The 54851-nt window shown below is 40.6% G+C and overlaps 2 protein-coding genes across 2 annotated transcripts; both read right to left on the bottom strand.

Annotated features, from left to right (window-relative positions):
- Positions 1 to 6644: 6644 nt before the first annotated feature.
- On the bottom strand, positions 6645 to 16269 carry LOC133576712 (uncharacterized). The gene is made up of 2 exons (XM_061930039.2): positions 16022 to 16269; positions 6645 to 7634 (listed from the first exon to the last, which is right to left on the bottom strand). Exons 1-2 carry the CDS (start codon positions 16197 to 16199, stop codon positions 6829 to 6831), a joined length of 984 nt encoding a protein of 327 aa, XP_061786023.2. The 5' UTR covers positions 16200 to 16269; the 3' UTR covers positions 6645 to 6828.
- Positions 16270 to 23438: 7169 nt separating this feature from the next.
- LOC133575278 (uncharacterized) lies at positions 23439 to 40756 on the bottom strand. The gene is made up of 2 exons (XM_061927906.2): positions 40480 to 40756; positions 23439 to 24938 (listed from the first exon to the last, which is right to left on the bottom strand). Exons 1-2 carry the CDS (start codon positions 40655 to 40657, stop codon positions 24145 to 24147), a joined length of 972 nt encoding a protein of 323 aa, XP_061783890.1. The 5' UTR covers positions 40658 to 40756; the 3' UTR covers positions 23439 to 24144.
- Between the last annotated feature and the right edge of the window lie 14095 nt (positions 40757 to 54851).

Genomic DNA, 54851 nt, shown 5'->3' on the forward strand with positions numbered 1-54851 from the left:
TTTTTCCGGGAGACTCCCGAAATTCAGCGCCTCTCCCGAAAACCTCCCGGGACAAATATTCTCCCGAAAATCTCCCGATTTTCAGCCGGAGCTGGCAGCCACGCCCCCCTCCAGCTCCATGCGGACCTGAGTGAGGACATCCTTTTTTCATGACGGGAGGACAACAGGGTGACAAGAACTAAATCATCCAGACTAGAGATAAATTGTATTATTATGTTTATCTTACCTAAAAATAAATATATTTATTAATTTTAAAAAAAACAACTAAATACACGTTTACTATATTTTGCTAATAACATCAAAATTAATTGTATTTTTATTTGTATTTTTTTGTGACTCCTTATTACATCCAGCCATAGAATTATACATTAAAATAAACATATTTGAAATAATTTATTTTAAATTATCATAATAATTCATTTAAAATGACCATATTTAATTATTAAAATAATTGCTTGTTTATCAACAACTTTAGCATTTTATTCATTACATTTTGAAACTCTCAGAAGCCAAGTTATGTTATATTCCTTAATATTTATTTATGCAAGTTTGAAGCATCAATTATCTAAACACAGTTTTGTTTGCATATTTTCAGGATGTAGACATATATATATATATATATATATATATATATATATATGTCTTAATAAGGTTATCCAAAAAATAGTGCTCGATACCGTAGTAGAGCGCAATATATGTATGTGTGGGAAAAAAAATCACAAGACTATTTCATCTCTACAGGCCTGTTTCATGAGGGGGGGTTCCTTCAATCATCAGGAGATTTTTAATGGGAGCATTCACATACCATGGTTTATATAGGGCACAGAGTGGGTGGGTACAGGCTGGCGTAGGGGCGTGGTGATTGGCTCATGTGTTACCTAGGAGGTGTTTCCGTCTGTGGCGGCATGCTGTTACAATTTCGCTGCGCTTGTTGAGGGATGACAGGTCTGGACGGTAAATAATAAACAGTTTCTCTTTCAAGCATAGGTTGCATCTTTTATTACCACTATTGTAAGGTGTATTGTAACTGTTTATTATTTACCGTCCAGACCTGTCATCCCTCAACAAGCGCAGCGAAATTGTAACAGCATGCCGCCACAGACGGAAACACCTCCTAGGTAACACATGAGCCAATCACCACGCCCCTACGCCAGCCTGTACCCACCCACTCTGTGCCCTATATAAACCATGGTATGTGAATGCTCCCATTAAAAATCTCCTGATGATTGAGGGAACCCCCCCTCATGAAACAGGCCTGTAGAGATGAAATAGTCTTGTGATTTTTTTTCCCACACATACATATATATATATATATATATATATATATATATATATATATATATATATATATATATATATATATATATATATATATATATATATACCGGGTATATGTATGAAATACTTGACTTGGTGAATTCTAGCTGTCAATATACTCCTCCCCTCTTAACCACGCCCCCAACCACGCCCCGCCCCACCCCCGACCACGCCCCCACGCCCCACCTTCCGAAATCGGAGGTCTCAAGGTTGGCAAGTATGTGTACTGTGCAATCTACTAATACAAGTTTCAATCAATCAATCAATCAATCAATCAATCACAATGGACGTATATAAAATGGAGAAGACAACTGCTTTTATTCATTATAAATTGGAGAAATTTACTTCATACTGGGAAAACTTGGTCAATTGTGTCACGCCCCATAAGCCTGATTTTAATTTCTCAAATTAGTGATTGTACTGTCAAAAAAAATAAAAATAAGATTACTTCCTAGATAGATAGATAGATAGATAGATAGTATTTTATTGATTCCTTCAGGAGAGTTCCCTCAGGAAAATTAAAATTGAGATCGAATTTAAAAAGTAAAAAGTAAATAATGGGGGTATAAATGGAAACAAAATAGAAAAATATTACAATAAGAATAAAAATAAAAAGCAACAATGAGAATAAAAATATAACAGTAAAATAAGAATATAACAAGAGAAACTAGACAGTAGTGACCATGTTATATGTCTATATATATTTTTTTTAAATTTATTTATTATTTACTATTTGTTTATATTCTTATATTTTATTTCTGATTGTTATTATTAATGTATTATTTTTTATTTATTTTATTTTATTGATTTATCTGTAAATATTATCATTTTGTTTTCTTGCTGTTTCTTTTTTGGGAAAATATAACAGTAAAATAAGAATATAACAAGAGAAACTAGACAGTAGTGACCATGTTGTATGTCTATTTTTTTATTTTATTTATTTATTTATTAATTAATTATTTACTATTTGTTTATATTCTTATATTTTATTTCTGATTATTATTATTAATGTATTATTTTTTATTTATTTTATTTTATTGATTCATCTGTAAATATTATCATTTTGTTTTCTTGCTGTTTCTTTGTTTTTTGGGAAAATATAACAGTAAAATAAGAATATAACAAGAGAAACTAGACAGTAGTGACCATGTTATATGTCTATATTTTTTTTTAAATTTTTTTATTTATTTATTATTGTTTACTATTTGTTTATATTCTTATATTTTATTTCTGATTATTATTATTAATGTATTATTTATTTTATTTTATTGATTTATCTGTAAATATTATCATTTTGTTTTCTTGCTGTTTCTTTCTTTTTTGGGGAGTGGGGTGGAGTGGCATCGTTGGCATATAAACAAAAACACATTTTGACATTTAGGGCAGACAACAGATATATGATGTATGTAAATATGATGTAATGGATAGGAATGTCTGATGCTGGATGTCAATAAAAATTAAATGAAAAAAAAACAACCACTTCTTATCAGTTGCAACCATAAGTCACCAACTCTTTCAAAAAATATGATAATGTCTTTTAGGAATGGATTAAAAAAAACCTCAGTGGTTAAACTAAATTGCCTGGCCATTTTGAACGCACCCTGGTGGTGTCCAGTGTGTTATATATTGTCTATATAAAACATAAGAACCGAAATTAAACTTAGTATGTGGGCAACAAGTGATTTATATTCATTCTGAAAAGTGGTCACACTTACATTATTTGTAAGTGGAAATGTCCACAGTGCGTAATAGTTATTAGTTTAATTAATTGGACCAGTGATTCTCAAACTTGTACCACTAGTGATACACAGGCTCCATAGAGGTACGCCAAATAATCACTTGATTAAAGTACAGTGTTTTATTTTCCTATACCACTTTTATTAAGGTTTTTACAATTATTCTACAATGTAGTAAATCAACTCTGCATAAATTAGCATGTGCAGATGCATTACAATAAATCTGAATAGGGTGCATCACATTATTTCGGAATCAATTCAGACTAAGAGACTAATTAAAGGCCTACTGAAATGCGATTTTCTTATTTAAACGGGGATAGCAGGTCCATTCTATGTGTCATTGTCACGTTCAAACACTGAGGACATCTATTAAACAAGACAAAAGGCAATGAATCAAACAGAGACAGAATTCAATTTGGACTCAATATTGAGGAGAGACATGGCCACTGCACTCCCTGTACAGTCCTGCACCACGCTCTGACGAAGAAGGTTTTCGTCTCCTCTTTTATTCAGATGTTCAATGTTCACGCACCAACACATGTCACAGCAGGAATGGGAAGTACCGTATTTTCCGCACCATAAGCCGCCCTGGGTTATAAGCCGCGCCTTCAATGAACGGCATATTTCAAGACTTTGTCCACCTATAAGCCGCCCCGTGTTATAAGCCGCATCTAACTGCGCTAAAGGGAATGTCAAAAAAACAGTCAGATAGGTCAGTCAAACTTTAATAATATATTAAAAACCAGCGTGATGTGGGCGCGCATGGAGTCGTATATCAACATGGACGGAGCTGCGTGAAAAAAGCCACCCGGCCTCTTCGCGTAAACTTCCCTTAACCACTCGCTCATCTTTTCTTCATCCATCCATCCCTTCGAGTTAGCTTTTATGATGACGCCGGCTGGAAAGGTCTCTTTTGGCAAGGTCTTCCTTTTGAATATCACCATGGGTGGAAGTTTCTGGCCATTAGCATGGCAAGCTAGAACCACAGTGAAGGATGACTTCTCATTCCCTGTGGTGCGAATATTCACCGTACGTGCTCCCGTTGTATCCACAGTGCGGTTCACAGGAATATCAAAAGTCAGTGGAACCTCGTCCATGTTGATAATGTTCTCTGGCCGGATCTTTTTTTCAGCTATCTTGTTTTTACAATATGCACGGAAAGTAGCCAGCTTTTCTTGAAAGTCTTTAGGCAGTTGCTGTGAAATAGTAGTCCGTGTGCGGATGGAGAGATTGCGTCTTTTCATGAACCGGAAACCTGTCGCTTAGTAGGAGCCATTTTGTGGTCTTTACAGATGTAAACACACAAAGGAAATGAAACGTAATATCCGCGCGCTTCTTCTTCTTCTACGGGGGCGGGTGGTTGCTTACAGTAGAAGAAGAAGCGCTTCCTCTTCTATGGGGGCGGGTGCTTACCTTGGCGGTTGCTTGCCGTAGAAGAAGAAGCACTTCCTCTTCTATGGGGAAAAAAGATGGCGGCTGTTTACCGTAGTTGCGAGACCTAAACTTTATGAAAATGAATCTTAATATTAATCCATATATAAAGCGCACCGGGTTATAAGCCGCACTGTCAGCTTTTGAGTAAATTTGTGGTTTTTAGGTGCGGCTAATAGTGCGGAAAATACGGTATGTAAAACAGTCATTGTTTTTGGTCGCTTTGAAGACCAAGAAGAGGATTTCTCGGGCTTGGGCTCTTCCTGGATCCAGCTGGGGCAGGTGTTGGAGGACAATGGATAACCCCTCTCGTCTCCTGACCACAGCGACTTCAAGAGGGCAGCGGGTCGTAAATAGCGTTGACCTCGGTTACCAAATAGTTGGAAGAGAGTTTGTGAAATACTTCAGAGAGAGTTCGTTTAACACTTCAAAGAGAGTTCCTCTGGAAGTTGAGCAGATCCTGCCATCTGTCCGTGTTGAAATCACAGTGGAGTTTTACGAGCCTTCTTCCTCTTGTTAGGCCTCGAAAGGCAGCCTTCATCTTCTCATCAGGAACATAATGTAATATAATGTTTCTTTTGTGATAACTTACAAACAATTATTCCAACAGTCATACTTGATCATTTCGCGATATTGCCATATTTTCGCTGAAAGGATTTAGTAGAGAACATCGACGATAAAGTTTGCAACTTTTGGTCGCTGATAAAAAAGCCTTGCCTGTAGCGGAAGTAGCAGACGAGTAGCGTGACGTCACAGGTTGTGGAGCTCCTCACATCTGCACATTGTTTACAATCATGGCCACCAGCAGCGAGAGCGATTCAAACCGAGAAAGCGACGATTTCCCCATTAATTTGAGCGAGGATGAAAGATTCGTGGATGAGGAAAGTGAGAGTGAAGGACTAGCAATGTACCCCCTGTGAATTTTTTTTTAAATTCAAGTACCCCCTAATCAGAGCAAAGCATTTTTGGTTGAAAAAAAAAAAAGATAAAGAAGTAAAATACAGCACTATGTCATCAGTTTCTGATTTATCAAATTGTATAACAGTGCAAAATATTGCTCATTTGATGTGGTCTTTCTTGAACTATTTGGAAAAAAATATATAAAAATAACTAAAAACTTGTTGAAAAATAAACAAGTGATTCAATTACAAATAAGATTTCTACACATAGAAGTAATCATCAACTTAAAGTGCCCTCTTTGGGGATTGTAATAGAGATCCATCTGGATTCATGAACTTAATTCTAAACATTTCTTCACAAAAAAAATAAAAAAATCTTTTAACATCAATATTTATGGAACATGTCCACAAAAAATCTAGCTGTCAACACTGAATATTGCATTGTTGCATTTCTTTTCACAGTTCTATTTGACAGACATTTTAGTGACAAACCTGAGCTTGTGCTTCACTGAGTTTATGAACTTACAGTCATATTTTGTTGAAGTATTATTCAATAAATATATTTATAAAGGATTTTTGAATTGTTGCTATTTTTAGAATATTTAAAAAAAAATCTCACGTACCCCCATTTGAGAACCACTGTACAAGGTCATAAAATCAGTGTCAGTTGAGTCGGTCCATAGGTTGCCTGTAGGGATTTTTAATGTCCAGCAGATGTCAGTATTTAGTGACACAGTATCGACACAGTATCAATACAGTTTTGCAATGTGTCGAAACGCTTCATGACGCCTCATCAACCCATCACTAATGTATATATATATATATATATATATGTAATAATATATATATATATATATATATATATAGATATATATATATATATATATATATATAGATATATATATATATATATATATATATATATATAGCTAGAATTCACTGAAAGTCAAGTATTTCTTATATATATATATATATATATATATATATATATATATATATATATATATATATATATATATATATATATCTTAACCACGCCCCCGCCCCACCCCCGGCCACGCCCCCCCCCACCCCCCACCTCCCGAAATCGGAGGTTTCAAGGTTGGAAAGTATGAGCGTGACGCAAAACAAAGAAGCCAGGACGAGTGCTCAGCAAAGGCAGGCTTAAATAGTGTCTCTTGATTGCAAACAGGTGAGTGTCCCGAACAACAGAGGCAGGTGAAAATCATAAGTAACCATGGTGACTAAACTCAGGAGGAACTAAAGGAGTCCACAAAACATGATCTGGACCACGGATCATGACAAACTGGACCGTAAACCATTTATTATCCGTTGTGTGTCCGCATGTGCGCCATCAAATTGTCGTGCAGAGCGAATGTTTCAGTACAAGGTAATGAGGGAAATGTGGTCTCTCCTGCATGTTTGACTTTCGAGAAAATTGTCCATCACAATCTAAAAGCTTTTTCTCTATCGTGCGTCCCCATGTGTGCCATCAAGGTGTCCTGCCGAGAGAACGTTTTGGCACAAAGTGAACATCGGTATGGCTTTTCTCCTGTGTGCGTTCTCACGTGCTTGACCATATTAGACTTCTTAGAGAATCTTTCACCACAGTATAGACACATAAAAGGTTTCTCCCCAGTGTGCGTTCTCATGTGCGCTACCATATTTGACTTTTGAGAGAATCTCAGGCCACAAACTGAACAACTAAAAGGTTTTTCTCCCGTGTGCGTTCTCATGTGTAACGCCACGTTTGACTTTTTAGACAATATTTTGCCACAAACTGTACAACGCCAAGGTTTTTCGCCTGCGTGTGTCAGCATGTGTTCATTCAAACGACTCTTATTGGAAAGGTTTTCATCACAAATTGAGCAGGTAAAAGGTTTTTTACCGGTCTTCTTTTCAGAGCATGTTGAGTGTTTGTTATCAGTCTGAATCCTTATATCACCCTCACAATCTGTATCACTGCTCAAAGGTTCTTGGGCGTCGTCTCTGGCCACACCGCTGTCTGATAGTGGAGCTAAGACGTCTGCTTGTGGTTTCTCTTCATGGGCGTCAGTCTTCACAGAGACACCAGTCAGTGACAACTTGACCTCCTTCTGCCCTTGAAGAAACTCGCCTTCCTGAGTGATCCACATGACCTCCTCTTCCTCTTTAATGTGGGAGGGCTGTGGATCCTCCGGCTCCAAAATGGAGCTTCTCCCCTCCAGATGAGTTGGACATTCTTCTGGACGAGCAATCAGCTGCTGGCCGTCTGCAAGAAAAATGCGCCATAAAAACACAGTTCAAGGAAAACCTCTTTAATTTTCTTCTGCCATCATGGAAAGTATTTCTCGTATCTCAAGGCCCGCATTTGTTATATTTGGTTCTAATCAACTTTATGGACATCATTCAAAATGCTGTATGCAGGGCCGGCCCGTGGCATAGGCCGTATAGGCAAATGCTAAGGGCGCCGTCCATCAGGGGGCGCCACGCCAGTGCCACAAATGTTGGAGAAAAAAAAAAGAAAAAAAAGTTGGTACTATTATTTCTAAATACAAAAAATAATCCCACGTTAATTAAAATGCAAAGTAAAGCCTATTTAATAGAAATATTATTTGTTACAACATTACGCCCCCCCCTCCTCCCCCCGCACGGTGCACCCCCTCCCTTACCGTATCATGACTCTTTTTGGACGTCACCACATCAAAAAATCAACACAAGATGTCAAAACGGCCAAAACTGTCAGGTGCCCAGGGAAGAAAAAAGAGAAAAGAAGAGGAGGAGAAACGAGAAAAGACAGAGGTAGCAGGTAGGTAACGTTAGCCTACATGAAATTATTTGTCTGTTACAGAATGTGATAGTAAACTGGCTTTTTAGCATTAAGCTAATGTTACATGATTCGGCAATTGATAATCAATAAATAGCTAGTTCTGTTTTAACGTCGGGTTAATATTGTGGAGGGGGCTAAATTGTTATGGAAAATAATAATGTAACGTTAGGTAATTACAGTACTCCCACCTTACATTCCTCAGGGACATTTGTGTTAGATCTTTTAAGCAGGTGTTTTTTGTTTACATTGTTATTGCCATCTGGTTAGCTAATGTTTGCCCTGCAGGTAATAGTCACTTTTCCACCCCTTTATATATTAGGTATAGTTGTAAGTAAAAAAAAAAGGTCAAAGACAAAGCTATTCGGGTTCTTGTGAGTATATACACTTCACTGCCGATGAGGAAGGGCGCCACCTAAAATCTTGCCTAGGGCGCCAGATTGGTTAGGGCCGGGCCTGGCTGTATGTCACCAGCTCAAACTTCTTTAAACCAAAAACATAACACCCCAACCAACGTCGAGCACAGGGGGTCGGCAACCCAAAATGTTGAAAGAGCCATCTTGGACTAAAAATACCACAAAAAAAAATCTGTCTGGAGCCGCAAAAAAATTAAAGTCTTATATAAGTGTTATAATGAAGGCAACACATGATGTACTAAGTGTCTATATTAGCTACAGCCATGCTCATAAGTTTACATACCCTGGGAGAATTTCTGATTTCTTGGCCATATGGTACGGCAGCTGCACTGCAGCAGACAGGGAGAGGCTGCAAAGAGTGGTCAAGACGGCTCAGAAGATCATCGGCCGCCCTCTCCCCTCTCTGACGGACATCTACACCTCCCGCTGCCTCAACAGAGCCAGTGCCATCATCAAGGACAGCACCCACCCTGGCTCTGACCTGTTCCACCTGCTGCCCTCTGGGAAGCGCTACAGGTGCATTAAAACCAAAACAAACAGGCTAAAGAACAGCTTCTTCCCCAGGGCCATAACCATCCTGAACGGACTGCCCCATTGTCCCTCATAACTGCCTTCTCTTCGGTGCAATAACCCATTCCACCAACCACCCTGTTTTTGTTTTGTTTTTTCATGTATATATTCATTTCACACCATATTCATTGCACTTCTACATTTTTTATATTTTTATATATTTGCACATTGTTTTTCTAGCATGCACACATCGCACTGTATGGAATGGCCTCAATCTCGTTACCTTGCGTAATGACAATAAAGCTGATTCTGATTCGGATTCTTCAAAGAATATGAATGATAACACAAAAACCTTTCTTCCACTGATGCTTAATGGTTGTGTGAAGCTATGTATTACTGTTTGCTCTTTTTAAATCAAAATGACAAAAGAAAGTACCCTGAATCCCTCATTTTCCACATCTTAATCAGCGTTTGAACACTGCTGATTGGCATTCTCATTCCCTTGGATATCTTTTTATACCCCTTTCCTGTTTTATGCAGTTCAATTACCCTTTCTCACAGATCCTTTCTTGTGAAGTGTCTGTCAGTGGGACCGCTAGGAAGCGACATCCGCAGTCAAGTATGCGGCAAAAGCGTTGCTACAAAAAGTAGCATTACTGCTAATTTGTAGCATCATTTGAAAAATCACCCGCTAGAGCAGCGGGTGCTTACACTTTTTCTGCAGGCGAGCTACTTTTCAATTGATCAAGTCGCGGGGATCTACCTCATTTATATATATAATTTATATTTACTTATTTATTAAATATATGTTTTTGTTAACAAGTTAAAGGTGTTTAATGATAATGCAAGGATGTTTAACACATATAGTTAATATTGTTACAAAATTAAAGGTGTTTAATGATAATACAAGTATGTTTAATACATATAGTTAATATTGTTAACAAGTTAAAGGTGTTTAAAGATAATGCAAGCATATTTAACACATATAGTTAATATTGTTAAAAAATTAAAGGTGTTTAATGATAATACAAGCATGTTTAACACATAGTTAATATTGTTAAAAAATTAAAGGTGTTTAATGATAATACAAGAATGTTTAATACATATAGTTAATATTGTTAACAACTTAAAGGTGTTTAAAGATAACACAAGCATGTTTAACACATATAGTTAATATTGTTAACAAGTTAAAGGTGTTTAAAGATAATACAAGCATGTTTAACACATATAGTTAATATTGTTAACAAGTTAAAGGTGTTTCAAGATAATACAAGCATGTTTAACACATATAGTTAATATTGTTAATAAGTTAAAGGTGTTTAAAGATAATACAAGCATGTTTAACACATATAGATTCCTTTCTTTCATGAAGACAAGAATATAAGTTGGTGTATTACCTGACTCTGATGACTTGCATTTATTGGAATCAGACAGTGGTGATGATAATATCCGCATTTTCGAATGGAAGAGAAAAAAAGTCCTCCTTTCTGTCCAATACCACATGAAAGTGGTTGGTTTTTGGCATCTTATTTGTCCAGCTTCCGTACTCCTGTGTATACACTTTACAAGAAATACATTGTCGGCAAACTCCGTAGCTTGCTAGCTTGTGCACGCCAACTTTCTGAGACTCTTATTTTGGTAGCGCAACTGTGCAACTGTGCAGTCGGTCTTTGGAGTTTTGACGACAGGTACGGCGCCAGAGTCTGTTGAAATAAAGTGTTTCTGGCCTTCCAGTCGGTAATTTTAATGAGCTGGCAGCAGCCAGCGTCATCTCAGAAGACCCTCGGGTGCCGTGAATGTCAATCAAGTGACGAAAGTGACGTCATAGTGAAGATTTATGATCGCTCATTTTTAGGACTATTTTTTTAATGCCTGGCTGGTGATCGACTGACACACCCTCCGAGATCGACCGGTAGCTCGCGATCGACGTAATGAGCACCCCTGCGCTAGAGAATGAAGAGTGCTTGAAACTCCGCATGTCAACATCTCCGGTCGGTGTCACACCCACAAAATGCCGAAGCAACCATTTCCACATCTAGACCGTATGAAAAAACTAGTCAACAACAGGAGGAGATAACGTCCGCAGGAACCTACCACATAGCGAAGGACATACACTATTTGATTTCCTATTATGCAGCTCTTTTTTTTTTGACACTTATTGAAATATCTTGTGTGACATCATGCACAAAAGTGCACTTTATTTGTTTTAAACTATTGTCGTGGCGTTCTGTACAAAAAGTGCACTTTAATTGAGTGTTGTTTTGATATGTCATCTTAGTGACATCATGCACAAAAGTGCACTCATAGCTTGTTTTAAAATGTCTCTGACAATCTTGCACTTTCTGTTTTGAAATGACATGAATGTTTGTGCCACTGCTTAATAACTGTTTAATAAATACACTTTTACTTGTGATTTCCCTCTCTGCATGAAAGTTTAAAAGTAGCATATATGAATGCAGTATGAAGAAGAATGTTTTAATGTAGACACATAGAATCATCATACTGCTGTGATTATATGCATCAAGTGTTCATTCAAGGCTAAGGCAAAATATCCAGATATATATTGTGTATCGCAGGGGTCGGCAACCCGCGGCTCTAGAGCCGCATGCGGCTCTTTAGCGCCGCCCTAGTGGCTCTCCGGAGCTTTTTAAAAAATTTATGAAAAATGGAAAAAGAAAAGAAAAAATCTATTTTTTGTTTTAATATGGTTTCTGTAGGAGGACAAACATGACACAAGCCTCCCTAATTGTTACAAAGCACACTGTTTACCGTATTTTCCGCACTATTAGCCGCACCTAAAAACCACAAATTTACTCAAAAGCTGACAGTGCGGCTTATAACCCGGTGCGCTTTATATATGGATTAATATTAAGATTCATTTTCATAAAGTTTCGGTCTCGCAACTACGGTAAACAGCCGCCATCTTTTTTCCCCGTAGAAGAGGAAGTGCTTCTTCTTCTACGCAAGCAACCGCCAAGGTAAGCACCCGCCCCCATAGAACAGGAAGCGCTTCTTCTTCTCCTGTAAGCAACCACCCACCCGTGTAGAAGAAGAAAAAGCGCGCGGATATTACCGTACGTTTCATTTCCTTTGTGTGTTTACATCTGTAAAGACCACAAAATGGCTCCTACTAAGCGACAGGGATCCGGTTCATGAAAAGACGCAATCTCTCCATCCACACACGGACTACTATTTCACAGCAACTGCCTAAAGACTTTCAAGAAAAGCTGGCTACTTTCCGTGCATATTGTAAAAACAAGATAGCTGAAAAAAAGATCCGGCCAGAGAACATTATCAACATGGACGAGGTTCCACTGACTTTTGATATTCCTGTGAACCGCACTGTGGATACAACGGGAGCACGTACGGTGAATATTCGCACCACAGGGAATGAGAAGTCATCCTTCACTGTGGTTCTAGCTTGCCATGCTAATGGCCAGAAACTTCCACCCATGGTGATATTCAAAAGGAAGACCTTGCCAAAAGAGACCTTTCCAGCCGGCGTCATCATAAAAGCTAACTCGAAGGGATGGATGAAGAAAAGATGAGCGTGTGGTTAAGGTAAGTTTAAGTTTACGCGAAGAGGCCGGGTGGCTTTTTTCACGCAGCTCCGTCCATGTTGATATACGACTCCATGCGCGCCCACATCACGCTGATTTTAATATATTATTAAAGTTTGACTGACCTATTTGACTGTTTTTTTGACATTCCTTTAGCGCAGTTAGATGCGGCTTACAACACGGGGCGGCTTATAGGTGGACAAAGTTTTGAAATATGCCGTTCATTGAAGGCGCGGCTTATAACCCAGGGCGCCTTATGGTGCGGAAAATACGGTATATTAAACATGCTTCACTGATTCGAGTATTTGGCGAGCGCCGTTTTGTCCTACTAATTTTGGCGGTCTTTGAACTCACCGTAGTTTGTTTACATGTATAACTTTCTCCGACTTTCTAGGACGTGTTTTATGCCACTTCTTTTTCTGTCTCATTTTGCCCACAAAACCTTTAACGTTGTGCATGAAAGGTGAGTTTTGTTGATGTTATTGACTTGTGTGGAGTGCTAATCAGACATATTTGGTCACTGCATGACTGCAAGCTAATCGATGCTAACATGCTATTTAGGCTAGCTATATGTACATATGGGGCAGGGCCGACATCCGGGAACTGAGCTACATACGGGTTCTTCGAGCCATAGCAACCTGACTGGCGTTGAAAACAAACCGTGGCCATTACTCTTTAACCTGTCGACCTGCGCTGATTAAACCCGTCATTCTGCCTCCAAAATGCCAAAAAACTGTGTTGTTTTTGGTTGTGCAAACCACAACTGGAAACAGGGAAAACAAAGGTCGTATTTTGTTCTGCCAAAGCGTGCTAAAAGCCCACAGAGACGAGACAAATGGCTCGCAGCTTTACACCGGGAAAACGAGGACGGTTCTCACTGGAGTTCCCCAAAATCCCGGGTCGTGTGTTCGGATCACTTCGTTTCTGGTAAATATAAGGAACAAAAATCCACCTTCTTAACCACAACTTGGCTATACCGTCCATGCTAATGTTGAACCCGTTGAATTTTTACTGAATAACGTTCGACAGCTGAAGTTGTTGTTGTTGCACAACAATAACATACGGTATAAAGGCTATTTCCAGTAATTCAGCAAATAATAAATCATAATACTGAACTGAATTTGAATGAGCTCTCTACAGATATAATAAATATACAGATACTGGTATCCACCGTGTCATCCTTATTATCATTTATCAACATACCTTGGGTGATTTAACAATTTTTATGTGATTTATTCGTTATATAACAACCGACCTGGTGCGCTTGTGAGGTAGACATAAAGATTTCCAAATTCCATGTCCGGCCATTGTGTAGGATTATCAGTCCACGCATCTGCTGCAAGGCGGTAAGGGCAGTCGTTTAATCCAACTACAGAACATTTTAACTCGTATCTTAACCTAGCCTCACTGGAAATACTATTTACTAAGGCTGAAACGACGCGTCGACATAATCGGTTACGTAAATACGTCGACGCCGTTTTTGTGCGTCGGCGCGTCGCATATTTACGTCACACTACTGTCATGGCGGAGCGCAAAGCAGACGATGCGAGCGAGGGGAAAAAAAGCACGCCAAAAGTCGTCAAAAGTGTGGGAGTATTTCAATAAACGGCCTAATAATGTTGTTGTATGCACACTGTGTCGAGCGGAAATGGCCTATCATAGCAGCACAACGGCTATGAACGAACATTTGAAAAGAAAACCCCCGACAGCGTTCTTGCCATCACCATCAACAAGTCATTCGTCTGCGTGCGTATACGTTGTCATTATTACACAAAAACATGAATGTGTCATTTGTATCTGCGTTGTAAATTCATAAACTAAAGCACCGTTTGCTCTGAGAGGCGCGTTTGGCGTGCCTGTTCAGTGTTTACAAAGACGCGCTCCTCTTTAACGCTGTGGAGAGGCGGCGGCGGCGGCGAGCGAGCGGCGAGGCGGGGCGCGCCGGGAGCGACGCCGCAAGAGACAGGGGACGACGAGCGAGCGAGGAAGAGGAGCTGAAAAGCGAGGAAAGAAAGAGAAAAGAGTTGGAAGAGAAAAGACTTTGTGTAAAATTAAAAGATTGTAAACCTGGCAAAGCCGTCTGGCGTTCAGTCTGTCGGTCTTGAAAGAACCCCACGGCACAAGACGTGTCACAAACGCTAACGTTAATTAGTTGTGCAAATACCTTTTACAACATTAACAGTTACATATACTATGTACAAACCAACAATTAACTTTCACTTTAATCATACTATCATTGTTGTGTTATTAAGCAAAATAAGCAATACTTTTACTTTTGTTGAAATGTTTACACTGTACATTTTTTTGTATTGGATGTTTAGCTTTATTTTTGCACATTTTAGCAAATAAGCAATACTTTTACTTTTGTTGAAATGTTTACACTTGTTACAGAATATTTCCGTTTTGCACTTTTTTGTATTGGATGTTTATCTTTATTTTTGCACATTTTAAAGCAAAATAAGCAATACTTTTACTTTTGAAATGCTTATACTATTCCAGAATATTAAGATTTGCACTGGATGTTTACTTTTATATTTGCACATTAAAAAGCAAATAAGCTACTTTTAATTTTGTTAAATGTTAAAAGTTTTAAATGTTTACATTGTTACAGAATATTTTGTCATGTTGTTGTCAATGTTGACTGAGTGGCCATACTTTTTTTTTTGTAAATAAAAGCCATGCCTTTTGAAAAAACTGGCCTACATTTATTTTTTCCTCTTCATTTTAAATAAAAAAAATAATCGGTAAAAGGAAAAATAATCAATAGATTAATCGAAAAAATAATCTATAGATTAACCGATTAATCGGAAAAAATAATCTATAGATTAATCGATAGAAAAATAATCGTTAGCTGCAGCCCTACTATTTACATAATCATACGCCATTTAGAACAGTTTAAAATGCCGTGAAACCTCGTTAAATGCCTTTTCTGTCAATGCTGTGTTCGCTGTGAGCTGGTTTGTTTTCAACGAATTCAATATGGCGACCGCGTTGCTAGGGGATTGGAGGGCGGAAGTGACGTAGGTCCGCCCTCGCCCATAGCATCATTATGACTTATTTGTAGCTATATTCGAGGTCATTTAGTTTCCTTTAAGTCCTCTTGATTCAATTTATATCTCATGACACACTATCTGTATGTAATATGGCTTTTAATTTTTTGCGGCTCCAGACAGATTTGTTTTTGTATTTATGGTCCAATATGGCTCTTTCAACATTTTGGGTTGCCGACCCCTGGTGTATCGTGACATGGCCTAAAATACGATGCCATAAGCTATCTTCGGACAGTTTCCAACATTCCCCCCCCCTCAAGGTCCATCAGATTGTATGTGAAGGATAGTAAAGTTACCATTAACGTGTAGCACAATGTGAGTCTTGCTAACAGCTTCCAGTTGTTGTCGATGTCGCTCCTCCTCCTCTCTTGTTCGAGAAAGTTCCTTCTCGTACGACACTATCGTTTTCTCAAACAGCGCGAATATTTCATCGGCCGCCGCCATTAGTCGCTCCTTCACCAACTCTTTCAACATGTTTAATGTTACCTTCCGGCAAATACACGAAACTCACCCGAGAAGCTTTGCTAATTCAGCCTTGACGTCATCTCCGTGTAACTTCCGCCTTTTTCTTCTTCAACGGCGGACTTTCGGCAGCTCAGCATCAATGACGTCAAAACTGCTGCCACCGAGCGGCGGGATGGAAGATGAGCACTACAGAATTGACGCCATTAAAAATGTTAAGAGTTCACTCCTTAAGAACTATTGTAAAGCTTAACACATGAAGCGTTTTACGGTGATTTACAGTAACCAAGCTTCCACAACTGCCATTTGTATATATATATATATATATATATATATATATATATATATATGTATATATATATATATATATATGTATATATATGTGTGTGTGTGTGTGTGTTAAAGAAATACTTGAATGTCAGTGAATTACAACTATATATATATATATATATATATATATATATATATATATATATATATATATATATACATATACATATACATACATATATATATATATATATAATATATATATATATACTGTATATTAGTGATGGGTTGATGAGGCGTCATGAAGCGTTTCGACACATTGCAAAACTGTATTGATACTGTGTCGATACTGTGTCACTAAATACTGACATCTGCTGGACATTAAAAATCCCTACAGGCAACCTATGGACCGACTCAACTGACACTGATTTGATGCCCTAGTACAGGGGTCACCAACCTTTTTGAAACCAAAAACTACTTCTTGGGTACTGATTAATGCGAAGGGCTACCAGTTTGATACACACTTAAATAAATAAATATATTGTCATTTGTAAGTTACACGTAAGTGTGATTTAAACAAGAATAGCTAAATAAATACATTTATATATATATATATAAAAAAATGGGTATTTCTGTCTGTCATTCCGTCGTACATTTTTTTTCCTTTTACGGAAGGTTTTTTGTAGGGAATAAATGATGAAAAAAACACTTAATTGAACGTTTTAAAAGAGGAGAAAACACGAAAAAAATTAAAATAAAATTTTGAAACATAGTTTATCTTCAATTTCGACTCTTTAAAATTCAAAATTCAACCGACAAAAAGAAGAGAAAAACTAGCTAATTTGAATCTTTTTGAAAAAATAAAAAAAATAATTTATGGAACATCATTAGTAATTTTTCCTGTTTAAGATACATTTTAGAATTTTGATGACATGTTTTGAATTGGTTAAAATCCAATCTGCACTTTGTTAGAATATTTAACAAATTGGACCAAGCTATATTTCTAACAAAGACAAATCAGTATTTCTTCTAGATTTTCCAGAACAAAAATTTTAAAAGAAATTCAAAATACTTTGAAATAAGCTTTAAATTTGATTCTACAGATTTTCTAGATTTGCCAGAATATTTTTTTGAATTTTAATCATAGTAAGTTTGAAGAAATATTTCACAAATATTCTTCGTCGAAAAAACAGAAGCTAAAATATTTATTATTCTTTACAATAAAAAATAAAAAAAATAACTTGAACATTGATTTAAATTGTCAGGAAAGAAGAGGAAGAAATTTAAAAGGTAAAAAGGTATATTTGTTTAAAAATCCTAAAATCATTTTTAAGGTTGTATTTTTTCTCTAAAATTGTATTTCTAAAAGTAATAAGAAGCAAAGTAAAAAATAAATGAATTTATTTAAACAAGTGAAGACCCATCCATCCATCCATTTTCTACCGCTTATTCCAAGTGAAGACCAAGTCTTTAAAATATTTTCTTGGATTTTCAAATTCTATTTGAGTTTTGTCTCTTTTAGAATTAAAAATGTCGAGACCAACTTGCTAGTAAATAAATAAAATTTAAAAAATAGAGCCAGCTCACTGGTAAGTGCTGCTCTTTGAGCTATTTTTAGAACAGGCCGGCGGGCGACTGATCTGGTCCTTACGGGCTACCTGGTGACCGCGGGCACCGCGTTGGTGACCCCTGCCCTAGTATATACAATAATATAAACCAAGTCATTTTATTTCATTTAGGATTATTTCATATCTTCATTTAAATAAAAATATATTTTTATCTTTTTTAGATACAGTCAATAAATAATGTGAACATGTATCATAACATGGAAATCTAAGAGAACGTGTTGTGGATGATTGTGGACTGGGCATTTAATTTTTTTTTTTTTTTTTTTACACATTTTTATAAAAAGAAAAAAAGAAAAAAGTTTTTCCGACGTATTACATTTTAGACGATTTCTCTTCTTAGTTATTATTTCTCCGGCTGTAGAAAAGAGCCGCTCACAGGGCACAGAGGAGGCGTCAGTGCGACACAGTTCGCGTGTCGGTCACGTGACCAAAACAGCTCATGATCGGTCACGTGACTTTCTAAAAGCGGTACGCGCACCGACACAGGGTTTTGCTCTATGAGCTCGACGCATGCGCCGATGCATCGGTGTTGCCGGACCCATCACTACTGTATATATATATATAATATATATATATATAATATATATATATATATATATATATATATATATACTGTATATATATATATATATATATATATATATATATATATATATACATATATGTATGTGTGTGTTAAAGAAATACTTGAATGTCAGTGAATTACAGCTATATATATATATATATATATATATATATATATATATATATATATATATATATATATATATATATATATATATACAGTGGGGCAAAAAAGTATTTAGTCAGCCACCGATTGTGCAAGTTCTCCCACTTAAAATGATGACAGAGGTCAGTAATTTTCATCATAGGTACACTTCAACTGTGAGAGACAGAATGTGAAAAAAAATCCAGGAATTCACATTGTAGGATTTTTAAAGAATCTATTTGTAAATTATGGTGGAAAATAAGTATTTGGTCACTTCAAACAAGGAAGATCTCTGGCTCTCACAGACCTGTAACTTCTTCTTTAAGAAGCTCTTCTGTCCTCCACTCGTTACCTGTATTAATGGCACCTGTTTGAACTGGTTATCTGTATAAAAGACACCTGTCCACAGCCTCAAACAGTCAGACTCCAAACTCCACTATGGCCAAGACCAAAGAGCTGTCGAAGGACACCAGGAAAATAATTGTAGACCTGCACCAGACTGTGAAGAGTGAATCTACAATAGGCAAGCAGCTTGGTGTGAAAAAATCAACTGTGGGAGCAATTATCAGAAAATAGAAGACATACAAGACCACTGATACTCTCCCTCGATCTGGGGCTCCATGCAAGATCTCATCTCGTGGGGTCAAAATGATCATGAGAATGGTGAGTAAAAATCCCAGAACCACACGGGGGGACCTGGTGAATGACCTGCAGAGAGCTGGGACCAAAGTACCAAAGGTTACCATCAGTAACACACTACGCCGACAGGGAATGAAATCCTGCAGTGCCAGACGTGTCCCCCTGCTTAAGCCAGTGCATGTCCAGGCCCCTCTGAAGTTTGCCAGAGAGCACATGGATGATACAGCAGAGGATTGGGAGAATGTCATGTGGTCAGATGAAACCAAAATAGAACTTTTTGGTATAAACTCAACTCATCGTGTTTGGAGGAAGAAAAATACTGAGTTGCATCCCAAGAACACCACACCTACTGTGAAGCATGGGGGTGGAAACATCGTGCTTTGGGGCTGCTTTTCTGCTAAGGGGACAGGCCGACTGATCCGTGTTAAGGAAAGAATGAATGGGGCCATGTATCGTGAGATTTTGAGCCAAAACCTCCTTCCATCAGTGAGAGCTTTGAAGATGAAACATGGCTGGGTCTTCCAGCATGACAATGATCCCAAACACACCGCCCGGGCAACGAAGGAGTGGCTCCGTAAGAAGCATTTGAAAGTCCTGGAGTGGCCTAGCCAGTCTCCAGACCTCAACCCCATAGAAAATCTGTGGAGGGAGTTGAAAGTCTGTGCTGCTCGGCGACAGCCCCAAAACATCACTGCTCTCGAGAAGATCTGCATGGAGGAATGGGCCAAAATACCAGCCACTGTGTGTGCAAACCTGGTAAAGACCTATAGTAATCGTTTGACCTCTGTTATTGCCAACAAAGGTTATATTACAAAGTATTGAGTTGAATTTTTGTTATTGACCAAATACTTATTTTCCACCATAATTTACAAATAAATTATTCAAAAATCCTACAATGTGAATTCCTGGATTTTTTGTTCACATTCTGTCTCTCACAGTTGAAGTGTACCTATGATGAAAATTACAGACCTCTGTCATCATTTTAAGTGGGAGAACTTGCACAATTGGTGGCTGACTAAATACTTTTTTGCCCCACTGTATATTGCACTTTTGCATATGCATCCAAGTTTATGGGTGTATGTTATATTGTCTTTATATTCCAGCGAGTTAATCCATTTTTGGGGGGAATTGAGTCGATTATTTTAATGCGTTCAAGAGTCTTACGGCCTGAGGGAAGAAGCTGTTACAGAACATGGAGGTTCTGCTACGGAACCTCTTTCTAGAGTCCAGCAGTGAAAACAGTCCTTGCCGGAGGTGGGAGGAGACTCTGCAGATTTTCTGAGCCTTGGTCAGGCAGCGTCTTTTTGCAATTTCCTGGATCGGAGGAAGAGGAGTCCTGACGATCTTTTCCGCCGTCCTCACCACTCTCTGCAGAGACTTCCAGTCTGAGGCATTGCAGGCTCCAGTCCAGACAGAGATGCAGTTGGTCAGCAGGCTCTCTATAGTGCCTCTGTAGAATGTGCTGAGAATGTGGGGAGGGAGCTGTGCTCTTTTCAATCCCACGCAAAAAGTGCATGCGCTGCTGAGCTCTTCTTACAAGAGGGACCAGGTCATATTGTCAGTTATCTGCACCCCCATGAACTTGGTGCTGCTTACCATCTATAATGGGTTAAGCGCTGGTAGGTTGGTCCAGGAGATCTTTGATGGGGCGAGACCATTGAGCGCTTTGAAATCATACGTGACGATATTAAATTTTAAAACACGTCTCTTCAGGACGACGCGTTTTGTGGGCGGTCTTATTTACGTGCCTCCACTTTGACTGTGTCTCCACCGCGTCAGCCACATGGAGTCTAGTTACAGATCTAAGTTACAAACCCCGTTTCCATATGAGTTGGGAAATTGTGTTGGATGTAAATATAAACGGAATACAATGATTTGCAAATCCTTTTCAACCCATATTCAATTGAATGCACTACAAAGACAACATAACATATATCAATCAATCAATCAATCAATCTTTATTTATATAGCCCTAAACCACAAGTGTCTCAAAGGGCTGCACAAGCCACAACGACATCCTCGGTACAAAGCCCACATACGGGCAAGGAAAAACTCACCCCAGTGGGACGTCGATGTGAATGACTATGAGAAACCTTGGAGAGGACCGCATATGTGGGTAACCCCCCCCCCCCTCTAGGGGAGACCGAAAGCAATGGATGTCGAGTGGGTCTGACATAATATTGTGAGAGTCCAGTCCATAGTGGATCCAACATAATAGTAAGAGTCCAGTCCATAGTGGGGCCAGCAGGACACCATCCCGAGCGGAGACGGGTCAGCAGCGTAGAGATGTTCCCAGCCGATGCACAGGCGAGCGGTCCACCCCGGGTCCCGACTCTGGACAGCCAGCACTTCATCCATGGCCACCGGACCTGTGCCCCCCCCCCCCTCAAGGAAAAGGGGAGCAGAGGAGAAAAGAAAAGAAACGGCAGATCAACTGGTCTAACAGGGGGGCTATTTAAAGGCTAGAGTATACAAATGAGTTTTAAGATGGGACTTAAATGCTTCTACTGAGGTAGCATCTCTAATTGTTACCGGGAGGGCATTCCATAGTACTGGAGCCCCAATAGAAATATAAACTTTATTTTTTTTTTGCAAATAATAATTAACTTAGAATTTCATGGCTGCAACACGTGCCAAAGCCGTTGGGAAAGGGCACGTTCACCACTGTGTTACATGGCCTTTCCTTTTAACAACATTCAATAAACGATTGGGAACTGAGGAAACTAATTGTTGAAGCTTTGAAAGTGGAATTCTTTCCCATTCTTTGTTTTATGTAGAGCTTCAGTCGTTCAACAGTCCGGGGGTCTCCGCTGTCATATTTTAGGCTTCATAATGCGCCACACATTTTCAATGGGAGACAGGTCTGGACTGCAGGCAGGCCAGTCTAGTACCCACACTCTTTTACTATGAAGCCACGTGGCTTGGCATCGTCTTGCTGTAATAAGCAGGGGCGTCCATGGTAACATTGCTTGGATGCCAACATATGTTGCTCCAAAACCTGTATGTACCTTTCAGCATTAATGGCGCCTTCACAGATGTGTAAGTTACCCATGTCTTGGGCACTAATACACCCCCATACCATCACACATGCTGGCTTTTACACTTTGCACCTATAACAATCCGGATGGTTCTTTTCCTCTTTGGTCCGCAGGACACGACGTCCAAAGTTTCCAAAAACAATTTGAAATGTGGACTCATCGAACACTTTTCCACTTTGTATCTGTACATCTTAGATGAGCTCAGGCCCAGCGAAGCCGTTTCTGGGTGTTGTTGGTAAACGGTTTTCGCCTTGCATAGGAGAGTTTTAACTTGCCCTTACAGATGTAGCGACCAACTGTAGTTACTGACAGTGGGTTTCTGAAGTGTTCCTGAGCCCATGTGGTGATATCCTTTACACACTGATGTTGCTTGTTGATGCAGTACAGCCTGAGGGATCGAAGGTCACGGGTTTAGCTGCTTACGTGCAGTGGTTTCTCCAGATTCTCTGAACCCTTTGATGATATTACGGGCCGTAGATGGTGAAATCCCTAAATTCCTTGCAATAGATGCTTGAGAAAGGTTTTTCTTAATCTGTTCAACAATTTGCTCACGCATTTGTTGACAAAGTGGTGACCCTCGCCCCATCCTTGTTTGTGAATGACTGAGCATGTCATGGAATCTACTTTTATACCCAATCATGGCACCCACCTGTTCCCAATTAGCCTGCACACCTGTGGGATGTTCCAAATAAGTGTTTGATGAGCATTCCTCAACTTTATCAGTATTTATTGCCACCTTTCCCAACTTCTTTGTCACGTGTTGCTGGCATCAAACTCTAAAGTTAATGATTATTTGCAAAAAAAAAAAAAAAAGTTTATCAGTTTGAACATCAAATATGTTGTCTTTGTAGCATATTCAACTGAATATGGGTTGAAAATGATTTGCAAATCATTGTATTCCGTTTATATTTACATCCAACACAATTTCCCAACTCATATGGAAACGGGGTTTGTAGAACTATATGTTACTTTGTATTAGAAATGGCAAAAGCGGTGGATGCATCTGCACAAGAGGATAGAGAAAAAAAAAAAAGGAACCTATTGACTATGTTGGACTACAACGGCGGACTCGGGCAAAGCTCTTTGAGTAAAACTTAACCATATATGGAGATATTTGCTGATGTCACCAATAGGAAATACATCACAAATTGGGCGAATTCCAAACGGCTCGTTTGAAGGAAGGCAAGATTGTTTTATAAATATCTCCTCCATGTTTCTATGATTTGATTTGACATTTTCGGAACTTATGCAGATCTCAAACACACAAAAACAGGTACCAGTAGGTGAAAAAAAGTTAGTTTTGCATAATAAGTCCACTTTCAGTAAAAAATACATTTGGACATCTTACAGACTGCGAATCAAACCCTGTACATACTGCCTTACAGAGCAGTAACATTTCATTTGAAGCGCTCTGTCATTTATTATTTGACATTTTACATGCGCTTCTTCACGCCAACGGCCCCCCCAACAGATCCTGGGCCACTACACACGGCCTATGTTCTGCGTGTAGAGCAGATCGGCCCCTGAGCTACTGTTCTTAGCAGTACACAAACTTGGAACTCATGAAGGATTCTGATATGGTACATACAGCAGATCATTACCTTCTGGGTGACTTTTCGCATGTGACATCATACACTTCTATGACTTGTCAATATTTTAGAACAGGAAAAGTGTTATTCTCCATTGTGGGTTTGCATGTGTGTCATTAAGTTGTTGTGTCGTGTAAATGTTTTAGCACAAAATGAACAAGAATGTGGTTTTTCCCCTGTGTGCGTCCTCGTGTGCGATACCATATATGACCTACGAGAGAATCTTTTTTCACAAACTGAACAACTAAAGGGTTTTTCGCCAGTGTGCGTTCTCATGTGTGACACCATTGCTACATTTTGGGAGAATCCTTTACCACAAAACAAGCAACTAAAAGGTTTTTCCCCTGTGTGCGTTCTCATGTGGATTATAATGCTTGACTTTCGAGGGAATCGTTTATCGCAAACTGAGCAACTGAAAGGTTTTTCTCCAGTGTGTGTCCGCAAGTGTCGAGTCAAATCCCCCTTTTTAGGAAATCTTTTCGCGCAAACTGAGCAGGTTAAACGGTCTTTGCCTTTTTCAGAGCATTCAGAGGGTTTGTCGTCAGTATCAGTCCTTATATCACCTTCACAGTCCGTATCGCTGCTCAGAGGCTCGTGGGTGTCGTCCCTCTCTTCATTCTGAGGAGAGGGTGACGTTGTATCGTCCCTATCTGATAGCGGAGCTAAGAGGTTGTCTGCTTGTGGTTTCTCTCCATCATCTTCAGTCTTCATAGGAACAACAGCCAGTGGAAACTTGGCGGGATCAGCCGCCTCTCGCCCTAGAAGACACTCTCTCTCCTGAGTGATACGGAGTTCTTCCTCTTCCTCTTTAACATCCTGTGGCCGTGGATCCTCTTGCTTCAATGTGCAGCTTACCCCCTTCCTCGGCTGCTGGACATCTGCAGGACACAAGTAAAACAAAACACAATTCAGGCAAAGGCGTTCAAATACAAATCTAAAATGCCTCACAAGGTCGTAAAAAGAAGGACCAGCCTAAAACCCTATTTAGCTTTGAAAGACACGACACAGGTGCATCATGTTTTTACTGACTTTTCTTGAGATGTTTCTTCAGTTTAATTGGATTCTACTTGGGGTAAATTCAGTCAATTGGACCGCATTTGGAAAAGCACACACCTACATACTAGAGATGCGCGGATAGGTAATTATTTCATCCGCAACCGCATCACAAAAGTCGTCAACCATCCGCATCCACCCGAACTAACATTTAATCAAAACCGCACCCGCCCGCACCCGCCCATTGTTATATATCTAATATAGACGATGCAAGGCATTAGTGAGGTTAGAAAGCTTTTGCCTGTTAAAGAAAGGAGACTGATCCAATGTAGCAGAGACATTCAATGCGTGCCACGCTGTCACGGCCCAGACGCACACCAGTGCGCAATCATTTGGGAGCCGCGCTGAGCGCACCTCCAAGCGCGTGGAGGTGCGATGTCCCTCGCACCCGCGGCGGCGCCACCCGGGCTCGCGCCCGAGGCTTCAGCGCGCACCGCGGCGGCCATCCTACTCGTCGCGGCCTAGCCCTCGCGGCTCTCGCTGCCGGCGACGGCCGGGTATGGGCCCGACGCTCCAGCACCATCCATTTTCAGGGCTAGTTGATTCGGCAGGTGGGTTGTTACACACTCCTTAGCGGGTTCCAACTTCCATGGCCACCGTCCTGCTGTCTATATCAACCAATACCTTTTCTGGGGTCTGATGAGCGTCGGCATCGGGCGCCTTAACCCGGCGTTCGGTTCATCCCGCAGCGCCAGTTCTGCTTACCAAAAGTGGCCCACTCGGCTCACCAGGGTGAGCCCCACCCCTTTCGTGAGCGCACTGCGCGCGGAGTGACCCCTGTTACGCGCCCCCGGCAACGGGGGTGGCGGGCAGGTAAGCTGCGCGGGCGGAGCGCGCGGAGTGACCCCTGTTACGAGCCCCCGGCCACGGGGGTGGCGGGCAGGTAAGCTGCTTACCTGCTGCGCGTGACGCCGGCGGGGTGTCGGTGCGGTGGGCGCGGTGGTGACCCTGGACGTGCGTCGGGCCCTTCTCGCAGATCACCTCAGCTACGGCTCCCGGTGGGGCCCTCTCGGGGGAAGGGGCCTCGGTCCCGGACCCCGGCGAGGCGTCCCTTCTCCGCTCCGTAAAAGTGTCCATCTCTTTTTTTTTTCTTCTTCTGTTGTGGCATATGCTGCAGGCGCCTGCTCGTTTTTCGTATGTGGGTAACAACATTTAACTATGTATATATATTTCCGAATTGGTTTAACTGCCACCCGCCTGAATCTATTTAAAATCTAATTTTTTTTTATTTCAACCGCCCGACCCGACCCGCGGATAAAATCTAATTTTTTTTTATTTCAACCGCCCGACCCGCGGATAATCCGCGGACTCCGCGGTTGTGTCCGCAAACCGCGCATCTCTACTACATACACTGTTATCTGCTGGGGTGGCAGCACATTTAAGGAGGACTCCTTTAGGCTGAACACACTAACAGAGGCTGGCCGGCCACTGCCACAGACATCGGGAGCTCCCGGCCAGCAGGCTGGTCTTATGGCAGGGGTCGGCAACCTTTACCACTCAAAGAGCCATTTTGACCAGTTTCACAAATTAAAGAAAACAATGGGAGCCACAAAAATCTTTTGTAATTTAAAATGAAATAACACTGCATACAAAGTTTTTTTTTTGCTTTGTGCTATGTATAAACCAGTATAAGCAGTGCCTGAGGAATCTGTGGTGGGCTCTCCTATTTCTGGGGCTGAGGTTGCTGAGGTAGTTAAAAAGCTCCTCGGTGGCAAGGCCCCGGGGGTGGATGAGATCCGCCCGGAGTTCCTTAAGGCTCTGGATGCTGTAGGGCTGTCTTGGTTGACAAGACTCTGCAGCATCGCGTGGACATCGGGGGCAGTACCTCTGGATTGGCAGACCGGGGTGGTGGTTCCTCTCTTTAAAAAGGGGAACCGGAGGGTGTGTTCTAACTATCGTGGGATCACACTCCTCAGCCTTCCCGGTAAGGTCTATTCAGGTGTACTGGAGAGGAGGCTACGCCGGATAGTCGAACCTCGGATTCAGGAGGAACAGTGTGGTTTTCGTCCTGGTCGTGGAACTGTGGACCAGCTCTATACTCTCGGCAGGGTCCTTGAGGGTGCATGGGAGTTTGCCCAACCAGTCTACATGTGCTTTGTGGACTTGGAGAAGGCATTCGACCGTGTCCCTCGGGAAGTCCTGTGGGGAGTGCTCAGAGAGTATGGGGTTTCGGACTGTCTGATTGTGGCGGTCCGCTCCCTGTATGATCAGTGTCAGAGCTTGGTTCGCATTGCCGGCAGTAAGTCGGACACGTTTCCGGTGAGGGTTGGACTCCGCCAAGGCTGCCCTTTGTCACCGATTCTGTTCATAACTTTTATGGACAGAATTTCTAGGCGCAGTCAAGGCGTTGAGGGGATCCGGTTTGGTGGCTGCAGGATTAGGTCTCTGCTTTTTGCAGATGATTTGGTCCTGATGGCTTCATCTGGCCAGGATCTTCAGCTCTCACTGGATCGGTTCGCAGCTGAGTGTGAAGCGACTGGGATGAGAATCAGCACCTCCAAGTCCGAGTCCATGGTTCTCGCCCGGAAAAGGGTGGAGTGCCATCTCCGGGTTGGGGAGGAGATCTTGCCCCAAGTGGAGGAGTTCAAGTACCTCGGAGTCTTGTTCACGAGTGAGGGAAGAGTGGATCGTGAGATCGACAGGCGGATCGGTGCGGCGTCTTCAGTAATGCGGACGCTGTATCGATCCGTTGTGGTGAAGAAGGAGCTGAGCCGGAAGGCAAAGCTCTCAATTTACCGGTCGATCTACGTTCCCATCCTCACCTATGGTCAAGAGCTTTGGGTTATGACCGAAAGGACAAGATCACGGGTACAAGCGGCCGAAATGAGTTTCCTCCGCCGGGTGGCGGTGCTCTCCCTTAGAGATAGGGTGAGAAGCTCTGTCATCCGGGGGGAGCTCAAAGTAAAGCCGCTGCTCCTCCGCATCGAGAGGAGCCAGATGAGGTGGTTCGGGCATCTGGTCAGGATGCCACCCGAGCGCCTCCCTAAGGAGGTGTTTAGGGCATGTCCGACCGGTAGGAGGCCACGAGGAAGACCCAGGACACGTTGGGAAGACTATGTCTCCCGGCTGGCCTGGGAACGCCTCGGGATCCCCCGGGAGGAGCTGGACGAAGTGGCTGGGGAGAGGGAAGTCTGGGCTTCCCTGCTTAGGCTGCTGCCCCCGCGACCCGACCTCGGATAAGCGGAAGAAGATGGATGGATGGATGGATGTATAAACCAAAGGTCTCAGACACGCGGTCCACATCTTAATATGAAAATTGAATGTTAGTGCGGCCCGCAAGTTTTATTTGAATGGCGCATGACAGTAGTGATGGGTCCGGCAACACCGATGCATCGGCGCATGCGTCGAGCTCATAGAGCGAAACCCTGTGTCGGTGCGCGTACCGCTTTTAGAAAGTCACGTGACCGATCATGAGCTGTTTTGGTCACGTGACCGATACGCGAACTGTGTCGCACTGACGCCTCCTCTGTGCCCTGTGAGCGGCTCTTTTCTACAGCCGGAGAAATAATAACTAAGAGAAATCGTCTAAAATGTAATACGTCGGAAAAACTTTTTTTTTTTTTTTTTAATAAAAATGTGTAAAAAAATTAAACAAAAAAATTCCCAGTCCACAATCATCCACAACACGTTCTCTTAGATTTCCATGTTATGATACATGTTCACATTATTTATTGACTGTATCTAAAAAAGATAAAAATATATTTTTATTTAAATGAAGATATGAAATAATCCTAAATGAAATACAATGACTTGGTTTATATTATTGTATATACTAGGGCAGGGGTCACCAACGCGGTGCCCGCGGTCACCAGGTAGCCCGTAAGGACCAGATCAGTCGCCCGCTGGCCTGTTCTAAAAATAGCTCAAAGAGCAGCACTTACCAGTGAGCTGCCTCTATTTTTTACATTTTATTTATTTACTAGCAAGCTGGTCTCGCTTTGCTCGACATTTTTAATTCTAAAAGAGACAAAACTCACATAGAATTTGAAAATCCAAGAAAATATTTTAAAGACTTGGTCTTCACTTGGAATAAGCGGTAGAAAATGGATGGATGGATGGATGGGTCTTCACTTGTTTAAATAAATTCATTTATTTTTTACTTTGCTTCTTATTACTTTTAGAAATACAATTTTAGAGAAAAAATACAACCTTAAAAATGATTTTAGGATTTTTAAACAAATATACCTTTTTACCTTTTAAATTTCTTCCTCTTCTTTCCTGACAATTTAAATCAATGTTTAAGTAAATTTATTTATTTTTTATTGTAAAGAATAATAAAAAAAAAATTTCTGACGAAGAATATTTGAGAAATATTTATTCAAACTTCCTATGATTAAAATTCAAAACAATTATTCTGGCAAATCTAGAAAATCTGTAGAATAAAATTTAAATCTTATTTCAAAGTATTTTGAATTTCTTTTAAAATTTTTGTTCTGGAAAATCTAGAAGAAATACTGATTTGTCTTTGTTAGAAATATAGCTTGGTCCAATTTGTTAAATATTCTAACAAAGTGCAGATTGGATTTTAACCAATTTAAAACATGTCATCAAAATTCTAAAATGTATCTTAATCAGGAAAAATGACTAATGATGTTCCATAAATTATTTTTTTAATTTTTTCAAAAAGATTCAAATTAGCTAGTTTTTCTCTTCTTTTTGTCGGTTGAATTTTGAATTTTAAAGAGTCGAAATTGAAGATAAACTATGTTTCAAAATTTTATTTTAAATTTTTTCGTGTTTTCTCCTCTTTTAAACCGTTCAATTAAGTGGTTTTTTTCATCATTTATTCTCTACAAAAAATCTTCCGTAAAAGGAAAAAGAAATGTACGATGGAATGACAGACAGAAATACCCATTTTTTTATAAATATAAATGTATTTATTTAGCTATTCTTGTTTAAATCACACTTACGTGTAACTTACAAATGACAATATATTTATTTATTTAAGTGTGTATCAAACTGGTAGCCCTTCGCATTAATCAGTACCCAAGAAGTAGTTTTTGGTTTCAAAAAGGTTGGTGACCCCTGTACTAGGGCATCAAATCAGTGTCAGTTGAGTCGGTCCATAGGTTGCCTGTAGGGATTTTTAATGTCCAGCAGATGTCAGTATTTAGTGACACAGTATCGACACAGTATCAATACAGTTTTGCAATGTGTCGAAACGCTTCATGACGCCTCATCAACCCATCACTACATGACAGCGTCATACTTGTCAACCCTCCCGATTTTTCCGGCAGACTACAAATTTCAGGGCAACTATTCTCTCGAACGTGCCGTGATGGTACAGCATTTTAGCGCCCACTACAACCATGAGGCTTCTGCTTGCTCACATAAGTGACAGCAAGGCATACTTGGTCAACAACCACACAGGTTACACTGACGGTGGCGGTATAAAAAACTTTAACACTCTTTCTAATAATGCGCCACACTGTGAACCCACATCAAACAAGAATGACAAACACATTTCGGGAGAACATCTGCACCGTAACACAACATAAACACAACAGAACAAATACCCAGAATCCCATGCAGCCCTAACTCTTCCGGGCTACATTATACACCCCCGCTACCATGTGTGGGGGAGCAGGGTTGGGGTGGGGGCGGGGTTTGGTGGTAGCAGGGGTGTATAATGTAGCCCGGAAGAGTCAGGGCTGCATGGGATTCTGGGTATTTGTTCTGTTGTGTTTAGGTGCAGATGTTCTCTCGAAATGTGTTTGTCATTCTTGTTTGGTTTTGGTTCAAAGTGTAGCTCATTATTAGTAAGAGTCTTAAAGTTGTTTTATATGGCCACCGTCAGTGTAACCTGTGTGGCTGTTGACAAGTATGCCTTGCTGTCACTTGCGTGTGCAAGTTGAAAATGCATACAACATGTGGCTGGGCTGGCACGCTGATTGTACAGATCATAGAGGGCGCTAAATGCTGTACCATCATGGCATGTTGGGGTGAAAATCGAAGAATATTGATCCCGGGAGTTTTCTGCGAGAGGCACCGAAATCTGGAAATCTTCCAGGAAAATCAGGAGGGTCGGCAAGTATGCAGCCGAGCCGCATCAGAGTGATCAAAGAGCCGCATGCGGCTCCGGAGCCGCAGGTTGCCGACCCCTGTCCTATGGGAACCAACGCATGGGCATCCATCGCGAGGACGTGCCGCGCTAACGTACGTGGACATCCTGAAGAAAGATGCGGGAGCTGAAAGCTCTACGAAGCTGGCCGGGTGTATGGAGAACCAGAATGATTGGAGACTCCGATGGAAGCTCGTCTGAGGACGACTGAGAGGGATTGCGGATGTGACTTCTCCCTAGAAGTGAAAACCAGTGGTGGTCAACCCAGCTAAGATGGCTGTTGTACAGCAAAGCTATCTCAGTACAAAAGAGGCTTGAATCTTGCGCCGTGTACGCTTAAAATGAGCAAAATACGCATACATTAAAAGTATTCATATTATTTAGAATGCATTGTGGAACAGGGGTTAGTGCATGTGTCCCACAATACGAAGGTCCTGAGTAGTCCTGGGTTCAATCTTGGGCTAGGGATCTTTCTGTGTGGACTTTGCATGTTCTCCCCGTGACTCCGTGGGTTCCCTCCGGGTACTCTGGCTTCCTCCCACCTCCAAAGACATGCACCTGGAGATAGGTTGATTGGCAACACTAAATGGTCCCTAGTGTGTGAATGTGAGTGTGAATGTTGTCTGTCTATCTGTGTTGGCCCTGCGATGAGGTGGCGACTTGTCCAGGGTGTACCCCGCCTTCCGCCCGAATGCAGCTGAGATAGGCTCCAGCACCGCCCCGCGACCCCAAAAGGGACAAGCAGTAGAAAATGGATGGATGGATGGATAAAAAAATACACATCCGTTGTCATGTCTTTCATAATGATTGTGAACGATAGGCAACATTTAAAGGGGAACATTATCACAATTTCATCCATCCATCCATCCATCTTCTTCCGCTTATCCGAGGTCGGGTCGCGGGGGCAGCAGCCTAAGCAGGGAAGCCCAGACTTCCCTCTCCCCAGCCACTTCGTCCAGCTCCTCCCGGGGGATCCCGAGGCGTTCCCAGGCCAGCCGGGAGACATAGTCTTCCCAACGTGTCCTGGGTCTTCCCCGTGGCCTCCTACCGGTCGGACATGCCCTAAACACCTCCTTAGGGAGGCGCTCGGGTGGCATCCTGACCAGATGACCGAACCACCTCATCTGGCTCCTCTCGATGCGGAGGAGCAGCGGCTTTACTTTGAGCTCCCCCCGGATGACAGAGCTTCTCACCCTATCTCTAAGGGAGAGCCCCGCCACCCGGCGGAGGAAACTCATTTCGGCCGCTTGTACCCGTGATCTTGTCCTTTCGGTCATGACCCAAAGCTCATGACCATAGGTGAGGATGGGAACGTAGATCGACCGGTAAATTGAGAGCTTTGCCTTCCGGCTCAGCTCCTTCTTCACCACAACGGATCGATACAGCGTCCGCATTACTGAAGACGCCGCACCGATCCGCCTGTCGATCTCACGATCCACTCTTCCCTCACTCGTGAACAAGACTCCGAGGTACTTGAACTCCTCCACTTGGGGCAAGATCTCCTCCCCAACCCGGAGATGGCACTCCACCCTTTTCCGGGCGAGAACCATGGACTCGGACTTGGAGGTGCTGATTCTCATCCCAGTCGCTTCACACTCGGCTGCGAACCGATCCAGTGAGAGCTGAAGATCCTGGCCAGATGAAGCCATCAGGACCAAATCATCTGCAAAAAGCAGAGACCTAATCCTGCAGCCACCAAACCGGATCCCCTCAACGCCTTGACTGCGCCTAGAAATTCTGTCCATAAAAGTTATGAACAGAATCGGTGACAAAGGGCAGCCTTGGCGGAGTCCAACCCTCACCGGAAACGTGTCCGACTTACTGCCGGCAATGCGAACCAAGCTCTGACACTGATCATACAGGGAGCGGACGGTTTACAGCATATGAAATATATTTGGCAACAACTTTGAGAGTGCAAAAAGCCCAATTTTCATCAATTAATATATTCTGTAGACATACCCTCATCCGCGCTCTTTTCCTGAAAGCTGATCTGTCCATTTTTGGAGTTGATGTCAGCAGGCCAGGGAAGCTAGGGTCGATATTCTTCTCTTGATCATCTTCGGTGGCATAAGGGACGGTGTGAGCCAAGACATCCAGGGGCTTTAGCTCGCTCGTCTGCGGGAACAAACTGCCGCCATTGCTTGCCGTGCTACCGAGGTCCTTTGTCCCTGAATTGCTCACACACTCCGGCAGATTCAATGGGGGTCTGGCGGCAGATTTCTTTGACTTTATGGTTGGAAATGCATCTGCTTTGAGTGTCGCAGGATATCCACACATTCTTGCCATCTCTGTCGTAGCATAGCTTTCGTCGGTAAAGTGTGCGGAACAAACGTCCAATTTCTTGCCACTTTGGCATCTTTGGGCCACTGGTGCAACTTGAATCCGTCCCTGTTGGTGTTGTTACACCCTCCGACAACACACCGACGAGGCATGATGTCTCCAAGGTATGGAAAACAGTCGAAAAAACGGAAAATAACAGAGCTGATTTGACTCGGTGTTTGTAATGTGTTTGAGAAAATGGCGAATTGCTTCCCCGATCCGAGAGCGAATAATAGAAAGGCGTTTAATTCGCCAAAATTCACCCATTTAGAGTTCGGAAATCGGTTAAAAAAATATATGGTCTTTTTTCTGCAACATCAAGGTATATATTGACGCTTACATAGGTCTGGTGATAATGTTCCCCTTTAAAAAAAAAAAAAGTGCAGTTCCCCTTTAAGATGCAAGCCGATAGAGCCAAATGTTTTGCTGATATCAATATCAAATTGGGCCGCCCCTAGTAATAATGACATAAAACATATTAGACTTGTAATTTTCTTTTTTGTAATGCTAAAGGGACCCATAAAGGCCTTAGTGGCCACATGCGTGGGCAGCACCTTTTAGCTCTTATTTCCAAAATTGTGTACACTACTGAATTGGGGTCTTATGGCCGCTTATGTGGACACTTATACTGCCATCTGGTGGTGTCAGAAGAGTAAAACATACAATGGAATTTGGGGGAAAAAAGTGTAAAAATAAGAAATAGCATGTCACTAAACATGAAGTACACGGTTGTGTACTTATGGACTAAGTACATCATATCAAAAGATGATTCTTAGTTTTTATTCTAATTAGGGTCCAATAAGCCCAAATAGCAAAAAGAAATAAAAAAAAGCATGTACCGTATTTTCCGCACCATAAGGCGCCCTGGGTTATAAGCCGCGCCTTCAATGAACGGCATATTTCAAAACTTTGTCCACCTATAAGCCGCCCCGTGTTATAAGCCGCATCTAACTGCGCTAAAGGAATGTCAAAAAAACAGTCAGATAGGTCAGTCAAACTTTAATAATATATTAAAAACCAGCGTGATGTGGGCGCGCATGGAGTCGTATATCAACATGGACGGAGCTGTGTGAAAAAAGCCACCCGGCCTCTTCGCGTAAACTTCCCTTAACCACTCGCTCATCTTTTCTTCATCCATCCATCCCTTCGAGTTAGCTTTTATGATGACGCCGGCTGGAAAGGCCTCTTTTGGCAAGGTCTTCCTTTTGAATATCACCATGGGTGGAAGTTTCTGGCCATTAGCATGGCAAGCTAGAACCACAGTGAAGGATGACTTCTCATTCCCTGTGGTGCGAATATTCACCGTACGTGCTCCCGTTGTATCCACAGTGCGGTTCACAGGAATATCAAAAGTCAGTGGAACCTCGTCCATGTTGATAATGTTCTCTGGCCGGATCTTTTTTTCAGCTATCTTGTTTTTACAATATGCACGGAAAGTAGCCAGCTTTTCTTGAGAGTCTTTAGGCAGTTGCTGTGAAATAGTAGTCCGTGTGCGGATGGAGAGATTGCGTCTTGGAAACCTGTCGCTTAGTAGGAGCCATTTTGTGGTCTTTACAGATGTAAACACACAAAGGAAATGAAACGTACGGTAATATCCGCGCGCTTCTTCTTCTTCTACGCGGGCGGGTGGTTGCTTACAGTAGAAGAAGAAGCGCTTCCTGTTCTATGGGGGCGGGTGCTTACCTTGGCGGTTGCTTGCCGTAGAAGAAGAAGCGCTTCCTCTTCTACAGGGAAAAAAGATGGCGGCTGTTTACCGTAGTTGCGAGACCTAAACTTTATGAAAATGAATCTTAATATTAATCCATATATAAAGCGCACCGGGTTATAAGCCGCACTGTCAGCTTTTGAGTAAATTTGTGGTTTTTAGGTGCGGCTAATAGTGCGGAAAATACGGTAAACAAACTGCAAAAACTGAAATCTGAGCAAGATTAAATATCTCAAATAAGGGTGATATTTGCTTATTTTCTGTCTATTAAGATAATTCTTCACACTAAGCAGATTTTATGTTAGAGTGTTTTACTTGTTTTAGTCCTAAATGATCTCAGTAAGATATTACAGCTTGTTACTGAGATTTGATGACCTATATTGAGTAAAACATGCTTGAAACTAGAATATCAAGTGTTGCAAAGCTGTGTCATCAACACTCACAAGTATAAAACTACTTTTTTAAAGTAATCATTTCTTATTTCAAGCATGTAAAAAAAAAAAGAATGACGTTGACACAGTTGTGTCTCATTATTAAAACAGATGACAGCCAAATGGACTTTGCTGTTTTATTTTCAATGAAACAATAGAAAATACGCACTCATACAGTAGTACAGTTGTTATTAGTGAGAATATACTTATTTTAAGGTATTTTGGGGTTCATTGAGGTTAGCTAAAATTGGGATCTAATAAAAAAACCTAGCCCCAAATTTAAAAATTGCGCTCTAGAGCAATTTTTGAATAAAACGGAGAAAAAACTGCTCCTCGGAAGAAAACAATTACAAAATTACCTGTAACTCCCACTGGGAAGGTCGGAGAGACATGAAACAAAATCCTCTCCGTAGGTTTCACTTAGACCTACGTTTCATAAATTGACAACCCCCAGCAAAAATCTACAAGAAGCTTGCTATTCCCCCTTCAACACAGCATTTTTGTAAAAACCGGTCACCTTTCTTCAAACATTATCTCCTCTGAGCGTGTTTGTTGTTTCGGCTTCAAACTAACACAACCCTTTTGATTAAAAGTTGTCGAAAGAGTTTTAATACCGGCTCCGGTTTTGATTTTATGACCCTTCAAAGAGCCGCTGCGCTGATACTGCTGTTTTTTCAAGAAGGCTGCTTAAAAGCAGGAAGCACCAGCGTGCCCACACAATGCAGACAAGGTAAGTACACTAAACAAAAGTATTGGGACAATTCGGACTAAAAGTAGACAAAAGTATTGGGACACTTATGACGAAAACTGAACAAAAGTATTGGGACACTTACACTGGAAAAAAAATATTGGGACACTTAGGAATACCACTGAACAAAAGTATTGGGACACTTGGGACTAAAACTTGACAAAAGTATTGGGACACTTATGGCTACCACTGAACAAAAGTATTGGGACATTTACACTGTACAAAAGTATTGGGACACTTAGGACTACAACTGGACAAAAGTATTGGGACACTTAGGACTACAACTGGACAAAAGTATTGGGACACTTAGGATTCCAACTGGACAAAAGTATTGGGACACTTAGGACTATAACTGGACAAAAGTATTGGGACACTTGGGACTACAACTTGACAAACGTATTGGGACACTTATGACTACCACTAGACAAAAGTATTGGGACACTTAGGACTACAACTTGACAAAAGTATTGGGACACTTAGGACTGGACAAAAGTATTGGGACACTTAGGACTACAACTTGACAAAAGTATTGGGACACTTAGGACGAAAACTGGACAAAAGTATTGGGACACTTACACTGGACAAAAGTACTGGGACACTTAGGACTACAACTTGACAAATGTATTGGGACACTTATGACTACCACTGGACAAAAGTATTGGGACACTTAGGACGAAAACTGGACAAAAGTATTGGGACACCTACACTAGACAAAAGTATTGGGACACTTAGGACTACAACTTGACAAAATTATTGGTACTCTTAGGACTAAAACTGAACAAAAGTATTGGGACACCTACACTGGACACAAGTATTGCGACACTTAGGACTAAAACTTGACAAAAGTATTGGGCCACATGGGACTAAAACTTGACAAAAGTATTGGGATACATAGAACTACCACTGGACAAAAGTATTGGGACACTTATGACGAAAACTGAACAAAAGTATTGGGACACTTACACTGGAAAAAAAATATTGGGACACTTAGGAATACCACTGAACAAAAGTATTGGGACACTTGGGACTAAAACTTGACAAAAGTATTGGGACACTTATGGCTACCACTGAACAAAAGTATTGGGACATTTACACTGTACAAAAGTATTGGGACACTTAGGACTACAACTGGACAAAAGTATTGGGACACTTAGGATTCCAACTGGACAAAAGTATTGGGACACTTAGGACTATAACTGGACAAAAGTATTGGGACACTTGGGACTACAACTTGACAAACGTATTGGGACACTTATGACTACCACTGGACAAAAGTATTGGGACACTTAGGACTACAACTTGACAAAAGTATTGGGACACTTAGGACTGGACAAAAGTATTGGGACACTTAGGACTACAACTTGACAAAAGTATTGGGACACTTAGGACGAAAACTGGACAAAAGTATTGGGACACTTACACTGGACAAAAGTACTGGGACACTTAGGACTACAACTTGACAAATGTATTGGGACACTTATGACTACCACTGGACAAAAGTATTGGGACACTTAGGACGAAAACTGGACAAAAGTATTGGGACACCTACACTAGACAAAAGTATTGGGACACTTAGGACTACAACTTGACAAAATTATTGGTACTCTTAGGACTAAAACTGAACAAAAGTATTGGGACACCTACACTGGACACAAGTATTGCGACACTTAGGACTAAAACTTGACAAAAGTATTGGGCCACATGGGACTAAAACTTGACAAAAGTATTGGGATACATAGAACTACCACTGGACAAAAGTATTGGGACACTTGGGACTAAAACTGGACAAATGTTTTGGGACACTAAGAACTAAAACTGGACAAAAGTATTGGGACACTTATGGCTACCACTGAACAAAAGTATTGGGACATTTACACTGTACAAAAGTATTGGGACACTTAGGACTACAACTGGACAAAAGTATTGGGACACTTAGGATTCCAACTGGACAAAAGTATTGGGACACTTAGGACTATAACTGGACAAAAGTATTGGGACACTTGGGACTACAACTTGACAAACGTATTGGGACACTTATGACTACCACTGGACAAAAGTATTGGGACACTTAGGACTACAACTTGACAAAAGTATTGGGACACTTAGGACTGGACAAAAGTATTGGGACACTTAGGACTACAACTTGACAAAAGTATTGGGACACTTAGGACGAAAACTGGACAAAAGTATTGGGACACTTACACTGGACAAAAGTACTGGGACACTTAGGACTACAACTTGACAAATGTATTGGGACACTTATGACTACCACTGGACAAAAGTATTGGGACACTTAGGACGAAAACTGGACAAAAGTATTGGGACACCTACACTAGACAAAAGTATTGGGACACTTAGGACTACAACTTGACAAAATTATTGGTACTCTTAGGACTAAAACTGAACAAAAGTATTGGGACACCTACACTGGACACAAGTATTGCGACACTTAGGACTAAAACTTGACAAAAGTATTGGGACAATTCGGACTAAAAGTAGACAAAAGTATTGGGACACTTATGACGAAAACTGAACAAAAGTATTGGGACACTTAGGACTACAACTGGACAAAAGTATTGGGACACTTAGGATTCCAACTGGACAAAAGTATTGGGACACTTAGGACTATAACTGGACAAAAGTATTGGGACACTTGGGACTACAACTTGACAAACGTATTGGGACACTTATGACTACCACTGGACAAAAGTATTGGGACACTTAGGACTACAACTTGACAAAAGTATTGGGACACTTAGGACTGGACAAAAGTATTGGGACACTTAGGACTACAACTTGACAAAAGTATTGGGACACTTAGGACGAAAACTGGACAAAAGTATTGGGACACTTACACTGGACAAAAGTACTGGGACACTTAGGACTACAACTTGACAAATGTATTGGGACACTTATGACTACCACTGGACAAAAGTATTGGGACACTTAGGACGAAAACTGGACAAAAGTATTGGGACACCTACACTAGACAAAAGTATTGGGACACTTAGGACTACAACTTGACAAAATTATTGGTACTCTTAGGACTAAAACTGAACAAAAGTATTGGGACACCTACACTGGACACAAGTATTGCGACACTTAGGACTAAAACTTGACAAAAGTATTGGGCCACATGGGACTAAAACTTCAATCAATCAATCAATCAATCTTTATTTATATAGCCCTAAATCACAAGTGTCTCAAAGGGCTGCACAAGCCACAACGACATCCTCGGTACAAAGCCTAACTTGACAAAAGTATTGGGATACATAGAACTACCACTGGACAAAAGTATTGGGACACTTAGGACTAAAACTGGACAAATGTTTTGGGACACTAAGAACTAAAACTGGACAAAAGTATTGGGACACTTACTACTAAAACTGGACAAAAGTATTGGGACACTTAGGACTAGCACCTGCCAAATATGCGGGCCCGACCAATGCTGCTTGCAGCTTTAATTTTACTTGTTTTGGAAAATCTTGACAAGCCAAATTTTCTTGTTCTATTGGCAGATAATTTTGGCTTAGTTCAAATAAAATACCCCCAATTTTTGTTTTGTTTTTTCTTGTTTTTGAGCACTGACCTTTTGCAGTGCAAACAACTTGAGCCTTAAGAGGTTTTAATGATATTTCAGTCAGTATCCATGTCTGTACAGCAGAGAGCGCCATTGTACAAATAAATATACAAAAAAATTCTCCAATAATTTAAAAATTGCAAAAGTGTAAGTTTAGACTCCGGCGCAGGCGCGGGGGGACAGTCACGTGACCTCAGGGCCACTTTTCTATTGGTTGTTTGAAACACTTGGATATTTAACACGGCGGACATCACTTTTGTTGGCATGTTACAATAAGAAAAGTGACGATATATTTTTTTAATTGTCGTCCTCAATTTTGATCAAACAGTTCCAATTGCACACATCCAACTCTTCTGACGATGTAGATGTTAGCTCACACGACTACTTGCCATGTTTAATGCACATTTGCATTTACATTCTGAGTTCAGTGTTGGTAGATAAAATCTGACTTTTTGTGAGAGACTTTGCCCACTAAGAGCGTATTAGTAAATAACTCTGAGGTAAAAATAGAAGTGAAAATACCTTCAACGTGTGGCCCAAAGTGAGTCTGGCTAACAGCTTCCAGTTGTTGTCGATATCGCTCCTTCTCCTCTTTTATTCGAGAAAGTTCATTCTCGTACGACACTATGGTTCTTTCAAACACCGAAAATATTTCATCGGCCGCCGCCATTAGTCGCTTCTTCACTAACTCTTTAAACATTTTGATTACCGACTGGACGACACTAAACACACTTTAAGTGTTGCTAATTTTAGCCCTTTTTTTTTGTCTCCGTCTAACTTCCGCCTTTTTCTTCCTCGATTGAGATTTTCGGCAGTTACGCCTCTATAATATTACACTACTGCCATCCTGCGGCGGTATTGAATAAGGATCGAAGCCAGGATGGCGGCGAAGTGAACTATACTCTCAAGGGAATCCACCCGTCAGCATTTTTTTTAGTTTTTGTTTATGTTTTATTGTTTCATACCATAACTGGGGGGATTATGATCAACTTTATTTGGCAAGTAAAGCATTTTAAAGTTGACTCGCATTGACTCACTATGTTTTCTGTGTATACAGGTAAAAGCCAGTAAATTAGAATATTTTGAAAAACTTGATTTATTTCAGTAATTGCATTCAAAAGGTGTAACTTGTACATTATATTTATTCATTGCACACAGACTGATGCATTCAAATGTTTATTTCATTTAATTTTGATGATTTGAAGTGGCAACAAATGAAAATCCAAAATTCCGTGTGTCACAAAATTAGAATATTACTTAAGGCTAATACAAAAAAGAGATTTTTAGAAATGTTGGCCAACTGAAAAGTATGAAAATGAAAAATATGAGCATGTACAATACTCAATACTTGGTTGGAGCTCCTTTTGCCTCAATTACTGCGTTAATGCGGCGTGGCATGGAGTCGATGAGTTTCTGGCACTGCTCAGGTGTTATGAGAGCCCAGGTTGCTCTGATAGTGGCCTTCAACTCTTCTGCGTTTTTGGGTCTGGCATTCTGCATCTTCCTTTTCACAATACCCCACAGATTTTCTATGGGGCTAAGGTCAGGGGAGTTGGCGGGCCAATTTAGAACAGAAATACCATGGTCCGTAAACCAGGCACGGGTAGATTTTGCGCTGTGTGCAGGCGCCAAGTCCTGTTGGAACTTGAAATCTCCATCTCCATAGAGCAGGTCAGCAGCAGGAAGCATGAAGTGCTCTAAAACTTGCTGGTAGACGGCTGCGTTGACCCTGGATCTCAGGAAACAGAGTGGACCGACACCAGCAGATGACATGGCACCCCAAACCATCACCCAACCATGCAAATTTTGCATTTCCTTTGGAAATCGAGGTCCCAGAGTCTGGAGGAAGACAGGAGAGGCACAGGATCCACGTTGCCTGAAGTCTAGTGTAAAGTTTCCACCATCAGTGATGGTTTGGGGTGCCATGTCATCTGCTGGTGTCGGTCCACTCTGTTTCCTGAGATCCAGGGTCAACGCAGCCGTCTACCAGCAAGTTTTAGAGCACTTCATGCTTCCTGCTGCTGACCTGCTCTATGGAGATGGAGATTTCAAGTTCCAACAGGACTTGGCACCTGCACACAGCGCAAAATCTACCCGTGCCTGGTTTACGGACCATGGTATTTCTGTTCTAAATTGGCCCGCCAACTCCCCTGACCTTAGCCCCATAGAAAATCTGTGGGGTATTGTGAAAAGGAAGATGCAGAATGCCAGACCCAAAAACGCAGAAGAGTTGAAGGCCACTATCAGAGCAACCTGGGCTCTCATAACACCTGAGCAGTGCCAGAAACTCATTGATTCCATGCCACGCCGCATTAACGCAGTAATTGAGGCAAAAGGAGCTCCAACCAAGTATTGAGTATTGTACATGCTCATATTTTTCATTTTCATACTTTTCAGTTGGCCAACATTTCTAAAAATCCCTTTTTTGTATTAGCCTTAAGTAATATTCTAATTTTGTGACACACGGAATTTTGGATTTTCATTTGTTGCCACTTCAAATCATCAAAATTAAATGAAATAAACATTTGAATGCATCAGTCTGTGTGCAATGAATAAATATAATGTACAAGTTACACCTTTTGAATGCAATTACTGAAATAAATCAAGTTTTTCAAAATATTCTAATTTACTGGCTTTTACCTGTATATCATACTTGCCAACCTTGAGACCTCCGATTTCGGGAAGTGGGGGGGGTGGGTCATGGGGGGCGTGGTCGGGGTGGGGCGGGGGGCGTGGTTAAGATATATATATATATATATATATATATATAAGAAATACTTGACTTTCAGTGAATTCTAGCTATCCATCCATCCATCCATCCATTTTCTACCGCTTATTCCCTTTTGGGGTCGCGGGGGGCGCTGGAGCCTATCTCAGCTACAATCGGGCGGAAGGCGGGGTACACCCTGGACAAGTCGCCACCTCATCGCAGGGCCAACACAGATAGACAGACAACATTCACACTCACATCCACACACTAGGGCCAATTTAGTGTTGCCAATCAACCTATCCCCAGGTGCATGTCTTTGGAGGTGGGAGGAAGCCGGAGTACCCGGAGGGAACCCACGCAGTCACGGGGAGAACATGCAAACTCCACACAGAAAGATCCCGAGCCCGGGATTGAACCCAAGACTACTCAGGGCCTTCGTATTGTAAGGCAGATGCACTAACCCCTCTGCCACCGTGAAGCCGAATTCTAGCTATATTTATATATATATATATATATATATATATATATATATATATATATATATATATATATATATATATATATATATATACATATATATATATAAATAAATAAAAGAAATACTTGAATTTCAGTGTTCATTTATTTACACATATACACACACATAACACTCATCTACTCATTGTTGAGTTAAGGGTTGAATTGTCCATCCTTGTTCTATTCTCTGTCACTATTTCAGAACACACACATTATACAAATATACATTATACAATCAATAAGAAAACGGGAGCTCTAATTTGGGAGTCTGAATTAGGATCAGAAGTTCCTATATAAACATTGCGCACTCACGTCGCCTTTTTGTATTGATTACTGCAGCTGTGCACTGGATTCATTCACAAATACAAACTACAACTCACAAACACTTTAGAGTTAGGCTCCACCATCAGAATGTGTACTTAAACTTATAAAGATCACATGGATATTATTCAGTGAGTTGATTCACCAAAACTAACCTGTTATACAGGAGGAAAAAGCACACAGGACGTTTCAATTGTTCACAGACTGGTCGCGCTCATCAGAATGACAAGACACTTCCGGTCTGCAGGTGGTAGCATTCAATTGGGAAGAAACGCCCTACTGACCAATGTGAATACTGATAAATGTGTAATGACAGCTCCAAAAACGAATTCAAACCACAAAATAAAATAAATAAATCAACACAAAAATGTGACACATTATGGGTGGGTCACATATGCATGTACAGTAGATGGCAGTATTGTCCTGTTTAAAAGTGTCACAACATTGCTGTTTACGGCAGACGAACTGCTTTACGGGGGACGAAAACTTGACTGCTGTTGTTGTGTGTTGTTACCGCGCTGGGAGGACGTTAATGAAACTGCCTAACAATAAACACACATAAGAAACCAAGAACTCGCCCTCGATCATTAGCTGTTTATTTGGTGGGAAAGCTGACGTGTGAACAGGCTGTCAACACGTCACTCAGGTCCGCATGGAGCTGGAGGGGGCGTGGCCTCCAGCGCCGGGAGATTTTCGGGAGAAAATTTGTCCCGGGATGTTTTCGGGAGAGGCGCTGAATTTCGGGAGTCTCCCGGAAAGTTGGCAAATATGGTATATATGCTGTGTTTACTAATAACTTTTGACTGACCTAAATCATTTAATCAAATCCAAATTTGAACCCTTAATGAAAATAACATATTTATTTATTTATTATTTATTCAGGTTTGTACCAGACATTTGACTATTTGACAAAATAGAGTTCATTTCATTTTTTTTTTCCATTTATTTATTTATTTCAGGCAATGACATAAAAAAAAATACAAAGTTGACAAGACATGATAATATAAATGAATATAGTGCAAAATGTCATGTATTGTATAGTATGTAATGCATGATTATCCAGTTTTGCCTGAAAGGGAGTGGGAAGAAGATCACTTATTTAATCCCACCCCCAGTTCTCCATTCAGTGATTATTCACATGAGTTTCACTCTTACTTTGTTTAAGGATTATAATACAGATGTTGTATCATAGTGGCATTACCACAGGTAACAATAATTATTACACTGTAACAATAATTGGTATCAACAATGTAGGAAGAATGAATATACCAACAATGGTTGTTGGAATAATTGTTTGTAAGTTATCACAAAAGAAATGTTGTATTATGAATGCTGTATTTTGAGGCCTAACAAAAGGATGAAGTCTCGTGAAACGCCACTGTGATTTCAGCACGGACAGATGGCAGGATGTGCTCAACTCCTGGAGGAACTCTCTTTGAAGTGTTAAACGAACTCTCTTTGAAGTAATTCACAAACTCTCTTCCAACTATTTGGTCAACGCTATTTACGACACGCTGCCCTCTTGAAGTCACTGTGGACAGGAGACGGGAGGGGTTGTCCATTGTCCTCCAACACCTGCCCCAGCTGGATCCAGGAAGAGCCAAGCCCGAGAAGTCCTCTTCTTGGACTTCAAAGCGACCAAAAACAATGACTGTTTTACATACCTCCCCATTCCTATTGTGACATATGTTGGTGCGTGAACATGGAACATCTGAATTAAAAGAGGAGACGAGAACCTTCTTCGTCAGAGCGTGCTAAGACACTGTAAGAGGTTACAGGTTGAAGCCGTCTCTCCTCAATTGAGTCCAAATTGAATTCTGTCTCTGTTTGATTCCTTGCCTTTTGTCTTGTGTAACAGATGTCCTGTATTTGAACCTGACAATGGTAATAGACAAAATGCCAACAATGGTAATAGACGAAATACCAACAATGGCAATAGACAACATAGCAACAATGGTAATAGACAACATAGCAACAATGGTAATAGACAACATAGCAATAATGGTAATAGACAATATACCAATAATGGTAATAGACAACATAGCAATAATGGTAATAGACAATATACCAATAATGGTAATAGACAACATAGCAATCATGGTAAGGAAACATTGAGCACATAACACTTTGAGGCAGAGTACAACAACAGGTCAAATTAAAGACCCTCATCTCTATATTTGAACCAGACCACATGTTTGTATAATAGTTTAAATCGATTAATAGTTTGATAAAGTAGTGTTTTTAAAAAGAAAATTCACATTCAATGTGACCAAATGTAGTTTTATTTGATTCTATTTAGAATAGGTCTATGTACCCGCTGTATTTTTTTGCCCTGGTGTTCCATCCATCCATCCATTTTCGAGGTCGGGTCACGGGGGCAGCAGCCTAAGCAGAGGAGCCCAGACTTCCCTCTCCCCGGCCACTTGGTCCAGCTCCTCTCGGGGGATCCTGAGGTGTTCCCAGGCCAGCCGGGAGACGTAGTCTTCCCAACGTGCCCTGGCCTCCTACTGGTCGGATGTGCCCTAAACACCTCCCTGGGGAGGCGTTCGGGTGGCATCCTGACCAGATGCCCGAACCACCTCATTTAGCTCCTGATGTTATTGTATGTCAAACAAGTTAAAAATAAAAACATTTTGAAGATAAACAATAGACATACTTGCCAACCCTCCCGGATTTTACGGGAGACTCCCGAAATTCAGCGCCTCTCCCGAAAACCTCCCGGGGACAAATTTTCTCCCGAAAATCTCCCGAAATTCAGGCGGAGCTGGAAGCCACGCCCCCTCCAGCTCCACGCGGACCTGAGTGACGTGTCAACAGCCTGTATTCACGTCCGCTTTCCCACAATATAAACAGCGTGCCTGCCCAATCACGTTATAACTGTAGAACGATCGAGGGCGAGTTCTTGGTTTCTTACGTGGGTTTATTGTTAGGCAGTTTCATTAACGTCCTCCCAACGCGGTAACAACACACAACAGCAGTAGTCATGTTTTATTCTACCGTAAAGCAGTTCGTCTGCCGTAAACAGCAATGTTGTTGTAATATATTGAGTTGGAGGCAATAACCTGGCGAGGTGATGAAGTACGTCTCTTTACTGTAGACTTCAGCACGGACTCACACACTTGACGTCAGGTGCGCAACACCACGTAAATCGTTGGCCAACCAAAAAGTAACCCCAGTACGCTATAGCCAACATTCACCAGGAGATGGCAACAGACAAACATAGATCACTCTATTACATTCCTCCCCTTTTAGGAACGGAGAAGTTCATCAAAATAAATAAACAACCCAACCAAAAAATGCAGCAGCTCAATTAAAAAACTGTACTTAAGCCACATTCTTTTCTTTTTTTTAGTACTGAACTCTTAACCCTCATTTGTAAACAATAACATGCTTATTATACAAACAGTATTTGTACACCTTTAACACAGATTTTTATACTGTCTTCAGAGATTCAGTTTATTTGGTGGTACTCGAAACCTTTCTGGGTACCTGCGAAAGGGTGTTCAGCATGGTTAGAAAAATAGTGACAGAGAATAGAACAAGGATGGACAATTCAACCCTTAACTCAACAATGAGTAGATGAGTGCTATGTGTGTGTATATGTGTAAATAAATGAACACTGAAATTCAAGTATTTCTTTTATATATATATATATATATATATATATATATATATGAAATACTTGACATGGTGAATTCTAGCTGTAAATATACTCCTCCCCTCTAAGCCACGCCCCCATCACATGCACAAGCCACAACGACATCCTCGGCTCAGATCCCACATCAGGGCAAGGTAAAACTCAACCCAATGGGACAATGAGAAACCTTGGAGGGGACCGCAGATGTGGGGAACCCCCTCCTGGGTGACCGGTGCAATGGATGTCGAGTGGATCTAGCATAATATTGTGAGAGTCTAGTCCATAGTGGATCTAACATAATAGTGTGAGAGTCCAGTCCATAGTGGATCTAACATAATAGTGAGAGTCCAGTCCATAGTGGATCTAACATAATAGTGAGAGTCCAGTCCATAGTGGATCTAACATAATAGTGAGAGTCCAGTCCATAGTGGATCTAACATAATAGTGAGAGTCCAGTCCATAGTGGATCTAACATAATAGTGAGAGTCCAGTCCATAGTGGATCTAACATAATAGTGTGAGAGTCCAGTCCATAGTGGATCTAACATAATAGTGAGAGTCCAGTCCATAGTGGATCTAACATAATAGTGAGAGTCCAGTCCATAGTGGATCTAACATAATAATGAGAGTCTAGTCCATAGTGGATCTAACTTAATAGTGAGAGTCTAGTCCATAGTGGATCTAACATAATAGTGAGAGTCCAGTCCATAGTGGATCTAACATAATAGTGAGAGTCCAGTCCATAGTGGATCTAACATAATAGTGAGAGTCTAGTCCATAGTGGATCTAACATAATAGTGAGAGTCCAGTCCATAGTGGATCTAACATAATAGTGAGAGAGTCCAGTCCATAGTGGATCTAACATAATAGTGTGAGAGTCCAGTCCATAGTGGATCTAACATAATAATGAGAGTCTAGTCCATAGTGGATCTAACTTAATAGTGAGAGTCTAGTCCATAGTGGATCTAACATAATAGTGAGAGTCCAGTCCATAGTGGATCTAACATAATAGTGAGAGTCTAGTCCATAGTGGATCTAGCATAATAGTGAGAGTCCAGTCCATAGTGGATCTAACATAATAGTGAGAGTCCAGTCCATAGTGGATCTAACATAATAGTGAGAGTCTAGTCCATAGTGGATCTAACATAATAATGAGAGTCTAGTCCATAGTGGATCTAACTTAATAGTGAGAGTCTAGTCCATAGTGGATCTAACATAATAGTGAGAGTCCAGTCCATAGTGGATCTAACATAATAGTGAGAGTCCAGTCCATAGTGGATCTAACATAATAGTGAGAGTCCAGTCCATAGTGGATCTAACATAATAGTGAGAGTCTAGTCCATAGTGGATCTAACATAATAGTGAGAGTCCAGTCCATAGTGGATCTAACATAATAGTGAGAGTCTAGTCCATAGTGGATCTAACATAATAGTGAGAGTCCAGTCCATAGTGGATCTAACATAATAGTGAGAGAGTCCAGTCCATAGTGGATCTAACATAATAGTGTGAGAGTCCAGTCCATAGTGGATCTAACATAATAGTGAGAGTCCAGTCCATAGTGGATCTAACATAATAGTGTGAGAGTCCAGTCCATAGTGGATCTAACATAATAGTGAGAGTCCAGTCCATAGTGGATCTAACATAATAGTGAGAGTCCAGTCCATAGTGGATCTAACATAATAATGAGAGTCTAGTCCATAGTGGATCTAACTTAATAGTGAGAGTCTAGTCCATAGTGGATCTAACATAATAGTGAGAGTCCAGTCCATAGTGGATCTAACATAATAGTGAGAGTCTAGTCCATAGTGGATCTAACATAATAGTGAGAGTCCAGTCCATAGTGGATCTAACATAATAGTGAGAGTCTAGTCCATAGTGGATCTAACATAATAGTGAGAGTCCAGTCCATAGTGGATCTAACATAATAGTGAGAGTCTAGTCCATAGTGGATCTAACATAATAGTGAGAGTCCAGTCCATAGTGGATCTAACATAATAGTGAGAGAGTCCAGTCCATAGTGGATCTAACATAATAGTGTGAGAGTCCAGTCCATAGTGGATCTAACATAATAGTGAGAGTCCAGTCCATAGTGGATCTAACATAATAGTGAGAGTCTAGTCCATAGTGGATCTAGCATAATAGTGAGAGTCCAGTCCATAGTGGATCTAACATAATAGTGTGAGAGTCCAGTCCATAGTGGATCTAACATAATAGTGAGAGTCTAGTCCATAGTGGATCTAGCATAATAGTGAGAGTCCAGTCCATAGTGGATCTAACATAATAGTGAGAGTCCAGTCCATAGTGGATCTAACATAATAGTGAGAGTCCAGTCCATAGTGGATCTAACATAATAGTGAGAGTCCAGTCCATAGTGGATCTAACATAATAGTGAGAGTCCAGTCCATAGTGGATCTAACATAATAGTGAGAGTCCAGTCCATAGTGGATTTAACATAATAGTGAGAGTCTAGTCCATAGTGGATCTAACATAATAGTGAGAGTCCAGTCCATAGTGGATCTAACATAATAGTGAGAGTCCAGTCCATAGTGGATCTAACATAATAGTGAGAGTCCAGTCCGTAGTGCATCTAACATAATAGTGAGAGTCCAGTCCATAGTGGATCTAACATAATAGTGAGAGTCCAGTCCATAGTGGATCTAACATAATAGTGAGAGTCCAGTCCATAGTGGATCTAACATAATAGTGAGAGTCCAGTCCATAGTGGATCTAACATAATAGTGTGAGAGTCCAGTCCATAGTGGATCTAACATAATAGTGAGAGTCCAGTCCATAGTGGGGCCAGCAGGAGACCATCGCGAGCGGAGACGGGTCAGCAGCGCAGAGACGTCCCCAACCGATGCACAGGCGAGCGGTCCACCCCGGGTCCCGACTTTGGACAGCCAGCTTTTCATCCGTGGCCACCGAACCTGTGTGCCCCCCCTCTCCACGAAGGAGAGGGGGGGCACCTCTCAGAGCAGAAAAGAAACGGCAGATCAACTGGTCTAAAAGGGGGGTCTATTTAAAGGCTAGAGTATACAAATTAGTTTTAAGATGGTACTTAAAACCTTCTACTGAGGTAGCATCTCTAACTGAGGGCATTCCAGAGTACTGGAGCCCCAATAGAAGACTTTTTTTGGGCTCTGGGAATCACTAATAAGCCGAAGTTCTTTGAACGCAGATTTCTTGCCGGGACATATGGTACAATGCAATCAGCAAGATAGGCTGGAGCTAGACCGTGTAGTATTTTATATGTAAGTAGTAAAACCTTAAAGTCACATCTTAAGTGCACAGGAAGCCAGTGCAGGTGAGCCACTATAGGTATATGTATATAAAGGTATATACAGTATAGGTATATGTATATATGTATATATGTACAGTATATAAAGGTATATACAGTATAGGTATTGTCATGTCTGTGTTGATCATGTTTTTGTTTGGCCATGTGCTGTTTGTTTTTTGGACGCTTTTTAGTTCCTGGTTTCACTCTCTTGTTTTGTCACCATAGCAACCGTTAGTTGTCACCTGTCACGTCACGCACCTGTTTCACGTTTTGAGTCACACACCTGTTTTCACTAATCATGTCACTATTATTTAAGCTTCGAGTTGCCAGGCTGTCTTTCTGGCAACATCACTCTTTATGATCACTCTTCTTCATGCCATGTTCACAGTCCCATGCCAAGTAAGTTTTTGTTTCATGTTTATAGCTGTTTGCCTTTGTGCAAGTTTGTTTTCATTAGCCAAGTGTTTTACCTCCGCCCTTGTGTGCGCCTTTCGTTTGTTCTTTTTTGATAGTGTTTAATAAATCATGTACTCACATTCCCGTCTCGCCCGAGCCAACTTTCCGTTGCCTTCCGGAAAAACAAAACCCAAGGACCAAGTCTTGACAGGTATATGTATATAAGTATATACAGTATAGGCGTAATATGATCAAACTTTCTTGTTCTTGTCAAAAGTCTAGCAGCCGCATTTTGTACCAACTGTAATCTTTTAATGTTAGACATAGGGAGACTCGAAAATAATACGTTACAGTAATCGAGACGAGACGTAATGAACGCATGAATAATGACATACTTGCCAACCTTGAGACCTCTGATTTCAGGAGGTGGGGGGCGTGGTTGGGGGCGTGGTTAAGAGGGGAGGAGTATATTGACAGCTAGAATTCACCAAGTCAAGCATTCCATACATATATATATTTATATATATATATATATATATATATATATATATATATATATATATATATATATATATATATATATGTATATATATATATATATATATATATATATATATATATACACATATATATATATATATACATATATACATATATATATACATGTGTGTGTGTATATATATATATATATATATATATATATATATATATATATATATACACACACACATGTATATATATATATGTATATATGTATATATGTATGTGTATATATATATATATATATATACACCATAGTGGATCTAACATAATATACACACATATATATATATATATATATATATATATATATATATATATATATATATATATATATATATATATATATATACACACACATCCTGAAAATATGCAAACAAAACTGTGTTTAAATAATTGATACTTCAAACTTGCATAAATAAATATTAAGGAATATAACATAACTTGGCTTCGGAGAGCTTTAAAATGTAATGAATAAAATGCTAAAGTTGTTGATAAACAAGCAATTATTTTAATAATTAGATATGGTCATTTTAAATGAATTACTATGATCATTTAAAATTAATTATTTCAAACATGTTTATTTTAATGTATAATCCTATGGCTGGATGTAATAAGGAGTCAGAAAAAATACAAATAAAAATACAATTAATTTTGATGTTTTTAGCAAAATATAGTAAAAATGTATTTATTTATTTATTTTTTTGATTAATAAATATATTTAATTGTAGGTAAGATAAACATAATACAATTTATCTCTAGTCTGGATGATTTAGTTCTTGTCACCCTGTTGTCCTCCCGTCATGAAAAAAGGCTGTCCTCACTCAGGTCCGCATGGAGCTGGAGGGGGCGTGGCCTCAGGCTCCGGCTGAAAATCGGGAGATTTTCGGGAGAATACTTGTCCCGGGGGGTTTTCGGGAGAGGTGCTGAATTTCGGGAGTCTCCCGGAAAATTCGGGAGGGTTGGCAAGTATGATAATGATCTCAGCGTCGCTAGTGGACAAAATGGAACAAATTTTAGCGATATTACGGAGATGAAAGAAGGACGTTTTAGTAACACTCTTGATGTGTGACTATTATTATTATTATTTTTAAAGACATTAGAACGTTACCCAAGTCTGTCAGCCGTCAAAGTATAGAATGGCGGCCGAGAAACGTAACAAGTGCCACAAGATAATAACGTAAGGCCGCAACACAACAACTTTCAGCTACTGCACGATTGCAAAAGCCACAACAAATACAAACGCCACAGCATAATAACATAAAGCCACAACACAACATTGAGCAACAAAGGAAGTGACGGACACAACAGAAGTGACAGTGGGCACTTTTTGTGGAAGGATCAGGTGGCTGAGGCGGAAGGTTGAAAACGGTGTAATGACATCAGTATATCATTATGACTGAAAAAGTGGTCACACTTCAACTACTTTTCCAACTTTTTGTCTCAGCCACTTGGTCCGTCGACGATAGTTGTCTGCTGTCACTTCCGTTTTGTCTGTCAATTCCTTTGTGGCTTAAAGTTGGGTTGTGGCTTTATGTTGTTTTGTTGTGGCGTTTGTATTTGTTGGGGCTTTTGCAATTGTGCTATAGCTGAAAGTCGTTTTGTTGTGCCTTCATGTTGTTGTTTTGTGGCGTTTGCATTTGTTGTGAATTTCTTCGGCCACCGTAGCTGTTCACTAAAATGAGAGTACTAGCAGGTCAAACCAACGCTCGTTTGACCTGAAAAGATTTGGTTTTGTCATGACTTGGTCCTGGGTGTTTGCTTTTCCGGAATGCAACGGAAAGTTGGCTCGGGCGAGACGGGAATGTAAATACATGATTTATTTAATATATCAAAATAAAGTACAAACGAAAAGCGCGCACAGTGGCGGAGAACAAACTATGAAACCAAAAGACTATAGCATTAATAAACAAAACTTACTTGGCATGGACTAAAAGGAGCAGCATGAACGATGGACATGAAATCAAGTGTCAGAAATGTGCCGAGCATAATTGTGGGATGTCACCAGACAGACAAACTGAAAACAATGAACTTAAATACTACAGACATGATTAACGAAAACAGGTGTGTGACTCAAAACGTGAAACAGGTGCGTGACGTGACAGGTGAAAACTAATGGGTTGCTATGGTGACAAACAAGAGTGCACAATGAGTCCAAACGTGGAACAGGTGAAACTAATGGGTAATCATGGAAACAAGACAAGGGAGTGAAAAGCCAGAAACTAAAGAGTCCAATAACTAAACAAAACATGACTAAAACAAAACATGATTACACAGACGTGACAGGTTTTACTTAAGTTATTAGGTAAACCTACTGGTAATTCAATCTGAAAATACAATACGGGCCAAAAGTTAGGACACACCTTCTCATTCAGTGCGTTTTCTTTATTTTCATGACTATATACATTGTAGATTGTCACTGAAGGCATCAAAACTATGAATGAACACATGTGGAGTTATGTACGTAACAAAAAAATATATATATATTAGCCTACTATCAAAATCGCAGGCTGACGCCAATCTTATTTGACAGAAATTTTGAAATGTAATATTTATTCTACACATTTTTACATCATACGAAATCATTAGTAAAATACAGGGTGAGATAACTTCTAGAAATGACTGGCTTAGAATTACCAAAGGTATAGATGTGTGTGCCCAAGTTAAAGGAAACGGCAGGCTGTTTTCCTTTAATTGATTTATTACAATCTTTGCAAGCTGGGTAACGTTTGCTGTGGTCTGGAACAACATAGCACACAAACAACTATCAGAAATGCAGCCAATATTACATACAGATAATGTGTCACGAGACATGCAAATATAAATTGAATTAAGAGGACTTAAAGGATATTAAATGAGCTCAAATATATAAATGAGGCATAATGATGCAAATTGTACATAAAGCTAGCCTAAATAGCATGTTAGCATCGTTTAGCTTGCAGTCATGCAGTAACCAAATATGCCTGATTAGCACTCCACACAAGTCAATAACGTCAACAAAGCTCACATTTGTGCCTTCACGCACAACAATAACATTTTGGTGAACAAAATGAGACAAAAAAGGAGTGGCATAAAACACTTCTTAGAAAGTCGGAGAAAGCTGTACATCTAAACAAACTATGGTGAGTTCAAAGACCGCCAAAATTAGTAGTACAAAACGGCGCTCGCCAAATAGTCTCTAATCCGTGAAGCATGTTTAACATTAACGGTGTGATTTCTAACAGTTAGGATGGTTTGTGTCAAGTTTGTTTTCATATTAAAACAAAAAATATATTTTTCCCCTCATCTTTTTCCATTTTTCATACATTTTTGATAAAGCTCCGGAGAGCCACTAGAGCGGCGCTAAAAAGCCGCATGTGGCTCCAGAGCCGCGGGTTGCCGACACCCATACTTGCCAACCCTCCCGGATTTTCCGGGAGACTCCCGAAATTCAGCGCCTCTCCCGAAAACCTCCCGGGACAAATTTTCTCCCGAAAATCTCCCGAAATTCAGGCG

The sequence above is a fragment of the Nerophis lumbriciformis genome, linkage group LG03 (assembly GCF_033978685.3).
Source record: "Nerophis lumbriciformis linkage group LG03, RoL_Nlum_v2.1, whole genome shotgun sequence".
Classification (NCBI taxonomy): Eukaryota; Metazoa; Chordata; class Actinopteri; order Syngnathiformes; family Syngnathidae; genus Nerophis; species Nerophis lumbriciformis.

What these genes read in the sequence shown, in the direction of transcription:
- LOC133576712 (XM_061930039.2), bottom strand. Translation starts at nt 16,199, where the DNA reads ATGTTGAAAGAGTTGGTGAAGGAGCGACTAATGGCGGCGGCCGATGAA. An exon ending in CATTGTGCTACACGTTAATG is followed by an intron (nt 7,635 to 16,021) that starts GTAACTTTACTA and finishes TTTTTCTTGCAG; the next exon opens with ACGGCCAGCAGCTGATTGCT.
- LOC133575278 (XM_061927906.2), bottom strand. Translation starts at nt 40,657, where the DNA reads ATGTTTAAAGAGTTAGTGAAGAAGCGACTAATGGCGGCGGCCGATGAA. An exon ending in CTTTGGGCCACACGTTGAAG is followed by an intron (nt 24,939 to 40,479) that starts GTATTTTCACTT and finishes TGTGTCCTGCAG; the next exon opens with ATGTCCAGCAGCCGAGGAAG.